The sequence below is a fragment of the Otolemur garnettii genome, unplaced genomic scaffold, assembly GCF_000181295.1.
Source record: "Otolemur garnettii isolate 467f Iridium unplaced genomic scaffold, OtoGar3 scaffold00088, whole genome shotgun sequence".
In the NCBI taxonomy this organism is placed as follows: Eukaryota; Metazoa; Chordata; class Mammalia; order Primates; family Galagidae; genus Otolemur; species Otolemur garnettii.
The window spans coordinates 5,600,848-5,663,326 of NW_003852483.1; the positions used below are offsets into that span (position 1 = coordinate 5,600,848).

General features: G+C 36.0%; 2 protein-coding genes across 8 annotated transcripts in view; both read right to left on the reverse strand.

Annotated features, from left to right (window-relative positions):
* Positions 1-17,372: 17,372 nt before the first annotated feature.
* Positions 17,373-31,764, reverse strand: ZNF510 (zinc finger protein 510). Of its 5 annotated transcripts, XM_023516271.1 has the most exons (6): positions 31,410-31,764; positions 30,511-30,569; positions 22,529-22,655; positions 22,145-22,240; positions 18,089-19,612; positions 17,373-17,547 (listed from the first exon to the last, which is right to left on the reverse strand). In XM_023516271.1, exons 1-6 carry the CDS (start codon positions 31,477-31,479, stop codon positions 17,531-17,533), a joined length of 1,893 nt encoding a protein of 630 aa, XP_023372039.1. In that variant the 5' UTR covers positions 31,480-31,764; the 3' UTR covers positions 17,373-17,530. The 5 variants fall into 5 exon arrangements, with proteins under 5 accessions (XP_023372039.1, XP_003795077.1, XP_023372040.1 ...); XM_003795029.3 differs by having other exon boundaries at positions 17,373-19,612; XM_023516272.1 differs by having other exon boundaries at positions 17,373-19,612; positions 30,511-30,555; positions 31,410-31,481.
* A 25,490-nt stretch (positions 31,765-57,254) lies between these two features.
* ZNF782 (zinc finger protein 782) overlaps positions 57,255-62,479 on the reverse strand; it is a 29,331-nt gene continuing 24,106 nt past the window's right edge. For all 3 annotated transcript variants that reach the window (XM_023516266.1, XM_003795032.3, XM_023516267.1), the window contains one exon: positions 57,255-60,371. In XM_023516266.1, the coding sequence (XP_023372034.1) occupies positions 58,510-60,371 (1,862 nt within the window). In that variant the 3' untranslated portion in view covers positions 57,255-58,509. The remainder of the gene's footprint in view (positions 60,372-62,479) is intronic.

Below are 62,479 nucleotides of genomic sequence, written 5' to 3' on the forward strand. Positions count from 1 at the left end.
TGGCCATTTTTTGGTTGCAGCCATCATTGTTGTTTGGTGGGCCCGGGCTGGGGATTCGAACCCGCCACCTTAGGTGTATGTGGCTGGTGCCTTAGCAGCTTGAGCCACAGGCACCGAGCCCTAAGTGAGTTTCTTATAGGCAGGATCTTATAGGCAGGATTTTTGGGTCTTTAAAAAGTGAATCATTCAGCCTCTCTATGTCTTTTAACTGGAGAATTTAGTCCATTTTCATTCAGTGTTGTTACTGATAGGTGAAGATTTATTACTGTAATTTTTTCATTTGTTTTCTGGTTGTTTTGTGAATCCTCTTTTCCTTTTTTCCTTTCTCATTGTCTTCATCTGTGGATAAGTGATTTTCTCTGGTAGTGTGTTTTAATTTCTTCTTACTTTTAGTGCATCAAGTAACAGTTTTTGTTTTGTGGTTACTATGTTTCTTACAAAATATTATTATAGTAAGTGCATAAATATATAAACTATTACATGTCAATAAAATATTTAATTTTAAAAAATAGTTACTGTGAAATCTCTGAGAGGTCACATATTTTTCTACCTCTAGGATTGATCACTAGTAACTTATTTAGTCTATTTGGTGAGGTTATATATATATTTTTAATTATTATTTTTTATTAAATCATAACTTTATACATTGATGCATTTAAGGGGTTCACTGTACTGCTTTGATATACAATGTGAAATGCTTACATGGAACTAAGTAACACGTTCATCACAATTATACTCATTTCTTAATAGTTTTGAAATGTACCACTGCATCATGCACATTAGTTGAGGTTCCCCCTAAATACCCTCTCTCTTCTTCATCCTCCTCCCCTCCCTTTTCTCTCCTTTTCCCTACTACTTTCTGGACTATAGTTATGTTTTGCCATTCATATGAATGTGTAGGTGAGTATATATTGATTTCATAGTAGCATTGAGTACATTGGATACTTTTCCCCCCATTCTTGAGATACTTTATTAAGAATATATTCCAGCTCCATCAGGTAAACATAAAAGATGTGAAGTCTCCATCTTTTTTATGGCTGCATAGTGTTCCATGGTGTACATATACCACAATTTGTTAATCTATTCATGGGTCGGTGGGTACTTGGGCTGTTACCATGTCTTGGCTATTATGAATTAAGCTGCAATAAACATTCTGGTGCATATGTCCTTGTTGTAAAATAATTTTTAATCATCTGGGTATATACCTAGTAGAGGAATTGCAGGATTGAACGGTAGGTCTCCTTTTAGTTCCTTGAGTGTTCCTTAAACTTCTTTCCAAAAAGGTCATGGTAGCTTACATTCCCACCAGCAGTGTAGAAGTGTTCCCTTCTCTCCTCATCCATGCCAACATCTGTAGTTTTGGGATTTTTGTGATGTGGGCTAATCTTATTGGAGTTAGATGATATCTCAAAGAGGTTTTGATTTGCATTTCTCTGATGATTAAAGATGATGAACATTTTTTCATGTGTTTGTAGACCATGTACCTATCTTCATCAGAGAAGTTTCTTTTCAAGTCTCTTGCCCATAAAGAAATGGTGTTATTTGTTCTTTTTGTATTGATTGGTTTGAGTTCTCTATATATTCTAGTTATCAGACCTTTGCTGGAAGCATAACCTGCAAAAATCTTCTCCCATTCTGAAGGTTGTCCATTTGCTTTACTTACTATGCTCTTCACTGTGCAAAAGCTTTGTTTTTTATTTTTCCAAATTATTTTTTATTAAATCATAACTTGGTACATTGATGCAATTATGGGGTTCAGGGTACTCCTTTGATATACAATGTGAAATTCTTATTTGAACTTGCAAAAGCTTTTTAGTTTGATCAGATCCCAGTAATGTATTTTTGGTGTTGCTTCAATTGCCCAGGGGGGTCTTCCTCATAAAGTATTCTCCCAGGCCAATTTCTTCAAGTGTTTTCCCTGCACTGTTTTCTAGTATTTTTATAGTTTCATTTCTTAAGTTTAAATCTTTAATCCAGTGAGAGTGTACCTTAGTTAATGGTGAAAGGTATGGGTCCAGTTTCAGGTCACTGCCTAGTTCATCCAGCACCATTTGTTAAAAAGGAAGTCTTCCCCCCACTGCATATTTTTGATAGGCTTGTCAAATATCAAATGATGATAAGTAGCTGGGTTCATCTCTTGGTTCCCTATTCTGTACCATAAATCTACTGCTCTGTTTTTGTGCCAGTACCATGCAATTTTGACCACTATAGATTTATAGTATAGCCTGAAGTCCAATAACATGATACCTCCTGACTTGTTCTTACTTCTGAGCAATGTATTTGCTGTTAGAGGTTTTTTCTGATACCATATAAAACTAAGTACTATTTTTTCCAGTTCTTTAAAGTATGATAATGGTATTTTAATAGGGATTGCATTAAATCTGTAGATTGCCGTGGGTAGTGTGGACATTTTAACAATGTTAATTCTTCCCAGCCATGAGCATGGTATATTTTTCCATTTGTTAACATCTTCAGCTATTTCTTTTCTCAGAGTTTCATAGTTCTCTTTACAGAGATCTTTCATGTCCTTTGTTACGTAAATCCCAGATATTTCATCTTCTTTGGCACTATTGTAAAAGGAATAGAGTCTTTGATTGTTTTTTCACCTTGACTATTGTTGGTATATATAAAAGCTACTGACCTATAAGTATTGATTTTGTATCTTGAGATGCTGCTATATTCCTCGATCACTTCTAAGAGTTTTGCAATTGAGTCCCTGGGATTTTTCCAGGTATAGGATCATATCATCAGTGAAGAGTGAGAGTTTGATCTCCTCTGGCCCTATTTGAAAACCCTTGACCTCCTTCTCTTGCCTGATTGTGATGGCTAAGACTTCCATTACTATGTTGAATAGCAGTGGACACAGTTGGGCATCCTTGCCTCGTTCCTGATCTGAATGGAAACGTTTTCAATTTTACACCATTCAATATGATATTGGCTGTGGGTTTGCTATAGATGGCCTCTATCAGTTTAAGAAATGTCCCTTCTATGCCTATTTTCTTAAATGTTCTAATCATGAAAGGATGTTGGATATTATCAAAGGCTTTTTCTGCATCATTGAGAGAATCATATAGTCTTTGCTTTTTATTTTATTGATGTGATGTGTTATATTTATAGATTTGCATATGTTGGACCAACCCTATAACCCTGGAATAAAACCAACTTGATCATGGTGTATAATTTTTTTGATGTATTGTTGAATTCTGTTTGCCAAGATCTTATCTTATTTTTGCATCAATATTCATTAAAGATATTGATCTATAATTTTCTTTCTTTGTTGGATCCTTTCCTGGTTTGGGTATCAGGATGATATTTGTATCATAGAATGTGTTGGAAAGTATTCCTTCTTTTTCTATGTTTTCAAAAACATTGTATAATATAGGTACTAGTTCCTCTTGAAAGATTTGATAGAATTCAGATGTGAAGCCATCTGGTCCTAGACTTTTCCTTTTTGGGAGACTTCATATTATTGATGCAATTTCAGTGATTGATATAGATCTATTCAAGTTTTCTAATTCTGGTTGAGTCTAGGAAGGTGGCATGTTTCCAGGTATCGGTCCATTTCCTTCAGATTTTCATATTTCTGGGAATAGAGATTTTTGTAGTAATCATTGAGGATATTTTAAATTTCTGAGGTGTCTGTTGTGATTTCTCCTTTATTGTTTTGGATAGGTGATAATAGAGATTTTACTTTTCTGTTTCTGGTTAGGTTGGCCAAAGGTTTATTAATTTTATTAATCTTTTAAAAAACCCAACTTTTTGTTTTGTTGATATTCTGAATGATTCTTTTGTTTTCAATTTCATTTAATTCTGCCCTAATTTTGGTTATTTCTTTTCTTCTGCTGGGTTTGGGGTTGCAATGTTCTTCCCTTTCCAGTTGCTTAAGATGATAAGTTGTTGGCTTCCTCCCTTTCTGTTTTATTGATGAAGGCTTGTAATGCTATAAATTTCCCACTTAGGACTGCCTTTGCAGTATCTGACAAGTTGTGATAGTTTGTGTCTTCATTATCATTATATTCCAAAAATCTGGTGATTTCCTTCTTAATCTCGTCTTTGATCCAGCTATCATTCAGCCTAAGATTAGTAGGTTCCATGATTTTGTTTGTGTATGAAGATTCCTGTTGTTGTTGAGTTAAACTTTTATTCCATGGGGGTCCGAGAAGATACAAGGAATAGTTTCTATACTTTTAAATTTGCTGAGGTTAGACTTGTGTCCTAGGATATGATCTATTTTGGAGGATAATCTGTGTGCTGATGAGAAGAATGTATATTCAGTTTTATTAGGATGAAATGTTCTGTAGAGGTCTGTAAAGTCCATTTGTTCTAGGGTTGGGTTTAAGTCTAATGTTTCTTTGTTTAGTTTTTTCTTGGAGGATCTATCCAAACCTGCCAAAGGGGTGTTAAAATCACCAACTATTATAGTGTAGGAAGATACCAAGTTGTTCACATCCATTAGCGTTTGCTTTATGAATTGAGGAGCATTCTGGTAGGGTGCATAAATGTTAATTATCAAAATCTCTTCATGTTGGGTGTTTCCCTTGACAAATATGTAGTGACCATCCTTATTTTTCTTTGCCTTTGTTGGTTTAAAGCCATTGTAGCTGCAAATAAAATTGCAACCCCTGATTTTTTTCTGGTTTCCATTTGCCTGTATTATACCAGTCCATCCCTTCACCCTGAGTCTATTTTTATCCTTTAAGGTAAGGTGAGATTCTTGTATACAACAGATATCCAGTCTGAGTTTATGTATCCAGTAAGCCAGCCTGTGCTTCTTTAGAGGACAATTTAAATCATTCACATTAATTGAGAAAATTGATAGGCCTGGCTGTGTTTTGGGTGTCATGATTTTCAGGTGTCCAGTGGACATTTTTAATCCTTTCACCATTGTGGAAGTTGGATTTTGTTCAAAAATTTCTGGGTGAGTTTACTTTGGAGGTAGAGCATTGCACTGGTCATTGTGGAGGATGGGTCTGAGAGTATCCTGGAGAGCTGGTTTAGTTATGGCAAATTTCTTCAACATGTCTATGTCATTAAAGTATTTGATTTCTCCATCACAAATGAAAGTCAGTTTAGCTGGATACAGGATCCTGGGCTGGAATTTGTTTTGTTTTAGGATACTGAAGTTTGATTACCATCTTCTTCGGTAATGAAAAGTTTCAGCTGAGAGATCTGTAGCCATTCTCATATTTTTCCCTTTGTAGGTGATGCTTTTCTTATGTCTGTCTATTTTCTCCTTCATCCTAACTTTGGCAAAATTAATCACAATGTGTCTATGAGATGCTTTATTTGGATTGAATCTTGCTGGGGTTCTGAAACTGCTATCTGAAGTTCTGTAGCTATTGCTATGCTTGGTAAATTCTCCTCCAAAATCTCTTGGAGTAGAGCCTCTGTACCTTTAGGACCATCCTCTTCTCCTTCAGGAATTCCTATAAGATAAATGTTTGATCTTTTGGAGTGATCCCATAAGTCTCTCAGGGAATGATCAGTTTTTGCTCTCCATTTGTCTGCGTCTTTGGGTGGGAATGTTCAAAAGCTTTGTCCTCAGTTCTAGAGATCCTTTCTTCCACCTGGTGAACTCTATTACTGAGGGATTTGACTGTTATTTCAGAGCTCCTCAACTAACCTTTTCATTTCCTTGAGCTCTGCTATCTCTTTTCTCATTATGTCCCTATCTTTGGTGGCTTGGTCTGTGAATTCATTAATTTCTTGAGACAACTTTAGAATTACTCTTTGGAATTCAATTTCTACCTTTGCTTCCATTCTATTTATCTTATTTGCCATCCATATTCTAAATTCAATTTCTGACATTGCAGCCATTTGTCTATGCATGGCATCTTCATTTGTATTTCCTTTGTTATTTCTTGGGGGGGGGGGTTGTTGTTCTACTCTTGTTATTCATGTTGCCAGAGTTCCTTTGGGTCCGCACCATGTTCATTTTCCACTGATTGGTCATTAGAACTAGTAGGGTGAGATTGAATTGGGGTTTCCAGGTAGTAGAGATAGCCTCTTACCAAAGCTCTAGGCTTTGTAATTGTGGCTTATCTCCTACAACCTTACAAAGGCCCCTTTCAGAGTTTTGGCCAGAGACTCTGAGGATCTACTTTGTGAGAAAGCACAAGCTAGCTCTGTTTTGATATCAGCCAACTTGTACCTCAGTGGTTCTCAACCTTCCTAATGCTGTGACCCTTTAACATAGTTCTTCATGTGTGGTGACCCTCCACCATAAAATTATTTTCATTGCTACTTCATAACTGTAATTTTGCTACTGTTATGAATTGTAATATAAATATCTGACATGTAGGATGTATTTAGGTGACCCCTGTGAAAGGGTCATTCTACCCCCAAAGGGGTCACGACCTATAGATTGGGAACTGCTGCTCTACCCTATCCTAAGAAGCCACAGTATTAGGTTTAAATGTTGACTGTAAAGAGATACAAACAGCTGCAGCCCCCCAGCCCCAACCCTTCAGTTCTTTTCCTCTACAGAATTTTGAAGGTCAACCTCAGGATGTCCCCAAGTGGCCATCCCCAGAATAGGTTCCAATTAAATTGTCTCAGGCAGTGCAAACCCTGCTCAACAGAGAGGGATTCAAGGGTCTCTAGCAGCACAATTGGAGCCAGGGATCCACATCTCTGCCTGCCAGACTCAGTCCACACTGTTGTCCACTTCTCTGTTCACAGGCCCAGTTGGAGCCAGGGGTCATGCCCCTGTCCACTAGTCTCAGTCCACACCCAGCTAGCCTCTGCTTGCCAGATCAGTTGGAGTCAGGTCCACGCCCTCACCTGCCAGTCACTGTCCACTGCCTGGCAAGCCTCTGCTTGCAGGCTCTGTTGGAGTCAGGGCACCATGCCCTGCCTGCAGGTCTCAGTCCTCTGCTCTGGTAAGCCTCTGCTCACTGGCCCCTCTGGAGACAGGGGACCACGCCCTAGCCCACAGGTCTTGGTTCACACCTAGCAAGCCACTGCTTGAGGGTTTTGGTGGAGTCAGGGGACCATGCCCTTGTCCTCAGGTCTCAGTCCATGCCTGGCAAGCCTCTGCTAACAGGCCCAGCAGGAGCTGGGGACCAGGCCTGTGTGCCAAACTGAGTCCACCCAGGGCAACCACTCTCCCACTATGGGTGCTGTCAGAGTCAGGGGTTCTGCACCCCATCCCACCAGACACAGCCTGAACCAAGGGTCAACACCACCACTGGCTGGTCATAACCAGCGGACTGGTCCTCCTCCCGCTGACTATTCCTTTCTTCCCACACCCTCTTTCTTCCGTGTTAGTCACAGATTCCATCCTGATGGTTGGCAGTCCACACTATACCCAGGTATCTCAGGACAAGACCAAACCCTCTTTACTCTGCAGGGGGCATAACTTCAGACCTCCATGTGCCATATGAGGGGAGAAGGGTATATTGGGAGTTTGGACTTGTGGGGGAAAATACCTGTTCAATTTTATGCCTGGTGGGGTGATGTCTAGGTTCATAAGTGGGACCTCCCTAGAAATAGAAACCTGGAGTTTAGCTGCTCCCTCCAGCAAGGTAAAATGAAAGGTCTTTTATTCCCTGCTTGCTCACAGATAGCCTGCAGTGGGTGTCCTGCTTGGGGGAGGGTTATCCTGTCCTCTAGTCGGTAGGCTTTGTACCTGTAATTTGTTTCCCTGAATGCTCTTCCTTGGAGTTACAGCTTGCCAAACTTCTTTCTTGGCTCAGCTCCCCACCTTTGGTTTCATAGAGTCTGATTCCATCCAGTTTTTCTCCCTCTGCTCAGGAGCCTCTGCGGAGGGTTGCCACCAGTCAGCCATCTTCCAACACAGTCATGAGGTTATATTTTCTGAATTTTCTGGATTCTTGTTCATGTCCATCCATATCTAGGTATTGAAATGTTAGGTATTTATTCCATTCTTTCCAGTCTGGCTTTGTATATACCTGTCCTTCAGAGGACCTTCCAAAAACTTAGAGGGAACTCTGTTACCTAAGCTTGTGGTCACTGCAGCTATTTCTGTACCATAAGGCAGGTACTTTACAACTCTTGCAGACTCCTTCAGACCTAGCCCTCATGGACTTGGGGAAGATAAGGAAGAAACATCTGGCTTCCCAAATTTCCTCTCTTTTCCCTTTCTCTTAAGTGAAAGGAGTTTCCCTTTGTGCTGGCCTTTTTGGGGATGGGGAAGGGGCGATATAGGCTATTGTATGGCCAGTCTACATATTCCAAGAACACCAATTCTCTCCCCAGGTTGCACTGACTGTGGTTAGGGGTGGAGTGGTGTAGGCAATGTGAGACTGTCCTTCCTACCCTCTTCAGTGTCTTCTTTCTTGTTATTATGCTAAAACATAATAGGTGCTGTGATTTTTCACCTGATGTTTTCATTCTTATGAAGGTACTTTTTTGTGTGAACAGGTGTTCAATTTGATGTACCTATAGGGAGCACAATTATGGAAAGTTACATTTGGACATTTTTTCCTGCCTCCTTCATTAGCTTTTTGTCATTTTCAGCATACAAATACTGCACATATTTTCTTTGAGTTGTGCTAAAAGGTTTTACTTATTTTTTAGCAATTGTAAATGATATTGAGTTTTTTATTTTCTCTACTTCAGGAAAATATACGTAATTGTATATATATTGTAATTTTTTGAGTGTTGCTCTCATAACTCATGACCTTGGATTCACTTATTAATTCTAGAAGGATTTTCTTTTCCCTTTTTCTTTCTTTCTTTTTCTTTTCCTTTTTTTTTTTTTTTTTTTTTTTTGAGACAGAGTCTCAAGCTGTGGCCCTAGGTAGAGTGCCATAGCATCGTAGCTCACAGCAACCTCCAAATTGGGCTGAAGCAATCCTCTTGCCTCTTTTTCTATTTTTAGTAGAGATGGGGTCTTGCTTTTGTTCAGGATGGTCTCGAACTTGTGAGCTCAAGCAATTTGCCCACCTAAGCCTCCCAGAGTGCTAGGATTACAAGTGTGAGCCACCATGGCCAGCTTTTTCTTTCTTTCTTTCTTTTTTTTTATAGCCTCCTGGGGATTTTGTACATAGACAATTATATCCTACTTAAATAGGCATAGATTTAATTTTCCATTTCTATGCTATATGTACTTATTTTATTTTGTTTGCCTTATTACACTGGCTAGCCTTTTGGTAACATATTGAATTATAGATTGCTGAAAGTTGACCTTTTCCTCTTGGTCCCCATTTTAAGACATTCAGTGTTTCTTCACTAAATACAGTGTTAGCTTTTTGTTTTCAATAGATACGTTTTATCAAGTTTAGATAATTTTCTTCTTTTCCCAGAGTTTTTATCAGTATATTATTTTGAACTTTTTAAAGTGTTTTTCTGTTTTAATTCATACGATCATATAAATTATTCCTTTTTATCTTGTTAATACTCTCTGTTTTTAGCTCAGATTACATTGATTTATTTTCAAATTTTGAACCAGAATAGTATTCCTGGAATAAAGTTGATGGTGACATTCATTTTATACGTTGGTGGATTTGATTTGCTAATAGTTTTCTGAGGAATTTTCCATATGCATTCATGAGACATAGGTTTTTAGTTTTCTTTCTTGTTATCTTGGTTACATTTTTGGTATGAGTGTAATACTGGCCTCATAAAATGTCTGTTCTCTTCTATTTTCTGGAAGACTTTGTTTAGAATTGGTATTAATTTTATAAATCTGAAAGAATTCTCCATTGAAATAAACTGGGCCTGAACATTTTCTTCCTATAGTTCTTTTTACTGTGAGTTCTATTCATGTAATGGTTATAGAAAAACTCAGATTATCTATTTTATTTTGGGTGAGTCTTGGTAATTTGTAGCTTTGTGGTATTGATCTCAGTATTGGTCAATTTACCTAAATTGTCAACTTCATGTACACAGAGTTCATGGTGTTTCTTATGCATTAAATGTTTATGCAGTGTGTAGTGAGATCAAATCTTTCATTTTTTATCTTGAGAATTCGTGTCTTTTTTCCCCAACATAGTGGAATTTTATCAATATTTAGAGAGGATCTCTAGGTTTTATAGATCCCCCCCACTTTTCTGTTTTTAATATCATTGATTCTTGCTCTTCTGTTAACTTTTTCTTGCCATTTCAATGCTTATGGTTTATTTTGTTCTACTCTCTGTTTCCTCAGGTAGAGCTTAGGATATTGACTTGAGACATTTCTTTTCTAATGTAAGTATTTGGCACCATAAATTTATTTCCCACTCAGTCCTGCTTTTCCTTCATAGACAAATTTTGACAAGTTGTTTTTTCCTTTTCATTCAGTTTAAATTATTTTATCATTTTCTTTGTAACTTCATCTTTATTATGGGAATATTGAGAAGTATGTTAATTTCCAAGTGTTTGAAGATTTTTATGTTTTTTGTTACTCATTTCTAGTTTTATTCCATGGTTATAGTCAGAGGACATAGTGTACATAACATCAGTTTAAAATTTACAATTTTTTTCATGACAGTATATGATCCAAATTGTTAAATGTTCCATGTGTACTGGAAATGAATGTGTATACTGCTGCAGTTGGGTGGAGAGTACTATAAATATACATTACATTTGGTTGGTTGATGGTACTGTTCAATTCTTTTGTATTCTTGCTGATTTCCTACCTAATGGTTCTATGAATTGCTGAGAGAGGAATGTAGAATTAACCAGCTATAATAGATTTATTTCTCCTTTTAATTCAGTAAATTTGAGGTTTATATATGTGGATGTTCTGTTGTTTTGTGCATGTAGGATTGTCATCTTCTTGGTGGAGGAAGCATTTTATAGTTATGCTATATCAGTCTCTACCATGGAAATATTCTTCGCTTTGAAGATTATCTTGTTTGGCTTCTATCCTTTAGCACATTTCAGGGTTCATCTCTTTTGTACTATATATCAGTATTTCATTCCTTTTTCTGGATAAATAATATTCTGTTTTACAAATAACCACATTTTGTTTATACATTTATCTGTTGATGGACATCTGGGTTGTTTCCACCTCTGGCTATTGTGAATAGTGCTCTTATGACATTTATACACAAGGTTTTGTTTGAAACCCCATTTTCAGTTCTTTTGGATATATATCTAGGAGAATTGCTGATTCATATGGTAATTTTATGATTAACTTATTCAAGAACAACTGTTATCTACAATAACACCATTTTATATTCCTCCCCTTCAAACTCTCTACAGCCTTATCAACTGTTATTTTGTTTTGTAAATTACAGTAATGCTCATGGGTGTAAAGTGATGTCATTGTGGATTTAATTTGCATTTCTCTAATGGCCAATGTCATTAAGCATCTTTTAATGTCCTTGCAGGCCATTCATACATATTGTTTGGAAAATGTCTATTTAAATTTTTTGCTCATCTTTGGACTTTTTGTTGTTGATGAGGTATAAGATTTATATATGCTAGATAACAATCCCTATAAAATGTATATGATTTGCAATTTTTTCTCCTGCTATGTGGTTGTTATTCTTTCTGCTTTCTTTATAGTGTCCTTTGCTGACAAAATGTTTTAATTTTGATGAAGTCCAGTTTACCAATTTTGTTGTTGTATTATTGGTGCCATATCTAAAAACTGATTGCCAAAGTTAAGATAAAAAATTTACCCATGTTTTTTCCTTGGAGGTTATAGTTCTAGTTCTTATATTTAGGTCTTTGATCCATTTTGAATTAATTTTTGTATATGTTTTGAGGTAAAGAGTTTGATGTTATTCTGTTGAATGTGGATGTACAACTGTGCCAGAGAAGAGGGACTCTCTTTTTGCAATTGAATGCTGTTGGCACGGTTGTGGAAACTCAATGAACATAGATGTATGGAGTTATTTATGGGTTCTCAATTCTATTTCATGTGTCTGTATGTCTTTCTGTATGCCACTACCATACCGTTTTAATTACTATAGCTTTTAAATAAGTTTTTGAAATTGGGAAATGAGAATTCTCCAACTTCCTTTGTATTATAAGCTTCTTATTTCTGTCAGCTCAATGACAATGTTCCCAATTTTATTTCTGATTATAATAATTTGAGTGTTTTAATTTTTTCCTGGTAGACTACCTAAAGGTAATTCTGTTTATATTTTCAAAGAACCAACTTTGTTTTGTTGTTTCTGTTGTTTTTCTAGTGTCTATTTACCTCCACTCTAATCTTTATTGTTTTCTTCATCTGTTAGCTTTGGTTTTCATTTGCACTTACTTCATCTAGTCCTTTAAGGTATAGTTGTTAATTTGAGCTATTTTAATTTTTTTAGCTTATTTTTATTTTTTCCAGACAATGTCTTTTCTTTCCCATGCTGAAGTGTAATGGTATGATCAAAGGTCACTGTACCCTCAAATTTCTAGGCTCAAGTGATCCATCTGTTTCAGCTTCCTGAATAACTAGGATATAGATATGATCTTCCATGCCCATCTAATTTTGTTCATGGTTTTAAAGGTAAATTCTTACTGTGTTGCTCAGACTTATCTTGAACTCTTAGGCTTACATGATTCTGCCACCTTAGCTTCCTGAGTCACTTGGATTACAGATGTGAGCCACCATGCCCAGCTTCAGATCTTTTTAAATAATTAAGGGTTTTCAGCTATAAATTTCTAAGCACTGCTTTAGTTACATTCATACATTTTGGTATTTCATGTTCATTTTCTTTCTTTTTTTTAAAAATTAAATCATAGCTGTGTACATTAATGCAATTATGGAGTACAATGTACTGGTTTTATATACAAGTTGTGTTCATTTTCATTCATCTCAAAGTACCATATTATGTCCCTTGTGATTTTTTCTTTGATCTTTTTATTTTTAAAAAATGTTTCATTATCATATATTTTTGAGTTCTCCAGTTTTTCTTCTTATTGACTTGTTTTCATTCTGTTTTAACCTTAGAAGATATTTCATATGACTTTAACTTTTAAAACTTGTTTAGATTCATTTATGGTCTAACACTATAGTCTATCCTAGAGAATGTTTCATGCGCACTTAAGAAAAATGTGTATGCTGGTGATGTTGAGTGAAGTGTTCTGTACAGATGTTAGGTCTTTTGGTCCATATTGTAGTTCACGTTCTCTATTTCCATTTTGATCTTCTGTCTTATCCACCGTTTTATCCATTGCTTAAGTCAATAATAGCTTTCACAAAACAGTTTAACAATACACAGACATTAGGAAAGTGGTAAAAGATAAAATGAAGTAAGAAAGGAGATAAAAGCCTTTGGGGCAAAGATTGTTGCTGTTAATGGAGGAATTAGGATGATGGCTAACATTTTCTTTGTTTTTTGATACAGGGTCTTGCTCTGTCACCCAAGCTACAGTGCAGCAATGTGATCATAGCTCACTCCAACCTCAAACTACAGGGCTCAAGTGATTCTCCTCCCTCAGACTCCTGAGTAGCTGGGACTATAGGTGTGTGCCACCATGCCAGGATAATTTTTAGATATTTTTATAGGTAGGGTCTCATTATGTTGTCTAGGCTGATATAGATGTTCCCCTTCACTCACTACCACCAGCATATACATTATTCTCAAGTGTGCATGAAACACTGAAGCAATACTCTTGTCTTGGCCTCCCAAAGTGCTGAGATTACATGCATAAACTACTACGTCCAGATTGAAGAAGAAATAAAAATTTCCTGAGGAACAAATTACCTCATGTGAAATAGACTGGGTTGGGCTCTGCAGATTTCTGCCACAGGTTACATCGATGAGGAAAAAGAATGAGCACTAGGTGGCTCCAGTGAGAAGTGACAAATTTGTACAAGAGATTGGAGCACTTAATTGGGTGCACCTGAACATTAAGCAAGAGCAGACTAAACTTTATTGAGAAGGTATGCTGTAACATATGTGCAAAATTCACATCTCACTTCTTTTGTCTTGTTAAAGAATATGTTTCTTTTTTAAAAACCTTCTGGCCTTCTACCCTGCCATTTAAGAGATTATTATATTGTTAAGAATGTAGGCACTGGACACTAACTTTTGATGAATAAGCATCCAAACAAGAATTGGAACTACTCATCATTAGTACTGATATTCCCCATCCTTCCTGAACTTCTGATCATTCAGTTCCTGAACATCTGATCATTCAGGTTTATCATGCAGATTTCTTTTGCCAGAAAGATAGGCCAGCTAGTTTCTTAGTTTATTAATTACATATTGAAGGTTTTCAGGTTATGGTTAAGCTACTTACACTAGTCTAACAGTGTTCCTTATAAGTAGATCACTAAAATACCCAGTTGACCAGAAGGCTAATGTAACTTGGAGCTTGTGCAATCTAACAAGAAAACAAACTTGTTTCTCTCACATTATAATATGTATAAAGCTGCCTGGGAGAAAGACAGAATATATGTATTATTTCTGCTGGGTTTACAGGAAGACCTTTGATATAAGAGAAACAGTATTAGGAAAGACAAACATGGAGGCAGGAGGTCACATGAGGGTATTTATGGTTCTTATTTTGGGGAAATAAGGAAAGACATTAGGAAAGATATTTCTCCAAAGGGCTCAACTCTTGAATGTGACAAAATAAAAAACCTTTCTCTGTTGAATTTTCAGAATGATGATCTGGAAAGAAAAAAGTGAGAGGAACTACTATTAAAAATGGTTTAAAGGGATGATCCATAGAATTTCTTTGCCTGCTTATTTGGTTGATCTTAAAATTTGACTTTACCATTACTTTGTTTTGCAAAATTGGGTTATTACTAATAAAATATTGTCTAGAAACAAAGCAAAAAAAAAAGTTTGTACTCTCCAACACTAGTAAAAAACTACTTAGATGAATAGGCATAACTTTGAACTGGGAATCAGTTTATTGAAAGTAAATTGTTTTGATTGACAAATATCTGAAGAAGAGTATTATACACTTTGGAATTTTAAGAACAAGTTTCATTTAAGAAATTTATAAAATATCTCAAACAGAAAGTATGTCAAAGGTAAGCTTACAGTAATACTCTATTTACAATAAATGATGAATTGTCTCAAAAAATAATCTAGATTATGAAAAGGAAAAATGTTTAAATTTCACTTTTGTAACTTTCATAATTATACATTAACAAACATAACTGAGTGCCTAATATGTAGAGGTACTATTTCATGTGTTTGAGATACATTATAAATAAAATGGTTAAGAACCCCTGCCCTCTTTCCTATCTTTATTAGCTTGAACACTTTTAGTAGGCAAGGAGACAGAAAATTAACTCCTTTAGAATTGCTAGATGAGGCATCTATCCGCTGGAATAAAAGACTACAACTTGGTAAGGACATCAGCCAGCTGGGAAGAGAAAGGGTGCATTCATGATTAGAATACAGACTATGGTCTTCTACCAGTGATGTACAATATGGAAAGACAGCTTGTGGTCTTGTCTCAGTCAAGCAACAGCAGGTAAAATCTGAGTGCCAAGTCATGGAACTTTGTCACCTGGCCTCCTGATAAATTATTCAGGCTGCCTAGGTGAATTAATCCCATCCAGGAAGTACCTGATCCTTAACAGCAATCCCAATCATAATCTTAAAAGATTCTCTGTAAAAGAAGGCAGGAAGGGAGATGATTCTAAGTATCTTTTTAAAGAAAGTGTCTGTGTAAAACTTAAACAAATGAAAGACTTGCTTTATAATACCAAATATTATACAACCAGAGTAATTACACAGCGGTATTTTAATTCTCAGGGACTATGGCACTAGCTGGAGTTGAGCAATGTCAGTCTCCCCATCATCACTTTCTCTCCACGTGTTATCTTATCTACTCCAATTGCAGATGCATTTTCTAGGCAAGGCTGCTGGAAGTTCTAGAGTCACAATGTAACTTGTTTATCATGTCCCATTTCTCAAGTCCTACGGGGTATTCTCATTTTCCAAATCCTTCTGTGAAACATTTAATACCAGGCCAGAAAGATGAGTATAGTTTCTCAGAAGAGGTATGTGCCAACCCTGTTCAGAAAAGGATGTGTTACTAAAATAACAGAATGTAGAGAAGGGGTGATAAGCAGCCATATACAGTATCTTTAAAAATGACAATTTAGCATATGAAGATACTTAAAACCAGTAGAAAAGTGGTGAATTAACCAAATGACATGAATCATTAGCTATTCATCCAGAAGAAAAAAAATTATAGACTGTGTAAATTAATGTATCAAATGACATCATTGGAAGCATCAGATACATAAAGGCCTTTACTTTGTATTCAACATGAAGTGATAAATATTTTGCCATACCAGTACAATAACAGATTCAGAAAACAATGGTGGTGATCTGAGCAGAGAAGACTCAATTGACAGCTTGATTTAGTCTTAGCAGAAATTAATTTATCATAGGCATTTACACAAGCAAGTCTGATGGTGTGCTCAGCAGATGGGATTTTTAGCCCCACAGTATAGAGCACTATAGAGGGTCTTTTTACATCTATTATTTTCCTACTGGAATGTCAAATAGCTAGGCCATGGCAAGAGCCCTCAGATCAACAAAAAGGTAACAAGGTCCATCAAATGGAGTATTGGCCAGAGCTAAGAATATCCTTGTTTTATCCAAGGGGAGGAATGACCATTTTCATTTTGGGGTCTGCATAACAGCACTCAGTTTGAACAATCACAGCATCCTAGTGGTTTCAGCTAGCCAAACTATCAGTGAACCAGGCCTAATTAGAGTAACCTTGATGAACAGAGGGTTCCACTAAGCCAATAGCTTTGCTTCAGGTGGCAAAGTGGATAAAAGGGATAGCTGTTACTATTTCATGCCATTGATGGCCGCAGAGATAGTGAAGATGAGTAAAATAGCCAGTTGGTCAGGTCAGCTAATGGAACTTAGAGACTGTGCTATCTAACAAGAAAACAAATTTGTTTCTCTCCCATTATGGTATAAAGTTTCCCTGGTATATTATTTCTGCTGGGCCTCCAGGGATCCATTTAACATACGACAAATGGCTTTAGGAAGGACAAACATCTGGAGGCAGTTTCTGGAGGCTACATAGCTGCAATCTCAAACATTCCATTTTGATTTCACCAGCAAGGCTTGTTGGCTCCCTCTCATTTTGTTGATTGTTGCATTCAAGATGACACACCCTCAAAGTTCAATTTTAGGCCAGAAGCCTCTACTTATGCTAGATATGTCTACTGTATAAAAGAGCCCAAGAGTAAACTAATAGCTGCTTTTCAAAAGGAGTGAACCTGGTGACCTTGCCAGGGCAACAAATCAATCCTCCTAGTCCCCACTCCCAAAGGCTGCCTGTTTGCCACAGGTTTCAATAACACAGAGATCTGAAGCCAAAAGTGATCATTAGAACTGTGGGACATCAAAGCTACCTTATTTAACTCAACTCTTCCTGATTAGGAGAACTTCCTCTATGACTTATAAGGAATATAGTAAATAACATTAATTACTCCTACACTTGCAGATATAAAAGTAACCATACCATATTCCACTGGGTCAAAGGGCTGTATCCATAGGTTATATATATTTTCCTACCCTACTTACTTAGAACCCCATGCAACCTAGTGAAATCTAGGTCCCCTCCTACCCTTACCTTAAAGCATGGTGTCTTTTATTTTGGAGAACTGGATGAGGTATATACATCATGGGCATCCACATTCCTGTAGTCAGTCACAAAGATTCACTTACATGAAAAGGAAATTGGGATTTTGCTAGTTATGTGTCCATAGGAAAAATGTAATTGCCCTTATTAAACAAATTACCAGATTATTGATATGTGAGTTTTTTAATAAGGCATGGCTTCATTAAGGATTTTACATAATCCCTTGCAAGAAAGAGAAGCCTGTGTGAATTCTTTGATGTACTTTGAGAGTTGATTTTTGTACAAAATTCTTCCTATATTAATATTCATATGGTTTCTCACTATGTGAATTCTGATATGCTGTGAGTGTTGATTTCTGGGACTATCTTCTTACATTAACTACAATCAAATGCTTGTTCTTATGAGTATCTCGATATCACTTGAGGTATTCTTTTTGTCAGAGGATGTTCCTGTCATTACATCAATAAGGCTTTTCCCCCTCCTGGAATTTTCTGACATACATCTAGGGCTGACTTCTTATATAATTTCTCATTTTCACTGCATTCATAAGATTTCTACCCACTGTGAGTTCTCTGATGTATTCTAAGGTTGGATTTCTGGCCAAAAGTTTTCCCACACTTACTGCATTGAAAGGGTTTCTCCCCTGTATGAATTCTCTGATGATCACTGAGGATTGCCTTTCGGACAAATTTTTTCCCACATTCATTACATTTATATGGTTTCTCCCCAGTGTGAATTCTCTGATGAACTCTGAGGGTTGATGTCCGGGCAAAAGTTTTCCCACATTCATTACATTTAAATGGTTTCTCTCCTGTGTGCGTTTTCTGATGTTGAATGAGATGGTCTTTTCGCCAAAAAGATTTTTCACATTCATTACATTGATACATTTTCTCCCCACTATGAGTTCTCTGATGTATTCTGAGGTTTGACTTTTGGCCAAAGGTTTTTCCACATTCATTACATCGAAAGGCCTTCTCCCCTGTGTGAATTCTGTGGTGATCTCTAAGAGTTGACTTCTGAACAAAAGTTTTCCCACATTCACTACATTGATAGGGTTTCTCCCCTGTGTGAATTCTCTGATGCCCTCTGAGGGTTGACTTCTGGACAAATGTTTTCCCACATTCATTACATTTATAGGGTTTCTCTGCTGTGTGGATTCTCTGGTGTGTACTGAGGTGTGACTTCTGGGAGAAAGTTTTTCCACATTCATTACATTCAAATGGTTTCTCTCCTGTATGAGTTCTCTGATGTTGAACGAGATGTCCTTTCTGACAGAAGGATTTCCCACATTCATTACATTTATAGGCTTTTACCTCTGAGTGAGTTCTCTGGCGTACTTTGTGGGCTGATGTTTGGTAGGATTTCTTATCATGATATTCTAAGGACTTATCCCCAGTTTGTTTTGTGTCATTACATACCAATGGATTTACTCCTTTGACAGTTTTCTGAGGTTGGCTGAGATGTGATTTACTGTTAAAATTATTTCCATTTGCATCACATTCATAATGTTTCATAGTAATTTTAAATCTGTTGTATTCTTCCACAGCTGACTTCTCAACAGAGTTATATAGGTGAAGATAAGGGTATTTTGCACCTATGCCAGTTATCCTGTGTTCAAAGAGAGTTATTTTATCACAGTTTTTCCTAAGTTCATCATCTTTACAGGATTTTTCACCTGTGTGAGAATTCTTATGTGTAACATAGTCAGTCTCACCATTAAAAGTTTTTCCAATTTCACTACACTCAAAAGACTGCTCCAAAGTTTGAAATTTCTGAAGCTCAGAAAGATTATCATAACCAAGGACTTTCATGTTTTTACTATATTTATACAATTTCTCTTCAGTCTGAGTTTTCTCAAACTTAATCTTGAAAGGTGAATTCTCACATAAATTATGGCAACCTAGTTTCTTTGGAGAATGTTTCCTATTATTAATGATAAATTCGGAAATACTCTGCAAACTTACTCCCCATGAGTCACATCTGCAGTATACTTTTGTTGAAGGAACAGGAGCTATATGCAGATTAAATGGTTTTCTCAAAAGTACTACTTCCTCTGTAGTAAATATTTTATTTTTGGCAAATATTACTTGTTGTAAGTGTTTGATTTTCTTGTTCTTCTTGGTCAGGTCATCATCTCTATAATTTTCTAAAATGGAGAAAAATTGAACACATCTTACTAATATTACATCTCTCATTGCTGTGGCTTATAGACACACCACCTATGTTGCACTTGATTCTTTGATTTCTCAAGATTTCATATGTATGTGAGAAAATATATCCCTCCAACATCCCTCTTTTAAAAAATAATACTGACATAGTGCAAAGGGAGAGGAAACTGGTAATGAAAACACATTTCCATCTGCCATGTGATCAATAAGATTTTCTTATCTGTGTAGACAAAGGAAAGAAAAATACTGTAGTTTTATAGAGGTGGTTATTTCACAGAGCAGTAAAGTCACAGTTTTAAAATAGGATGGAATCACAAAGAAAGTAAACTTATCTACACTAACAAGAAAATTAGGAGGTAACAGTATTCATGGAATAGGGGCACAAAGAAAGGGTTTAGGTTGAGGAAATAAATTCCCATGTAGGTCCTAAGATTATCTAGATTATAATGGTTAGAATACTCAATTATCTGCCTTATTCCAATTTTATATCCTTCATCAATTGTTTTTATTTCAGATTAGTAAGATACAAATGATTAGGTTACATTGTCTGTGTTTCATAGGTAAAGTTCAACTTGTAGTGGAGCCCTTTACCTGGGGGTGTGTTGTAAACCCTTACACTGTAAAACTTAGGTGAGAGCTTATCAATCACCTTCCCTCCTTCCCTTTCCCTCTGCCCCTCATTTGAATTTATTTGTGTTTTTCTCTTGTACGGGCATGTAGTTGTTTATCTATTGGTTTCATATTAGTATTGAATACACTGGATAGTTGTTTTCTCATTCTTGTGATACTTTAATAAGAAGAATGTGCTTCAATTCCTGTACCCCTGATCAATTCGTCAACATCAAATTAAATTTACAACTGCACCAACCTCCTTATTAAATGAAAAAGTTTATAGTTCAGATGCTAACCTATCTTACAGCCGTGATTCACAGAAATACAAATGAGTATAAAACTGAAAATCCATTCTTGCAAATGAATTAGATTCACTCTTCTATTCTGGTTATGATACCTTTAATTTATTCTATCAGAATAAAATGATAAGTAAACCTGACCATCCCATTCTAAGTTTATACATTTCAATCTGACATGAGGAGTACAACTTTAAATGAGGTACATGTAAGGCCTTACTATAAAGACGACATTTAAGGAACATTTGAATCCTTTGGGAATTTTATATGCCTATCTTTGACAGCTTTATACTGCAAATATCTGCCACTTGTAGCTTACTTCTTAGCATTTTAACATTGAAACACTATATATCCACATAAAAATTTCACATGCAACTTAACTGTACTGACTAAACACTCATGGAATCAGAAGCTATGTTATGAACCAGAATACAAATGGCTCTGCAAAAATCCTTATTTATCCCTACCTTATTACAAGTTCTTTATGCTTGGTGTTCAACACTCTCCTCATATAGTAGAACCTTTGTAAGTTGACTACCCAAGGAACCGTAAGAAATTGGTCAAGATAAGGAACTAGGCCTGTTGTATTAATATGTACATGGAGTGCATGTCTAGTCTATGAAAATCTGATCAACTTAAGGAGGTGGTCAATGGAGAGAGGTAGTGAACTATGGAGGTTCTACCATATTTATGTAATCATTTCCCTGATTTTCTTGATATTTTTGCCAATATATAAATTCCTAAAAAATGGAGTTGAGTTTTGCCTATTTCTCACCTTTACATAAATGTAACCATGTGTGCATATCCTTTGTTTTCTTTTGCTTAAAATTAGGTTTGTAAGCACTGTAAAACATTTTATGCAGCTATATATTTCTCCCTAAAGAATACAATGATTTCTCCATTGATGAGGCAAATTTTTGGCAAATATAAAAAATATCACCATTAATATTCTTTTATACATTCTAACAGAATATAGTTAGAAAAGGAATTGCTTGGTTACAATGTACAGAAAACATTACCTGGATTAAAAAACCCTCCTGACATGACAATGGTTTTACCAGTTAGTGGGTAAGTGTCTTTAATATTCCATAATCTCACCAGGACTTAGTATTGTCAGATTTGTTAATCTCATTTTATACCAGATCTCTCATTCCACTTCATACCTTACTTGCTATTTTATTATGGATGCTATGAAAGCTAATGAGATTGAACACATTTTCAAAGATTTAATGGCCATTTTTAAAGTTCTTGCTCAAAGTCTTTTGCCAGTTTTCAATTGAGTTGCCTACCTTTACTCACCTTGATTTCCAAAGTTCTTTACGTTTTCAGGAAACTCATACTGTCTAGGTTACCTGCAGTGTCTACATATTGTGATACTCCATGGCTTATCTTTTTCCACTCCTTTAATGGTATCTCTTATGACCAAAGTGCTTACTTTTAATGGACTCAAATTCATTGATCATTTTCTTTTAAACAGTGTTTTTTGTCTTTGGGCTTACTAACAGAAGTCTTGTAACATCATAAAGATGTTCACCCCACAAGTGACTTTCTAAAGTCTGACTAACTTTGTAGAATTCTGTATGCTACTGTTAATAAACTCACTTGGACGCCTCTGGCTTGAGAATTCCTCTTCTGAGGACCAAGGCTCTTCTCCTTGCTCCAATCTGAAGATCACTTTCGGTTTGAAAATGCAATAGCCTGTAAATAGAAAACAATTGGGGCCAGAGGCCAGATATATGAGCTTTATGGTCTCTAAAACAGAAAGAAGATATAGCTTTAGAAATAGCATCCTGAAGGTGCTCATTTGTATCTATCACTTGCAGTGGACAACACTTTCTTCTTAGTTCTTAAAAGAATTTTCTTACTTTAGACTTGAATAAAAAGCCTGAATAACATTAAATGTTAAGTAAAGTGTTCATGTCTGTGCTTGACAAGAAAATGCCTTCTATACGGAGTTACAAAGCTAAGTTATGCTCATATGCTCACCCACTGAGACTAGGTTGCTGTAGTTCTCCAGCATCACATCTCTGTAGAGATTCCTCTGAGCAGGCCCCATTTGTTGCCATTCATCCTGGGTGAATTCCACATTCACATCCTTGAATGACACTGATGCCTATAACAGTACATTTCTGTTCAATCTGAATAGTTCAGAACTGGGTGACACAGATATTTATCCATTATCATTTTTACTATGAAGAACTTAAAACAGACAAGTGAATAAAAAAGATGCCTATTTTGCGTCTATTTTATACTTTGAAGGTACTCAGTAAAAATGCTATAACACAATTAATCTGCATATATTGATGAGTTATACAAATGTACTATCAATAGATACATGAGTAAAATCTTTTAAATTCTTATTTTTGTAGACAAAAACTGTAAATAAACTTCCTGTAATTTTTATTCCACTCCCTGACAGGCCATTTACAGAAACAGTTTATGAACCACTAACAGAGGAGATTTCAGTGATATAATTAATCTCTGCATAACAATATTCTGGTACACTTTTTACATTAAAAAACCCAGACAGGATGTCTTATTAAATTAGAAAAAATTACAATCATGAAGCATGTTAGCTCTGGATATTAGCTCAAAGATAATTGAAAACAGCAATGCTAACATCCCTACTGGAGCATAGCTGGGAAAACTGAAATTTAATGTCTTTTTTGAAAGTATCAGGAGAGTGACGGGCCCATGCAGGGAGAATTAGAACCTGTTCATTTGCTTACTATAACAGATGATACCAAATTTCATATAAGAGAATAAGGAAGATGAAACTAAAAAATCTTAACAACTTGTTAACAGCCAGGTATGTGCCAATATGAGTGTGCTAGCACCACTCCTAGGGGGATTTTGACCTTGCTACAGTATCAAACAAAAAATCAAGACAGTAATTAGAAAATACATTGAGACTACTAAAAATGAAAACAAAAAATACAAAAATACATGAGATGAAGCTGTGATTAGGGTAAAATTTATAGCTACACTACCTACATTAAAAAAGATTTAAAAATCAATAACCTGACTGCATACCTTAAGAAACTAAGTAAAGGTAAGGACACTGCTACTGACCTTACAGAAATAAAAAGGACAGTAAAGGAATACAATGAACAACTGTACACCAACAAATTAAAGTAGATAAAAGGAAAAATTCCTAGAAACACACAAATTACCAAAACAGGCTCAAGAAGAAAAACATTTATCTGTATAGACCCATGTGTAAAGAGACTGAATCAGCAATCAAAATCCTACCTATATAGAAAAGGCAAGACCAGTTGGCATCGCTGGTGAATTCTACCAAACATTTAAATAACTAACACCAATACTTTTCTAAATCTTCCAAAAATAGAAGAGGAAGGAATATTTCCTAACTCACTCTATGAATTACCTTGAATCACAGCCAGATAAAGAATGCATTATAAAACAATGGTTCAATATCCCTTATAAGTACAGATGCACAAGTTCTTTTTTTTTTTTTTTGTGACAGAGCCTCAAGCTATCCCCCTGGGTAGAGTGCCATGGTATCACGCTCACAGCAACCTCCAACTCCTGGGCTCAAGCGAGTCTCCTGCCTCAGCCTCCCAAGTAGCTGGGACTACAGGCGCTTGCCACAACGCCTGGCCATTTTTTGGTTGCAGCCATCATTGTTGTTTGGCGGGCCCGGGCTGGGGATTCGAACCCGCCACCTTAGGTGTATGTGGCTGGTCCCTTAGCCGCTTGAGCCACAGGCGCCGAGCCAGATGCACAAGTTCTCAACAAAATACTAGCAAACCAAGTCCCTCAGAAATAAAAAGGACTAAACACACGACCAAGTACAATTTATTCCAGGAATGCAAGTTGGCTTACCATAAGAAAATCAATCAATGTTAAGCATCACATTAACAGAAGGAAAAAATCAGGCTGCTTTGATCATTTCTACTCATTGTATAGGAAGGTCTAGCCAGAGGAAACAGGTTAAGAAAAAGAAAAGAAAAGCATATAAATTGGCAAGGAAAAAGTAACACTATCAATGTTGATAGACCACATGATTTAATGTATAGAAAATATTAAAGTGGGAGGCCAAGGTAAGAGGATTGTTTAAATTCACAAGTTCAGGACCAGGCTAAGCATGAACAAAACTCCATCTCTTCTAAAAACAGAAAAATTAGTCAGGTGTTGTGTGGGCACCTACAGTCCCAGCTAATTAAGAGGCTGAGGCAGGAGGATGGCTTGAATCCAAGTTTGAGGTACCGTGAACTAGGCTGATGCCATGGCACTCTAGCTTGGCATCAAGGAGTGAGACTTGGTTTAAAAAAATACTAGAGAATACACAAAAAACTAGAAAGAGCTAATAAGTGAATTCAGCAAGATGAACATACAAAAATCATTAGTATCTCTATACACTAGCAATGAACAAGGGAAAAATTTAGAAAACAATTCCATTTATAATAGAGTAAAAAAATTTAAAATATTTAGGAATAAATTTAACCAAAGTGCTTGACTTATACATGATTGTTAGAAAACACTGCTAAGAGGATTTAAAAAGGACATAAAAAAGTGGAAAGACATTGAATGTTCATGGATTGGATGATTTAATATTGTTAAGATGGCCAATGAAAATGATCCACAGAGTCAATAACATTTGTATAAAAATCCCAATGATCCTTTTGCAGAACTTTTCATTGTACAATTTATATAAAATTCTACTGGAACCTGAACATTCTAATGAAAAAAGAATAAATTTAGAGGGATCATACTTCCTGATTTCAAAACTTACTATAATGCAACAGTAATCAAGACAGCGTGGTACAGGCATAAAATAGAAACATGTGGATCTATGGAATAACTGAGAGCCCAGAAACAAATTCATACATCAACCATTTGTTAGGAAATTAATAGTTTTCCAACAAATGATGCTGAGATAATTAAATAGCTGTATTAAAAGAATAAAGTCAGACTTTTACCTCCTAACATATTAAAAAATTACCTTAAAGTGCATCAAATCTTTATGACCTCAGATTTGGCAATCTTTTCCTGGATATGACACCAAAAACACAAGACATCAAAGAGAAAAATAAAATTTTGTGCATCAAAAGATACTATTAAGATAGTGAAAAGAATAACAGAGTAGAAATATTCACAAATCATACATTTAATAAAGGTCTAGTCACCAGGATACATTAAGTATTCTGAACAACAAAAAGACAACCTAATTAAAAAATGGGTAAAGGACTTGGATAGATATTTCTCCAAAGATGATAAATAGCCAATAAACATAGGAAAAGATGCTGAGTATCATTAATCGTTAGGGAAATGCAAATCAAACCCAAATGACACACCAATTCATAATTTAAAAAAAAAGGAAATAACACGTGGTGATGATGTAGCAAAAGTAGAATGCTAAAATACTGCTGATGGGAATGTAAAATGGTCCATTCACTGAGGAAAACAGTTTGACAGTTACTAAAAAAGATAAATGCAGAGATACTCTATGACTCAGAAATTCATTTGGAGATTTATTCCTAAAAGAAAACATGTGTCCACACAAAAACTTGCAGAGAAATGTTGCTAGCAGCACTATTCCCAATAGCAAAAATGTAGAAACAATCTAAATGTTTATTGATGAATGAATAAACAAAATGTGATATATCCATACAAGGCAATATTATTCAGCCAAATAAAGAAATGATGTACTGATAAATACTACAACATAGATGAACCTTGAAAATAGTACACTATGTGAAAGAAACAAAGACCACATATCATATAATTTCATCTATCAGAAATTCTGAGAATAGGCAAATATAGAGAGATAGAATGTAGATTACTGGTTGTTTAGGGCTGGAACTGGGTATGTCAGGATAGGGGAGGTGATACATAATGACATGAAATTTCTTTCTGAAATGATGAAAATGTTCTAAAATTGACAGTAGCAATGACTGTACAACCCTGTGAATATACTAAAAAGCACTGACTATACACTTTAAGTGTGTGAAATGTGTGGTATGTGAATTATATCTCAGTAAAGCTGTTAGCATTCATATGTAAAAGCCACCCACAAAAAACTCTAAGAGTCTTCTGGAGATTCTTTTAGACTAGTGTTTTTCAACCATTTTTATCTCACAGCACACTTGAACCTATAGTTAAACTCTTGCAGTATACTTAAATTATGTTGATCCAAAAAAATAAAAGATTAAAAAAAGAAAGAATATACTTACCAGGCTTTGAATTTCTTTTGAAAATAACTGAATTAATGATTTAGGATCTTCTCTTGGCATACCAGTTGAAAATGATTATTCTATCTAGACTCTAGAAAAGACTACCTGAAAGGTATTTTTCAAACATTTAAGGAAGAATTACTAGCAATCTTAATCTCTTTTACGAACAGAAAATGAGTAATTGTTTCTCAACTCATTTTATAAAAGAATAACATTGCTGCCAAAATCTGACAAGACATGATATGACAGGAAAAGTGAAGGCCAATATTTCTCCACTAATGTAAACACAAAATACTAATCAAAAAATTAATAAATTGAATCCAGAGATATACTAATAGGATAACAGATAACTTTACATAAGCAGTTAAGAATTATGCCAGAAATGCAAGTTTAGTTAAACATTAATAAATCCACCAATATAATTCACCCCTCCCACAGAATAAAGGAATAAAATTATATGATTGATTATCTGACTAGATATAAGAAAAGCATGTGACTAAATTTCATACACATATGTTATAAAAAAAAAATCTTAGGAAACTAAAAGTAGAAAGGGTACTTCCTTATTCTAATAAAAGGGCATGTACAAAAAAACCTATAGTTAAAATAAGATTCAATGGTGAAGTAGAGTACTTTATCCCTCAAGTGAGGTATAAGACAAGAATTTCTATTATTACCACTTGTATTCTGTTTTACCAGAATTCATAGTAATGAAGCTAAAAAGAAATTAAAGATATAAAGATTATAAAGGAAGTAAATTGTATTTATTGCAAAATATATTACTGGGCACATTTAAAATCCCAAAGAATGTAGAAACAAGGTATTAGAATAAATGAATTTGGAAAAACACCTAAATATAAGATCAATACTAAAAAATCCATTGCGTTTTAAGAAGTAAAAATATACTGCAAAATGACATTAAAAAATTACCATTTGCACTAATATCAACATAGATCAAATACCTAGTAATAAATCTAATGAAAGATGTCAAAAACTTCACCTCTATTCTGAAAAACTTCCCAGCTGAATTTTTTGTGGAAACTGATAAAAATTGCATGAAAATGCAAAGGATTTGAAACAGTAAATTCTGGAAGAAGTAGAATTTGGGGGCCTATTTGGGAGCCTAATACTATTGTACATGCTATTTCCCAATTTACTTTAAAGCAATGGTCATTATGACAATGAAGTACTAGCAAAAAAATAAAATAATCGAAACGAATACAGTCTAGATTTTGCTTCACTTATATATAGTCACTTGATTGACAAGACAGAGGATGAGTTTTTCAACAAATGGTACTAGAGCAACTGGGCATGCATATGGAAATGTGCACCTTGATACTCACCTTGCATCAAGCACAAAATGTGCACCTTGATACTCACCTTGCATCATGCACATGAAGCTAAAATAAGTACACAGTCACATTGTAAGACAATATCTTAATGATCTTGAAGTAAGGAAGTATCTTTCAAACATGACACATAAAAACTACCATTAGTAAAGAGACTGATTCTGATCTTTATGAAAGAACTTTGTTATCAAAATATATTATTAAAGAAAAATGAAGGGGCAAGCTACAGAATCCAAAAACGTTAGCAGTACATAACATCTAACATATTTACATATTGCTCACTGATAAAAGGGAAATAATGGGATACCGGGAAAATTAAGCCCTGATCTGTAGCATAAGCCTCACTTCCTGCTTGAGAGGCCTAGAGAATCAAGAAGATGGCATGTGAGTTATGTACCTGCAGATCAGAAAACTGGCCTTCAAGAGAGAATTTATATGTGAGGTATGACAATAATAGTTATGGTAAAGATTCTCTAGATTCCAAAGATCTCTTGATGTGGGAGGCAGAGGTTGTGCTCAAGATCTGCAGTTTTGCAAAAATGAAGATGGAGACATTCTATCTGACTTTCTCCACGTCCTCCCTAATCAGTGCTAATGTCAGACAAACAGCTTTTGTCTACTTCCTCCCATTTTATGATAATAAATATACACTTAAAGTTTACTTGGGAGGGTTCCTCCCAGAGTTCCTTAGTCCCCTAACATGGACATTGTGTCAAACCTCTTCTTTCCTTGTATCAAAAACCCCCTCATCTGGTCACCCCAAACTCCTTCAAAAAAGTATTGTGTACAGAGAAGCTGGATTTCCCCTCCTCTTGAACAAAGAGCACAACTATATGATTCTATTTATATAATGTTCCAAAACAAATTTATTGTTTTTGTTTTCTAACATGTGAGGTCAGAGTAGTTTGCCTCTAAAGAGGGATGCAGTGGTTATTAACTGGGATTGGCAGGAAGGCAATTTCAAGGCTGATGAAAATGTTCTCTAACTTACTTAATCTTGGTGCTAAATTAGTTACACGGATATACACATAAAAAAAATCCATACAGTCACACACTTAAAAGAGTACACTTTACTGGTACTGAAATTGTGCCTCAGTTAAAGAATTAAATAAATAAAAGTGCATACAAGAGAAAAATTTAACAAAATCTGTATAGTTGATAATTTAGGAAGATAGGAACACACTTATTGCATTATTTCTATCTTTCTGGATTTTAAAAATATCTCAATTCCTTATATCCTTATATTATATATAGAAAATCAACCAGGCTGCTGTGAAAAATTTTCAAGATCATTAATTATTTTTGAAAGAAGTTTAAAACACAGTAAGTATATTCTTTTTTGCTCTTTTATTTGATCAACATAATTTAAGTGTGCCACAGAAGTTTAACTAAAGGTTTAAGTGTGAGATAAAAAGGGTGAAAAACACTGCCTTATATGAAGAGAAAATTTAAACATAAACACGCATAAAGGGAAGATGATGTGATGATGGACAGTGACAAGCCAAGGAAGGAGACCTGGAATATATATTTCCCTAATTGCTCTGACAAGGAATCAAACCTGCTGATATCTTCATCTTGGACTTACAGCCTCTACAATGCTAAGAAAATAAATTTCTGCTTAAGCCATCAGTATGTGATACCTTTATTAGGGCAGCCCTAACAAACCAGTACCCCCATTTTAATGGTCACAACATCGATCTCCATCCCCATCTCTTTTATTCCCTAAGAGGAAGTCCAAATGGTAATGGGCAAAGATTCTTACTGGACTTCGCATGCCTTCTTTAGTTTGTTCTCAAAATGCAGTAACCTTCCTTACTTTGCAGCAATAAAACCCCAACCACTCTTTAGGACTGACGCAACCCTTTTTAACTCTTCACTTTTGATCAACTGAGCCTACACGATCCCTCTGTCCTTTCTTTGAAACATTGACAGTAACCTGAAAAACTGTAGTAATAAAAGCACCACTCTGGCACTACGCCCTCCACTTCCAATGAGGAAACAGTAGAAGCAACATACTGCATTTATTTCACTACAGTTACTGCAGAGATTTGCACTGTCACCTACCTGAAAACCAAAAGATATTTTTCTCAATTTCAGTGACTTTAGATTCCACGAGGAATCAGTTTGGCTTAAGCTTCTCATCAATGCAAATCTTTAAACAAATATTATGTGTCTGACTCTCTACAATGGCTAGTAAAAAGAATGAAAACTGAATCCACACTATAGAAAATCAGTACCCTCAGAGGACTATACATCTTTCCATATACCAACTCCACTGTGCTACTTATTCACATGCTTTTTTCTCTATCTTTCCTGAATGATTCTGATCCATTTCTATTAATATTTCTACTTTTCTATATTAGTATCTGGATTCTTAAATAACTATAAAATCCATGATAAAAAATGTTAATGAATAACTCACCTGAGATAGGTTCATTTTCTGCTGCTCTTGGAAGAGTGTGGACAACTGTAAAGGATAAGCTGGGGGTAAGGAACGAGTCATGAGCGTTCTGGTTAGCCTCAGTATTAAATGGCATCAAAATCTCATCCTATAAGCTGGGGAAAAGTGCTCCCTCTGGAAGAATACATGTTGCTTTGACCCTTCAGAAGGAATAGGAAGCACCACGAAGAGATAGCAACTCCTGAATATGTACATCTCTAATGTGGATATAACCTTACTGTTTTTTTAATTAGGTGATTGTAAGTTATTTTCCTATTGATTTATTAAAAAAATGTACGTCCTCTTTGGCTAATTAACAAAAAAATCAAAACAGAATATTACACCAACAGAAAATTAATACCACATTGGGAAAAAAAGATAGCTGCTTAAAGACAGACTACTTTAAAATCTCTGTGTTCTAACTTGCTGCAGTTTCTCAAAAAGACTTTTAATAAAACACTTCTGGTGATTAACCTGTGACAAGAGTGATCAGCATTGTGCTTTGCTCCAAGCTCTGTCCTGGGTCACCATGAACAAAACATTCATCTCAGATACAATACTGTTTTAATTTAAAAGAGACAAAAATAGAAATCTTTCCTACTTATCACTCTGTGATCATGTGATGTTTAGGACAGAGGAAACCTTAGTACATGTCTAGAACGTCCATGTGATGAATATAGTGTGAGCAACTATAGTGAGCAACTCAGAATCCAGAAAGAGTGAGGGAAGGTGAAAGGGGACTCTATGAGGAGGATTAAAGACATAATTTCCTCAGTGCTGGCTGGTTATATCTTCTCAGACACCATGAAGAAAAGCCCTCCAGCAACATGGGTTTTCCTGTGCAGTCTGACAGTCATTCATCCCTTTCAACCCCAGCTCACCATCTCTTGCATGTTGGTCCACAGAGTTCACTGTCACACAGTCTGGGATGGTTTGTGGATGTGGCGACATCACCAAGTCTGGCTCTCTCTGGGTCAGGGGATTAAGAACTGTTTCTGTCTGTTTCCACTTGTTGGTTGGAAAAATAAAAGAACTGCTTCTGGTGCAGGTAATCAGGACCTGTCCCTTTTTGAGTTCTCCTCTTCTGTTCTGAAGCTCTGGTGAGGGCGCTCTCAAAGACCTATTCTTCCAAGTGGGACTCCTGTCCCTGGGCTCTCTCCTTCCTGCCACACGAAGTGCAGAAGCTGGGACTTAGGCCTGGGTAAGAAATTCATTTTAGTTGAAACTTCATGTAAAGCAGTGTTCTCCACCTCAGCACTATTGAGATTTGGGGCTGGATAATTCTTTGTCACAGGAAGCTGTCCTATACATTGAAGGATGTTTAGGAGTATTTCTGAATGTTCACTAGACACCTCCCCTCTTAGCTGTGACAGCTTAAAATATCTCTAAACATTCCAAAGTTTCCTTAGGAGCAAAATCACCCCGGTTGAGAACCACTAAAATAAGGCCTGAACCTGATTCTCTGGGAATTCATTAGACTCGTGCTATCCATTACTGTAGCCACTAATCACATTTTCTACCAAACACTTAAAATGTGGCTAAATGCCACACATTGAAATGACTTTCTTGGGTATATTGAGAAAAACACAATATGTTTTTAAAATTAACTTCACATTTATTTTTAGATTTGCATGTAGCTACTAGAACATTTAAAATTGCACTTGAGGCTCATATGATCTTTCTACTGGACAGCACTGCCCTAGAATATCAGACTGTGCCTTCTGGAGATAAAGACAGCCTGGACAGTGCAGACAGTGGCAGAAGCCTTAGTCTGACCCAAAGGCTCTAGAGATACGCCAGATATCCCAGAATAAACATATTTGCCACATAGTAAGAGTCTGTCCACACTTGACTTCACAATCACAGTCCAAGGGACTGAGGTCAAGTCATTCAGTTAGTGTTGTGAAGGCTGCAATGCTGAGTTAGGCAGAATATTAGAAACAGCCTCATCTGGGAAGTAAACATCTGTTTGTATTGGCAACCTAGTTCCCTTACCCTTTGTGACTTGGTTCTTCATCATTTTACCCCTCATTCTTCTTTTTTGAGAATGCAGTGGCAACCTGTAACTCATGGGCTCAAGCGAACCTTCTGTCTCAGCTGCCCAGGTCGCTGGGACTGCAGGCGTCCAACACTGCTGCCTGGCTAAATTTGTCTATTTTCAGTAGAGACTGGTCTAGCTCTTGCTCAGGTCTCGAACTCCTGATCCTCCCATCTAGTCCTCCCTCATTCTTCTTTTTAAATGATATACCTGTACTTCAAATAGGGTGGCTGTGAGAATTTAAAGAACAAAGTGTCCTCCACATAGGACAGAGCTAACATTCTTACATGTTGTTAACTAGCACTTGGCTAAATACTTTACAGGGGATGACTTATTCTTCTAATGTTCACGAGCTGTTTTTACTAACCTCATTTTCAGATGCCCAATGACAGATCCAAAATTTACCGCTTCCATCCTAACCTCGGGCTCTCACCACACATCACTGGCCGCGCGCGGTTTGTGGCATGATAACCAACGTGCATTCCGGTCTAGCTGCTGGGATGGGACAGCCTAAGGTCGGCTTGCCTGCAGTCTGGCTCCCCCACCTGGGCCCGTACCCGTCATCTTTTGACAAGGACTTAGCCCCAATTTCGCCCCTGTAACCCAGCCTTTCTGAGCGCGAGAGGTGGGACTAGCCCGGACACCTGCAATTAGGGCCGAGGGGAATTCCCCGGAATGTCCAGTTCCCGCCGCCTACACACAAGCGCGTACCACTATGCTGGTCAGCAAGCGGTGCAGAAGCCCAGTTCCCACAGCCCTTACCTGAGGTACAAACCCTCTGCAAAGCTGGTCCAAGAAGAAGCTGGAAAAATGAGGCTGATTGCACATGCGCAAAGGTCACACTATTCATACCCAGAAAGCTGCGCGAGAAACCCTACCATTCATGACTACATTTCCCACAAAACACAGCGCACGCGTGCCCCTTTTTGGCAGGGAGGCGGGTACTAGGGAGTGCGCTGGTGCTGGATTTGGAAGATTTAGGGAATGATATGTTATTGACAGTCTGTTAGGACTCCAGCTGTATAACGTAACAGCCAATGCAATGAGGGAGAGGGGAGAGAGAAAATGAATTTGTTAGGTTTAGGTAGTGATAACATGTTATTAACTATCTATCCGGAAACCCAGAGCCAGGGTTTGTCAGAGCACTCGGGTATGGCATACCAGCAAATGCAATGTGTGGGCCTTGAGCAGATCCTGGTTGCAGAAAACAAGAGCTACAATATATGGACTGGACATTAGAAATGTTAGGAAAAGTAATTGTAAGTAACATTGAAATCATGTAGGTAATTTTATTTTGTTTTTAAGAGATGCATATTAGAGTATTTAGGATATTATTATGTTTGAAATTTCCTTTTTAAAATAAGAATTAGAAATGACAAATACGGAAAAATGTAAAGCATTTTGAAACCTATAGAAATTAAGTATGTTTAACATTTTCTACATTTTGTAGATAATTTTGTAATATGAACTTTGTATTTTGTCTTTTTGACATTTATATATATGGAACTATACCAACTTTTATCTGAATAAAGACTTATAGTAATGATCAGAAAAGAACTGATAATGCATGAAATAAAATGTCTATATTTAGAACACATAATATTATTAAAATACTTAAAAATTTATCCCAGTGTAGTAAAAGTGCAACTCCAGGATAAAGAGAAAGTGAGGAGGTAGCTGTGTTTTAGAGAAGGCTTTTAAAGCAGCGGAAAGAGATTATTTAGTAACCTAGTTAGAACAAGGAGATAGGTGCTGGAACAAAGTCAGGATATATCTACAGCCATAAAATTACAATCAGTTTCACAAAGATTCAAGCTATAAGCAATTCTAAGAACAATTTCTAAGTTTTAAAATTTAAAATTCTACATTTAAGTTGTTAAGGAAAACAAATGATTTTAAGAGAATAAACCCCTAAATTCCTTTCCAAGGAAACAATTGCCCTTCACTCCTATCCAAAGCCTGGAGACCTCAACCCTGCACCTGCAGAGTCAGACCATCCCATTAACCAGCAAATGTTTACACAGAGAAATTTTGAGGCTGTAAAACATTCTTTTACTAGGATAATTGATCTACCTATTGAAAGGTAATTGGTGGTTTCCAGTTTTTGACAATTATGAACAAAGTTGCTTGTAATGTAACACTCACTATAGGTTTTTGTGGAAAATAAATTTTCAATTGACTGAATCTTTTTTTCTTTGAATTGTCTTCTGTGTCTATTCTTTTGCATATGCACTATTTGTATTACTCTTTATAGAAAGCCTTGACATCTCATAGTGTAAATCCTACAATTTTGTTATTCTTCATAATTGTTTTTCCCTATTCTATTTCCTTTGCCTTTCCTTAAACCATTGCTGAGATTTGAGACAATTGACATTTTAACAATATTGAGTCATTCATTCAATTCATGAAAATAGTATGTTTTGTGTAAAATTTTGATACTATATATATATATATAATCTTGCATATATTTTGGTAGATTTGTACATAAGTCTTTCTTTTTTGTTATAGTAAATAGATCTTTAGAAATTGTCAAATTCCAGTTGTTCATTGCTAGCATATAAGAATATGACTGACTTTTGTATACTGACCTTTTATCCTGCAAACTTACTAAACTTGTCAGTTAAAATAGCTTTCTTTTTTCTTTTTGAGAGACCAGGTCTCAATGCTGTTGCCAGGGCTGGAGTACAGTTGTGAGATCATAGCTCACTGTAGCCTTGAATTCCTAGACTCCAGAGATACTCCTGCCTCAGCCTCCTGAGTTGCTAAGATATCTTGCATTTTCTTAATATACATAATTTGTCTGCAAATAGTGACCATTTTGTTTCTTCCAGATTATATGACTTTATTTTTTTTCTGTTGCCTTACATTAATTGATAGGATGTATAGGGTAATGTTGCATAGGATTACTAAGGGATCACTGCTAGCCTGTTTTGTGCAGCTATCACAATAAGTAAGGCTGGTAAAGAACAATTATTTAGTTTTGGAGCCTGACGAGTCTAAAATTAAGGTTTGTTTTTGTTCCAAGCTGGCACCTTGAATGTATCCCCCGGGGTTGGGAGGGAACACTGTTCCACATGGCAGAAGAATGAAAGGGGGAAAAGAGGCAAGAGAGGGCCAACATTGCCTTTTCATAACTGTACCAATTTAATCCATGAAAGTAGAGCCTGCATGGCCTAATAACCTCTTAAAGGCCCCATCTCTTGATACTATTTCAATGGCAATTAAATTTTAACATGAGCTTTGGAGGAGACAAACGTTGAAACCACAGCAATCACCTTATTGAGTTCTTAGAAAGTGTGATAACCAAGCCCCCTACCCTTGAAAAAGAAACTTCCTTTGAATCCATTAGTCCCAGCCCCATCAAAGATGAGGAGAACTCTGAGAAGAGGCCTGAAGATAAGGGAGTGTGTAGGGAGGGGGAAGAACGTCGAGGAGAAACTTGAAGATAAGAAAGTGTGTAGAAAGGAGAGGCCTGACATACCCCTGCCCCCCTTGTACTATGCAATTCCCCCTGCCCAAGGCTAACATCAATGATTCAGCTTCTGTACCTCTGCCTGCTTGCTGTAATGCAGAAATAGGGTATAAAGACCCATTTGATCTGTCATTCGGGATCACTTGCTTCCTATGGCAATGACCCCCTGCAGGTGTAATAAATTTCTATTTGCATAAAAAGTGGGGTCCAGGTATCTTTCTCAGCTGTGTGAGTCTCAAGAAAAGTATGCAGTCTCTCATCATTGAGTGTGATGTTAGCTGTATGTCCTATGTAAAAAGTTCTCTTCTATTTTTAGTTTACTAAGAGGTTTCTATAATAAATTCATACTGAATTGAATTAAATACTTATCCTTCAACTATTGACCTGTCATATAGCTGTTTTTATTTAGTCTGTTAATATTGGGAATCACATTTATTAGAAATGTTTTTGTTGCAATAAAATACATGAAACATAAAACAACCATTTAATCATTTTTGAGTATACTATTTCAAGTGGATTTCTTATAAACATCAGAGGGTCTTGCTTTTTATTTTGAATCCAATGTGACAATATCTGTCTTTTAACTCATGTGTTTAGAGAATTCACATTTACATTGATTGTTAATATGCCTGGAGCAAAACATACAATCTAGCTAGTTTCTATTCCAATTTTTCACTTTTTATATCTTCACTGTTTTTAACTAAGTACTTTTAATTATTCCATTTTGTCTTATTATTTGTATCTTTAAAAAACATTCAGTGGTTGCCCTAGGGCGGTGATTTTCAACCAGTGTGCCCTATTGTATATTTTACAATATACATTTAAAAGGATGAATCTACCTCTGACTAATATGATATTTCTTCATGTGAAGAGTAAGATGCTTATAAAGAGATTTCCCCAATTTCTTCCTCCTGTCACTTAAGGTTATATTTTCACATATTTTATTTGTACACTTGCTATAGATGCTATTGTTTTTAATCAGTTATCTTTAAGAGCAACTAAATATTAAGACTAAAGTATTTTGTTTTACCATCAACAATTTCTTGTCCATTCTTCTACATATCCTTGCACAGATCTGAGTTTGTGGCCTATATCATATTCCTTCAGATTTTTTTTTGAAGCCTAGTTCTGCTGGCAGTAAAGTCTCTCAGTTGTTGCCTGTCAGGATGCATCTTTATTCTTATTTATTTTTAAAGGATACTGGGTATACAATTCTGGTATCTGGCTGGTTGCCTCATACAACCACCTCCTGTTGGTTGTATGAGGCAACCACAAATATCTGTATCAACAACATTGAGGAATGAGAAAGAAGTGGAGAAGTAGAAACTGTGCCAAGAAGTGACTAACACTTGCTTCTGGGCATGAAAAAGTCCAACTAGATTTAGAATAGATGCCAAAGAAACATGAAATCATAAAAATTCACTAGAACAACCATCACATAGGTTGATAGGGAAAAGATGGAAAAAATTCTTCCATGAAAACAGTAACCCCAAAGAGCAAAGACAGCTATCCTTATTTCACATGAGATAGACTTCAAGTCAAAAACTTCTGCAAGAGACAAATATAATGATAAAAAGATCAGTTCATCACACCCAACATTGGAGCACTGAAATATACAAAGCCAATATTAATAGATATGAATGGAGAAATAGACAGCAATATAATAATTGTACTTTCAAGCAATGGAGAGAGGGCCAGACAGAAGATGAGTAAGGAAATATTGGACTTGAACTACACATTAGACCAATGGATCTGACAGACTCATTTATAACATTTCATCTAACAGCAGCAGCAGAACATATATTCTGCTAAGTACACTGGAACATTCTCCAGGACAGAACTTATGTTAGGACACAAACTGAGCCTCAACACATAAAAAGACTGAAATAAGTCAAGTATCTTATCCAACCACGATGATATGAAATTAGAATTTGTAACAGGAGGAAAACTGAAAAACAACAAAATCTACCAGAGGGGTGTGGTAAAAACAGTTCTAGGAGGGAGGTTTATAGTAATAAACACCTACATTAACAAGGAAAAATGATTTCACATAAAGAGCCTAACATGGGAAGGCTAGTTCCACCTTAGGGAACTAGAAAAAGAAGATTGAAAATCAAACTTAGAAGAAGGAAGGAAATAATAAAGATCAGAGCAGAAATAAATCATATAGGAAACAGAAAAACTGTAGGAAAAAATCAACAAAACTAAGTTGGTTTAAAAAATCAATAAATCTTAGGAAATGCCTGTGGCTTAAGGAGTAGGGTGATGACCCCATATGCCGGGGTGGTGGGTTCAAGCCCAGCTCCAGCCAAAAAAGAAAAAAGAAACTGCAAAAAAAAAAAAAAAAAAAAATCAATAAATCCTTAGATTAAGAAAAAAACAGAAAAGATGCAAATAAAATGAGAAATGAAAGCTGAGACATTTATAACAAATGCATCAGAAATAAAAGGGATCATAAAGGACACAATAAGCAGTTGCATGCCAGCAAATCTGATAAACTAGAGGAAATAGTGAAGTTACTAGAAAAATACAACTTATCAAAATCAAATCAAGAAGAAATAGAAAACCGGAGTAGACAAATAACAAATACAGAGACTGAAGTATTCATTGAAAACTTCTCAACAAAGAAAAGCCCAGGACCAGATGTAATCATAAATAAATTATATCAAACATTCAAAGAAAAAATAACAGCAATACTTTGTAAACTCTTTCCAAAAATGTAACGAGAGGCAACACTACCAAATACATTTTATGAAAGCAGAGTACCTTGATATCAAAATGAGACAGATATAACAAGAAAAACTATAGGCCAATATCTATGATGAATAGAGATGTTAAAATCCTCAACTAAATACTGATTCAACAACACATACACATTAAAATGATTACACATTATGACCTTGCAAGGCTATTTTAACATATGCAAAGCAATCCACGTAATACGTCATATTAACAAAAATATATGAGCATCTCAATTGATGCAGAAAAAGAACTTGATAAAGTTCTACATTATTTTTAATTGTATACTCTCAACAATTTAGATATGGAAGGAAATTTCCTCAACATAATATACTACTTATGAAAAGCACACGGCTAACGTCAACATCAATGGGGAAAAAACCAAACCTTTCTCCTAAGATCTAAGAAAGATTTCCTGTAAGACAAGGCAAAAATGCCCAATCTTACTATTGGATTCTAATAGCAAGGTTTCTAGCAAGAGCAATCAAATAAGAAAAATAAATAAAGGCATACAAATCAGAAGGGAAGAACTAAAATTACTTCTTTTTGCAGATAACAGGATTCTATATGTAGAAAGTCAGAAAGACGCCACCAAAAAATAAAAAATCCTGTTGCTGGATATGAAATAAACATACAAAATGAACGGCATTTCTGCACTAATATTGGCTTATTCAAAAAACAAATCAAGAGACGCAGCGCCACTTGCCGCTTTGATACAGCCTTCTTCCTGAGCTGCCTGTGCGAGCCGCTGCCGCCGCCGCCGGTCCACCAGGACCTGGCTGAGGTGATGGGCTGTCAGGTAGGGCATACTCGCGCAGGGAGGTGGGAGCCACCGCCAGGAATTGAGTATGACCTGTCTCAAGGAAGACCCCTGCCCGCGGCCACATCCCTCCAGGGGCCTCCAATTAGCCAGTAAATGACTCAGCGGTCCGGAGCAAACAAGTAGGGGACCAAAGCCAGGCCCTTGGTGAAGTGCTCTCTGCTTCCCTGGCTTTGCTTCTCAGCCTCAGGGCCTTGACTCTGTGTCTTAACATGGTTAACGCAGGAGCTCGTAACTGGCTCTGCAGAGTGCTTTGCATGTACAGACGCATTTTGTCTCCACAGCCTTTTTTTTTTTCTTTTTGGAGACAGAGTCTCACTGAGTTGTCCCAGGCTAGAGTGCCATGGAGTATCCTAGCTCGCAGCAACCTCAAACTCCTGGGTTTAACTGATCCTTCCCTCTCAGAGCCTCCCAGGTAATTGGAACTTTAGGCGCCCTACATGATGCTGGGCTCATTTGCCACAGAGAAGTTGTTATCTCTATCAGAGGCAACTGAACATTTCATGTCAAGAGAAATTTGGCTGGCATCCCCACAGTTCTATGAATTAAGAAGACTTGAAAACTTTGCCTCGCTGTCCGACTTGCACAAATTTTGTTTGGAATGAGCATTAGTAGGGCTGGAAAGATGGCTACCCATCACACTATTGGCTGCTGATCAGATGCTCCAGCTTTTACCAGGCGATGAGCTGTATTTAGAAGATTCAAACCTTTTAGAAATTTTGTGTCTACTGAAAAAAAGACTGAAGAAATTATGAAAGAAGGCAGGACATTTCACTGCATAGTGATGTACCATGCCATCTTCATAACATCCATATGACTGTCTAAAAAAGTACAAACATGTGTATCCTAAGAACTACGTGGTAAGAGCCACTTGTAGGGTGCTGCATGTTGTGAGCTCCCCTACGTGAAGTAGTCCTAATGAAGAATGAGGGTTGACTGAACTTCTTGAAATTTAAGAACTTTGTGCCTGTAAAAGCTGTAATGCAGTGGTTTTTTTTTTTTTTTTAAATTTCAGGCATATTATGGAGCTCTCTTGCTTATTTTATTAAACCTTGCAATATGCCACAAGTATGAAGTTTATAAAGTATAAATGATCTTGTTGCCAAAAAAAACATTTCACAAGGGTCCGCACTTCTATATTGTCAAAAGTTTAAATAAGATGTTCTATTGCCATTGTTGTTCTAACCATCCAGTGTATTAGCATGTTCTCTAAGGTGCTCTGGAGGTTGACCCATGAATTTCATAGACTTTCTGCTGTAATTGATTTAAGGGTATCTGATTGAAGTGAACAGCAGAGTGAGACAACCTTCCAGTGATGTCTTGTTTTCTTGCTATGTCTCTAGCTTGATGCTTCAGACAATTCTTTTTAAAATCAAATGGCATTAGTCATTATGTTTCCCAAATGAAATCTCTTTTAGTTAATATTTAAAGAAATAATGAACCCATAACAAAAGCCATCATTATTTTTACTCGAGTGTTAATGAATGAAAAAAGGTTAAAGAGAGGTAATGTTTAATTAGTGATGTTTATTTTCAGTATGCTTAATAGGAGTAATTTATTTTTTTTCTTTTTTAAAGTAGGGTGTCATGGCACCATAGCTCACAGCAATTTCAAACTCTTGGACTCAAGAGGTCCTCTTGTCTCAGCCTCCCAAGTAGCTGGGGCTGCAGGTGCCCACCACAATGTCCAGCTAGTTTTTTTCTATTTTTAGTGAAGACAGGGGTCTCATGATTGTTCAGCTGGTCTCGAACTCCTGAGCTCGGGCAATCCACCTGCCTTGGCCTCCCAGAGTGCTAGAATTACAGATGTGAGCCACCTCATCCAGCCCAATATGAGTAATTTTTTTAACCTCTTTTGAGATGAATAATGTTTTTTGACTAAAGGTGGGAAATGAGATTTAGGATACTAACTCTATTTCAAGACCTTTGACTCTGTTATGATTGTACAATGGATGTCATTTTCATGAAATGCCTTAGTTTTCCTACCTATAGAATAAAGGCAGTGATAAATAAAAAAATCAAGAAAGCAACACAATTTGTGATCATGTAAAGAATAAAATATGTAGGAATAAATTTAACCAAGAACACAAAAGATATGTACACTTAAAACTACCAAATATTAAAAAAGAAAATGAAGAAGACTCAAATAAATGGAAAGACATCCAGTGTTCATGGTTGGAAGAATATTGATAGAATGTCCATACAACTCAAAGCAATATACAGGTTCACTGCAATCCCTAACAATATTCCAATGTCATTTTTCAGAGAAATAAAGACAATTCTAAAATTCATAAGGAAATACAAAGGACTCCAAAGAGTCAAAACAATTGAGAAAGAAAGTTTGAGGCATAACGCTTCCTGATTTCAAATTCTAATACAAAACAATAGCAATCAAAACTGCATAAAAACAAGAAGAGTGAATAATGAAACAAAATATAAAGTACAGAAATAAACCCAAACACAGATGGTTCACTAATTTTCAACAAGGGCACCAAGAATACTCCATAAAAAAAGGATAATCTCTACAATAAATGGTGATGGAAAAATTGGATATCCATAGAATAGATTCCATAGATTCCATAGATTCTATGGATATCCATAGAATTCTTTATCCAAAAGAATTAAATTGAATCCTTATCTTATACCATACACCCAAAATAGATAAAAGACCTAAATGTAAAACTCAAAACTATAGAAGTCCTGGAAGAAAATAAAGGGGAAAAGATTACTGATACTGGCCTTGGAATGATTCTTTGGATAAAACACCAAAATCTCAGGCTATGAAATCAAAAATAAATAAATGGTTCTACATCATACTAAAAAGCTTCTACAAAACAAAGAAAACAACAACAGAAAAGGTAGCTGACACACTGGGGAAAAATATTTGCAAATCATGTATCTTATTTGACAAGGAATTAATATTTAAAACATATGAAGAGCTCACAAACTGGAAAGCAACAACAACAACAACAACAAAAACTCAACCCCATCTAAAAACGGGCAAAGGACCAGGATACACATTTCTCCAATGAAGACATACAATTGGCCAACAGGTATTAGAATTACCATAAATACCACTAATCATCAGGGAAATGCAAATCAAAACCATAATGAGGCTAGGCACAGTGGCTCACACTTGTAATTCTAGCACTTTGCGAAGCTGAGGCAGAAGGACTGCTTGAGGCTAGGAGTTTCAGACCAGCATTTTTATTATTATTATTTTTTAATATTAGATCATATTTGTGCACATTAATTCTATCATGGCATGGGATACAGTGTGTTGTTTCCATATACAATTTGAAATACTTTCATCCAATTGGCCAACATAACCATCATGTCATACTCATAATTGTTGTGTTAAGACATTTATATTCGACATTTAGAAAGATTCACATGTGCCCTTATAGGAAAAATCATAGGCGTGATCCCTGCAATCCTCCTCCCTTCACCCATCCTCCCCCCTCCCCAGAATTTTTTTTATCTCCAGAAAAAAAATTTTTAAAAGTAGCTAGGTGTGGTGGTGCACCTCTATAGTTTCAGCTATTCAGGAGGCTGAGGCAGAATGATTACTTCAGTCGAGAGTTTGAGGCTGCAGTGAGCTATGGTGATGCAACTGCCCTTAGCCCAGCGCAATAGAGCAAGACCCTCAAAAACAAACACACACACAAACCCCAAAATATGATGAACTATCACCTCACACCTGGTAGGATGGCCATTACTAAAAAGGCAAGAGATAACAAGTATTGGTGAGGGTATGAAGAAAAGAGAACATTTGTACACAATACTTGAGAATGCAAACTAGTGCAGCCATTATAAAAAATAGTATGGAGTTTTCTTAAAAAATTAAAAATAGAATTACCATATGACCCAGTAATCTCTGCTGGGTATACCTGAAGCACATGAAATTAACATTTTATAGAGACATCTGTACTGCCATGCTCATGGTAGCATTAGTCACTATAAACATGATAGGGAAACAGTTCAAGTGTGTGATATGTATACACACACACAAGAATATTATTTAGCTTTAAATAAAGGAGTTCTGCCATTTGCCAAATATGAATGAACCTGAGGGACATTGTGCTAAGTGAAATAAACCAGATACAGAAAGAAAAATACAATATAATGTATCTCTCTTATACGCAGAATTTTTTAAAAAGTTGAATACATAGGCTCAGCACCTGTGGCTCAAGCGGCTAAGGCGCCAGCCACATAAACCTAAGGTGGCGGGTTCGTATCCCCAGCCCGGGCTCGCCAAACAACAATGATGGCTGCAACCAAAAAATAGCCGGGCGTTGTGGCGGGCGCCTGTAGTCCCAGCTACTTGGGAGGCTGAGGCAGGAGACTCGCTTGAGCCCAGGAGTTGGAGGTTGCTGTGAGCGTGATGCCATGGCACTCTACCCAAGGGGATAGCTTGAGGCTCCGCCTCAAAAAAAAAAAAAAAAAGTTGAATACATAGAGACAGCATAAAATGGTAGGTGCCAAGGAGGGGAGGAAATGAGAAGATGTAGATGAAAAGTTATAAAGTTTGTAGATCTGTATGATGAATAAGTCTAGAGATTTAATGCACAACATAAGAATTCCAGTTAATAATATTATAATGTGTTCAAGATTTAAGCTGGGAGTGTATTTTAGGCGCTCTCCCACAAAAAGTGGGTATGTGATGTGAGGTATGCTAATTCGCTTTATTATGGAAACCATTTCATTATGTATATCAAAACATCATGTTGTATACTTAGATATATATAATAAAAAAGGCAATTTTTTAAAAAAGAGTCTTATATCTGGCAAAATTATCCTTTAGAAATGAGGGAGAAATGAAGGAATTCCCAGCTAAATAAAAGGTGAAGGAATTTATTATAACTAGACCTTTCCACAGACAGTCTTTCAGGTTTAAATGAAAGGAAATCACAGTCATATGAAAAAATAAGGACCTCTAAAAAGGAAAATATACAAATAATCATAAAAGTTAGCATTTTTATCACTTTGGTTTGTAATTCTTTGTTGTCTACATGACTTATGAGATTAACGCATAAAAAATTACAGTCTGTTTTTGGATACATAATACATAAAGTTGTATTAATTTTATAACATCACTAACTGAAAAGGTCTAGGAGCAGAGTTTTGGTATGTTCTTAAAGTCAAATTGGTATAAATTGGTATTATAACTAGCTAGTTAAATGTAATACCCAGAGTAACCACAAAGAAAGCAGTTACAGAATATAAACAAAGAAAATGAGAAAGAGCTTTAAATGTCTCACTATAAAAATCAACTAAACACAAAAGATGACAAATGTAGGAAATGAAGAACAAAAAAGCTATAAGGCATACACAGATGACAAATAGCAAAGTAATAGTAATTACTTCTTATTAGTAATTACTTTAAATATAAGTGGATTAAACTCTCCAATCAAAAGAGCAATGGACAGAATGAATAAAAAACATGATCTTACTCTATCTATCTAGAAGAAACTCAATGTTGCCTATAAAAGACTTGCTTTAGATCCAAAGTCACAAACTCACTGAAAATGAAAGGATGGAAAAAATATTTCATACAAATAGTAATGCTATTTGTCTTCCAGACAAAAGTAGTAGTTATATTATCAAACAAAATAGAGTTTAAATCTAAAGAGTCTACAAGTGACAAAGGAAATTACATATTAATAAACATTTCACTAGAGTATGATGATATAATAATTGTAAATATTTAAACATGTAATAATAGACCATCAAAATATATGAAGCAAAAGTTGACAGAATTGAAGGGAGAAATATACTTCTATAATAATAGTTGGAAACATTAGTACCTCACAGTAATGTATAGTACAGATAGAAGATAAATAAGAAAATACAGAAATTGAAAAAGAAACAAACTAATTAGAACTATTAGGTATATGCAGAACACTATACTTACAATACAAATGAATCTCAAATGCACATGGGATATTCTCCAGGATAGGCTGTATGTTAATTCACAAATGAAGCCTCAATGGATAGAAGAAAAAAAATAGGCATTATACAAAATCTCTCCTACAATCACAATGGGATGGAGTTTGAAGTCAATAACAGAAAAAAATTGATGTATTCACAAATTTGTGGAAAGTATATAATACACTCTCAAACAACCAGTAGGTCAAAGTTGAAATTATAAGGGAAATTATCTGAGACAAATGAAATAGTTTACCAAAAAAGTGAAAAGCCCCCAATCATCATGCTGCCTGCAAGATGGAACCTCCACGGGAGGAGGATCTAGTTGCTACATCATTCCCTACCCCTTACTATCTCCCTCCAAAAAAATCAAGGTGCACCAGAAATCCCAGGAGCTTCCAATTTTCAAGAACCTTTCCCAGATGCTGGTTCAGGATGTTGCTCAAATCTTGTGCCTCAATATGCTTTTCTGGAAATGACCAACAGGGCTTTAGTGGATATCTAGTGGGCCTGTTGGAAGACATCAATCTTTGTGCTACTCATGCCAGGTAGTTGCTATCTGGAAGATAAGCACTTGGCCTGCAGGCCCAGGATGAGACATTGTTTATCCTCTTGTTGGGGTACAAACACTAGATTTTGGTTTTTCCAAGGCAAATGATGCAAATAGAAAAAGAAAGAACTAAACTCTTCATCCCCCATGTTAAATACATAAAGTGTGAGAGAATAAGGTTTATCAACTTCAATTGATGGCAACCTAGTAATTTCTATTGCATACTTATACATAATCTTTAATCCTTGTTTTCCAATATATTGTGACTATCTGTCTTCTATCCTGTGCTAGTAATTTTCATAAGACAATAAATCATCCTATCAAATAAAAGACTGCCTTGGTCTCATCACTTGGTTCAATTTCATGTCACTTCACCTAACAAGTACAGTCATACTAGTAACACTCATGAGATTACATTTCCCTTAGGAATATGAAATGAATTGAACTCAGTCTCTTCTCAGAATTCTTGTCTACATTCTCCTATGACCCAGAAGTAGAGTTCTCAAACTCTGGCCCAAGTTAGACCCCCATAAACTCTTCAAACTGGCAGGGTCCCCTTCAATACTTAAAATGATTTTTTTTTTTCAGTTCCTGGCACAGCTGTGGTGAAGAATATTGTCTTAGTCCATTTTGTGCTGCTATAACAGAATATCTGAAACTGCATAGCTTATAAAGAATACAAATTTATTTGGCTCATGGTTCTAGAAGTTGGAGTTCAAGATTGGGGCCACATATGGTGAGGGCCTTCTTACTATATCACAACATGGCAGAAGGCATCAAATGGTTAGAGAGTATGGAAAGAGAGCAAGGGAGAGCTGAACTTGTTTTTATAACAACCTTGTTTTCTCAATACTGAACCCACTGCTATGTTAGTGACAATAATCCATTCTTGAGGATAGAGCCTTCATGACCTAATCACTTAAATATCCCACCTCTGAGTACTGTTGCATGAGGGTTTAAGTTCCAACACATGAACTTTGGGGGAAACATTGAAACCACAGCAAATAAAAAACCTCATTCACTTTGTCCATGATTAGGGCTGAATTAACTGCGGATCTTCTTTTCTGAGAAACTGGGATGTGGCAGTAACTGGGATGTGATTGTACTGCTCAGAGAACTCAGAATGTAGTTTCTGTGTTAAAATGCACGACAGAGCACAAATGAAATCACCTCCAGGGTAACAGGGAAAAGGAACTTGGGGGCAACAGTGGCCATTATGGGCTGAGAACAGTTAAAGAGAATGTGTGTTTATTTAGTACTAACAGGAAGTGTAATTGCTCTACAGTCTATTTATACATTTATACATCTGGTGTGTAACTTTTACCTACAACTATAGAAAACCCCGAAGTTGGCAGTACAGCAGCTTAGTTGAAGATTCTAAAAGGTTCATCAGAGGAAAGCTCGTGGAGGATGCAGTAATTTGGGGCACTTTTTCTTTATGGAAAAGCAATTTCTTGGTAACTTGACACTTAAAAAGCATTTTGTCTAAGTCATGTGAGGTAGTTGTTAGAAGTATTGAAGGCCTGATGTGTCAAACTTTTCAGAAATGGTCTCATTAGAGAGTTCAAAAAATTGATACCACCGTAGTAAAAGAACTTCCACATACCTATCACATCAAAGCTGAATCTCTTGTAGGCTAAATTACCCTTTTGTTTTATTATGTGTTGTTATCGTTCTTGGGGCTCTTTTAAAGAACACAGACATTGATTTTTAATAATAGTAGAAAAATAGATGATCATAGTTATTACCTACTGCTTACTCTGAATACTGGACATTGTTTTAAGTGACTGATATTGATTGACTCAGAAAATGCTTCCAAAAAGGATTGTAGGTAATTAACACATAATATACTTCGTATAAATGAGGAAATCGAGGCACATAAGGGCGAACTGACTGTCCAACGTCACAGTCATGAGGGAGGAGAAAAGAGAATATCGAGGTAGTGAAGTTAATAAGGCATTTGATAAGTTCAGAATCTACTGAGTCTCAAAACATACTGGGGATTCAATATTTACTTTTATGATGTTTAAAATGAAATGTATTGAGGTATAATTTATATAGTATTTAGTGTACACATTTTTAATACATTTTGAATGATTTCTGAAATTTTACACAACTTTGTAAATACCACCACAATTTAGATATAGAACATTTCATCATACTTAAAACATTCCCTTATTTCTTTACCCACTGGGTCCTCCCCATCATCCCTTGGCAATGAATGAACTACTTTTTTATCCTTCTTGATTAGTTGTCTTTCTTAGAATTTCATGTAAATAAATGTAATACAGCTTTATCTTTTTGTGCCTGGCTTTTTTTGCTCAGCATCATCTTGTGAAGATTTAGTGATGTGGTTACATGCATTGCTAGTTTCTTCTTTTTACTGGTGAGTGGCATTCCATTGTAAGGTATTATCACTTTTTATACATTTTTTTCTAGTGATAGATACTTTAATTTGCTCTGAATCTTTTAAATAAACTATGAGTGAAGATTCTATAATACTTTTATGTTTGTCTGTGGTAAACACTAAGGACTGAAATTGGTGGTAAGAGGTAAATTATTATGCCCTTTATAAGGAATTATCATATGGGTTTGTAATGCTATAAAATCATAGTTTTTATTTGCATTTTCTTCCTGACCAAAGCTTTGGACATCTTTTCTAGTACTTATTGCCCAACTATGTGCATTCTTTTGTGGACTGCCTTTTTAAATATTTTCCTCTTCTTGACCATTACTACTATGTTATCTGTACTATTATTACATTATAAACATTCTTTTATTTTTACATTATAGGTACTTTTTTATTGTTAGGGATTCATTGAGGGTACAAAGAATTAGGTTACACTGATGGTATTTGTCAAAGTCCCTGTTATAATTGTGTCCTGCCCCCAAGAAGTGTGCCATACACTGTGACCCCCATCCTCCTCCCCTCTCCCCATTTGCTCATTCCCCTTCCACCCTACCTTGTATTAGATCATCTACTGCCTTTATATTAGAATCAAGTACATTGGGCTCTTGCTTCTCCATTCTTGTGATGCTTTACTAAGATGAATCTGTTCTAACACAATCCATATTAGTACAAAAATTTAAAGTCTCCATCTTTTTTTAATGGCTAAATACCATTCCATGGTATACATATACCACAGCTTGTTAATCCATTCCTGAGTTGGTGGGCATTTAGACTGTTTCCACATTTTGGTGATTATAAATTGATCTGTGATAAATAGTCCAGTTCTAGTACAAAAGCCCTTATCATAAAATGATTTTTTCTTCTTCTGTATAGATGCTTAGTAATGGCATTGCAGGATCAAATGGGAGGTCTAATTTGAGTTCTTTGAGGAGTCTCCATACTTCCTTCCAAAAAGGTTGTATTAGTTTGCAGTTCCACCAGCAGTGTAAAAGCGTTCCCTTCTCTCCACAGCCATGCCAGCATCTGCAGCTTTGAAACTATGTGATGTGGGCTATTCTCACTGGGATTAGGTAATAACTCAGGGTGGTTTTGACTTGCATTTTTCTGATGATTAGGAACAATGAGCATTTTTTCATGTTTAGCCATTCATTTATCTTCCTTAGAAAGGTTCTATTCATGTCTCATGCCCAGGGATATGTGGGATTATTGGCTCTTTTATTGTTGATTGAGTTCTCTATAGATTCTAGTTATTAAGACTTTGTCAGATTCATAACATGCAAATATCTTTTCTCATTCTGAAAGTTGTTATTTGCTTTGGTTGTTGTCTCGTTAGCTGTACAGAAGCTTTTCAGTTTTAAGTACCATTTATTTATTTTTGTTGTTTTTACAATTGCCACTGAGGTCTTCTTCATAAAATCTTTCCCCAGGCTAATATTTTCAAGTATTTCCCTTCACTTTGAGGATTTTTATTGTTTCATGCTTTAGATTTAAATCTTATCCATCTTGAATAAATTTTTATAAGAGGTGAAAGGTGTGGGTCCTGTTTCAGTCTTTTACATGTGGTTATCCAGTTGTCCCAGCACCATTTTTATTGAATAAAGTAACTTTTCTCCCCCACATGTTCTTGTTTGGTTTATCAAAGGTCAGGTGGCTGCAAGACGTTAGTTTTATCTCATAGTTTTCCATTCACTTCTAAATGTCTGTGTCTTTATTTTTATGCCAATACCATGCTGTTTTGGACACTATGGCCTTGTAGTATGGTCTAAAGTCTGGTAGGGTTATATTATACCCCTGGCTTTGTTTTTATTACTAAGAATTGCCTTAGCTATATGGGATTTCTTATGATTCCATAAAAAACAAGGAATTGTTTTATCCAAGTCTCCAAAGTATGATGATAGTATTTTAATGGGAATTGCATTGAATCTGTAGTTTGCTTTTGGTAGTATAGACATTTTCACAATGTTGATTCTTCCCAGCCATGAACATGGTATGTTCTTTGATTTGTTAATATCTTCTGCTATTTATTTTCTTAGGGTTTTGTGATTTTCTTTGTAGAGGTCCTTCACCTTTTTTGTTAGGAATATTCCGAGGCATTTTTTTTTAAGCTACTGGGAAGGGAATTATGTCCTTGATTAGCTTCTAATCTTGGCTGTTTTTGTCATATACACAGGCTGCTAATTTGTGGACATTGATTTTATATCCTGAGATGTTGCTATGTTTTTTGATCACTTCCAGGAGGCTGTGGTAGTGTTTTGCCATTCTCTAAGTATTCTAAGTTCTCATGTCATTGGCAAAGATCAAGAGTTTGATGACCTCTGCCCCAATTTGGAGGCTTTTTATTCCCTTCTCTTGCCTGATTATATTGGCTAGAACTTCCAGCACTTCATTGAATAGTTGTGGTGATAGACAACAACCTTGTCTGGTTCCAGTTCTAAGTGGAAAAGCTTTCCACTCCATTGTTTTACTCTATTCAATATGATATTATCTCTGGGTTTGTTGTAAATGGCTTCAATCAATGTAAGAAATGCGTAGCCAATGCCTAAATTCTTAAGTGTTCCAATTAGAAAAGGATGCTGAATTTTATCGAATGCTTTTTCTGCATCTATTGAAAAGATCATATGGTCTTTGTTTTTGTTTCTGTTGATATGGTGAATTATGTTTATGGACTTGCATATGTTAAACCAGCCTTATATCCTTGTGATGAAACTTACTTGATCGTGATGTACAATTTTTTTGAAGTGTAGCTGTAATGTAATGGCTAGGATTTTACTGAGAATTTTTGCATCTATATTCATTAGTAAAATTGGTCTGAAGTTCTCCTTTTTAGTTGGGTCTTTTCCTGGTTTTGGTATCAGGGTGATGTTTCCTTTGTAAAACATGTTGGGGAAGATTCTTTCTCAATTTTTTGGAATAATTTCTACAGTACTGGTATAAACTCTTCTTTGAAGTTTTGAGAGAACTCTGGTATGAAACCATCTAGACCAAGGCATTTTTGTGTTGGGAGATTTTTTGTTGTTTCTTCAATCTCAGTGCTTGAAATTGGTCTGTTCAAGAGATATATTTCTTTTTCATCTATTAAGAGGGTATGATTCTAGGTCTTGATCCATTTCCTCCAACCACGTTGTCACATTCCTATGCATAGTTTCTTGTAGTACTCAGAGATAATCGCTTTTATCTCTGTGCTATTGTTATCTCCCTTTTATCATTTCTGATTGGGGTTATTAGAGATTTTACTTTTCTGTTTCTCATTAATCTGGCCAAAGGCTTATTGATTTTATTTTTTCAAAGAACCAACTTTTTGTTTCATTGATTTTCTGAATGATTCTTTTTTTTTTTTTTTGCAGTTTTTAAACCTACCACCTCTGGCATATGCGACCAGTGCCCTACTCCTTTGAGCCACAGAGGCCACCCTGAATGATTCTTTTGTTTTCAATTTCATTAATCTCTGTTTTAATTTTGGTTATTTCTTTTCTTTTGCTCAGTTTGGGATTAGGTTGTTCTTTTATTTTTCTAATTCCATAAGAAAGTTCATGAGTTTGCTGATGTACTCTCTTTCTGGTTTTCAAATGTAGGAATCTAATGTGATAAATTTCCCTCTTAGGACTGCTTTTGCTGTATCCCTTAGGTTTGGTAACTTGTGTCTTCATTGATGTTATGTTTGAGGAATTTAACAATTTCATCCCTTATCTGTACCTGAACTCAACTATCATTCAGCATAAGGTTGTCTCATTTCCATGCCTTTGTGTGGAGATGAACTTTTTTGTTAGAGTTGAATTCCACCTTGTGGTCTAAGAAGATATAATTTCCTTTCTTTTAATTTTTCTGAGGTTCGATTTGTATCCTAGGATGTGGTCTATTTTGGAGTATGTTCCATGGGCTGATGAGAAAAATATATATTCTTTAGCTTTGGAATGGTTTGTTCTGTATATGTCTATTAATCCCATTTGTTTAAGGGTCACATTTAAGTCCTTTATATCTTTGTTTAGTTTTTATTTAGAGGCTCTGTCTAGTTCTGTTAGAGGGGTGTTAAAGTCCCTGACTGTTATGGTGTTATGGGATATCATGTTGCTCAGACCAATAAAGGTCTGTTTCATAAATATGGGAGCATTTAAGTTGGGTGCATAAACACTTAAAATTGAAATGTCTTTTTGTTGTATTGTTCCCTTAACCAGTATGAAGTGTCCATCTTTATCTTTCTTAACTTCACTTGCTTTAAATATGCTTATATCTGAAAATAAGATTGCAACCCCTCCTTTCCTCTGATTTCCATTGCTTAAAATATTATTTTATATCCCTTAACCCTAAGTCTTGATTTGTCTTGCATGGCTAGGTGAGTTTCCTGGATATAACATAGATGGCTTGTGCTTTTTTCTCCAATCAGCCAGTTTAGGCTTCTTCAGTGGGGAATTCAGTCCATTGATGTGTATTGAAAGAATTGATAAGTGTGGTGGAGTTCTATTCATCCTGTTTATTTTTTTTAGAGATTGGGGTCTCACTATGTTGCCCAGGCTGGAGTGCAGTGGCTATTCACAGGTGTGATGCCACTACTGATCAGCATGGGAGCTTTGACCTGCTGTTTCTAACCTGGGCAGTTCACCCCTTCTTAGGCAACCTAGTGGTCCCTTGTTCCTGGGAGGTACCATGTTGATGCCAAACTTAGTGCGGACACCCAATTGTCATGGCATACTACAGCCCAGAACTCCTGGACTCAAGTGATCCTTCTGTCTCAGTCTCCTGAGTAGCTGAGACTATAGGCATGTGCCACCGTGCCTGGCTATTCATCCTATTTTTGAAAGTCCATTGTGTAGTTTTATCCATGTGCCATTGTGGAAACTAAGTTTTGAACTTTAACTCCTGGGTGTTTACTTTGCTGTTGGTGTTGTGGTGGTTAGTGTTGAGAATAGGTCCAAGTATTTCCTATAGAGCTGGTCTTGTTGTTGCGAATTTCCTCAGTGTTTTCCTATTTGCAAAAAATTTGATTTCTCCATCACTTCGAAACTTAGTTTAGCAGGATACAGAATTATGGCCTACAAATTGTTTGTTTAAGAATGTTGAAGGTGAATGACCATTCTCTTCTGGCTTAGAAAGTTTCAGTTGAAAAGTCTGTTACCCTAATAGCTCTGCCTCTGCAGATCAGCTGGCACTTACTCTTGGCTGCATGCAAAATTTCCTCCTTTGTCTTGACTTTGGACTGGTTCATTACAATGGATCTTGGAGCAGCTGTTTTAGTTAAGATACCCCAGGGTTTGATATCCTTCTAAAAAGATTGTGTTGGAATCTTTAGTAAAACTTGGGAAGTTTTCATTCATGATACTCTCTAATAGAGCTTCCATTCCTATGGGACAATCTTCTTTCCCTTCAGGAATCCCTATTATTCATATGTTTGCATGCTTCATGGAGTCTCATAGTTTTCTAAACGCTTATTCTGCTTTCTCTCTCTCTTTTTTTTTATTTTACCAATGTTTTTTTTTTATTATTAAATGATAGCTGTATACATTAATGCAAACATGGGGTACAGGGTAGTGTTTTCATATACAATTTGAAATATTTTCATCAAACTGGTTAACATAGACTTTGTGTCATTTACTTATTGTGTTAAAACATTTATACTCTAGTTCTAGAAAAGTTCACTCGTACCCTTGTTAGACAGACCATATAGAAGATCTTTCCAGTCACCCTCCCACCACCCATCCACCCCTTTCTCTCTCTTCTTTTCTGCCTCTTTAACTACATGGGTTAACTCAAAAACTTTATCCTCTAGCCCTGAGGTTCTTTCTTCTCCATGGTGTAAACTATTTTCGATCCTTTCTACTGCATCTTTATAGTCCTTCACTGTTTCCTTCATTTACTTAAGGTCTACCATATTGTTTCTATATTCTATTTATCTCTCACCTATCTCTTGGTTCTGTCTTTCCATTTTCTCACTCATTCTCTTTATTGTCTTTATAATCTATATTTTAAATTCTCTTTTCGTCAAATCTATTAATTCATTATAAGTGGAGTTTTCTGTAGTACCTGCAACATGGTCCCTTGGGGTAGTTGCTTTGTTTTGGTTTTTCATGTTGCCCAACTATTTCTGTTGGTTCCTCCTCATGTATGCTTTCTACTTGTTCACTTCTTTGTCCTCCTTTTTACTTTCACTTCCTCCTTTGCTTTAAATTATGTGTCTGAGAGCTTAGATGTTGAAGTGGTCTCTTGATATAAGTCCAAAAGGAAGAGAGGCATAAAGAGTAAGGTGGGAGAAACAAGAGGAAAAGAAACAGAAAAGAAGGAAAGAAGAAAAGCAAAGAAAAAGAAAAAAAGGAAGGGGGACAAAAAGAAAAGAATTGAAGAACAAGAGTGAAGGAGGACAGGAAGAGAGAATGAGAATGATAGGAGAAACTGAATTGATCAACATAGTGCTAAGGCGATGCCTATAACTCAAAGATTTTGAGGGGTTGGGCTAGCTAAGTTCCTCAAAATCAAGAGCTCATTAACAGCCTGAGCAAAACCAGACTCTACTACTGCCAAATATAGGAAGACAATGAACAGAGCAAAAATAAAATACAAATGAAAAATAAATAAAAATGAAAAAGAAAAAAAATCTGCAGTGTGGACTTGCCAATAGTCTCTTCCCAGGTTCCAAGGTAGAAGGGCTCCCTAGACTATGATCTGTAGGCCTCCTTGAGCCAGACTACTGCTGTGACCTCCCAGCCAGACCAATGCTGTGCCACCCCAGCACTTAGAGAAAAAAGAAACAAAGAAAAAACAATAAAATAAGAATAGATAAACATAATTAAAAATACAGTTGTATTAAATAAAAGAGAGAGAGGGAATAGGAAAAAAGAAAGAAAACCAAAAAAAGGAGGGGATATCTTATCTGTTGTATGAGCAATTTATGTGGGAAAGATTAGAAAAGTAGATAAGTCTCTATCAAAATATAGGAGAGGAGTGAAATAGAATAAATGAAGCTGTAATACTGTAACCAAAAATACAAGAGCCCTTGCTATTTTTTTTTTTTTTTTTTTGAGACAGAGTCTCACTTTGTCACCCTTGGTAGAGTGCAATGGTGTCATAGCTCACAGCAACTTCCAGCTCTTGGGCTTTGGTGACTCTTTTACTCCAGCTTCCCAAGTGACTGGGACTACAGGTGCTTTCTATAATGCCTGGCTATTTTTTGTTGCAGTTTGGCTGGGGCTAGGTTTGAACCCACCACCCTTGGTATATGGGGCTGGTACCCTATTCATTGAGCCACAGGTGCCACCAGGAGCCCTTGCTCTTGAGGAAGGTAAAAACAGAAGTTAAGAATAGAACCAACCAACCAAATTAGCAAAAACAAAACACAAAAGAACAAAAAAAAGCTCAAATAGCCAAAAAGAGCAGTAACCTCAGCAACAACAACAAAAGATAGATAGATAGATAGCAGAAGGGACCAACTTTAATAGGAATATATACATGTTGCAATATAATGCCAGGATACCAGGTGGTGCTGTGGTTTTAGGAGATGGAGAATACAGCTGGCAACTTTATAGTTTCCTGGCATGGTCCTGATTCCTAACTTAATTGCCCTCAGTGATCAGCTGATTGTTTCCTCAGCATTTAGTCCCTGCCATGTTGGGATCTTAAAGCTCTTCAGAATCTTTCAGAGGCAGGTCTCACAGTGTCCCCTGACACCAGTTCCTGAAGAGTGAGGGAGCCATTCAGTCTGCCCCAAGAGTGGAAGCCCTATCCAGGCTGATGAAGCAGAGACAGCCATGCTTTAAACACATGCTGATACCCACCCTCATGATCTTCCACAGTGGTAGCCCCCTGGCTGCCAGGACATTCCCAGTATGGCTGCCTTACCAGCCACCAAACCAATAGTAAATTCAGTCAACTTGTTATTCAAATCTGAATGCTGTATACTGTTTGAGTCCACACTCTTCCAAGTTTTCCACTCAATGCACAGCTTTACCTGAAAACCAAAAACTGTGGAAAGGCTTCCTCCTGTCCCTGGACCTCCATGGAGGGGCTGGCCTTTCCCACCACCTCCCAGTCACTTACCTACTGAGTCAGACCTCCACATCTCTGAATCACATGCTGTCTCTTGCACGTCACCTTGCTGTGTTCCTGAAGCTACAACTCCAGGTAAGGACCCTGCACCTGGCATGGCTGGTTTCTCTTTTTTCCCCAGTCATACTACATTATAAATATTCTTTACATAATGGAGATGCATATATTGTACATATATACACACATATGGAACTAAGGCTACTATACTGATATATAAGTATATAGAAAATAGTTTGTCCTCTTTGAAAAGAGGCAGTTTAGTAAAAAAAAAAGCCTCTCCTATATGCATATGTCAGAGGCAGTAAGAGAAAGGGAAGGTAGTATGGCACTCTGAACTTCCAGATATTTTCTGTAAAAGGTTTATTTCTTATTAATACACATGGGGAAAATTGTAACTGATGTCAGAACAGTTATTAAATCAGGGGACTATAATTCTATTACAATGATGTTGAGTTCCAGTACACATATTAAACAAATATCTGGTAAGTGGCATGCACATATACATACATACTCACATAGATAAACAAGGGACAACTCAGAAAATATTCATGTGCTTTTGTTACTGCTGTTTATGCAATTTATTTCTTGTTCTTAGACTTTTTATTCTAGTGAATGTCAATATTAATCAATATTATACTTTATTAAAGGCTTTGATGTTACATATGAAACAATAGTTTTGATATAACAATCTCTAGATAAAAACTATTACTTACCTTTCTCAAATTGATAGACTTCCCCCTTATAACAAACTCTGATAATACTGTGGAATACTTTGTTGAAAACTTTCACATATTCAAAACTCAATTCTCAGATACTTCACAGAATTTTTTTTGTGGAGGATTTCCTATGTGTATTGCAATGTTATATTTCTTTCTCTGATATTAATCTGAATGGTGAGGAAGAGATGTGGATAAAAGCTATGGTCATACCGAATGCTGTCAGAAGTTTCTCCTTTGTGACATTCCTGATAAGCAGATGTCCTGAAAGATCGCATACGTAGGTTTTCTTAAGTGATGTTGGTGAGTTTATGTCACTATTAAGTATAATTCAAATCTTTAGAAGCTTAGCAGAGAACAAGTTTCTTTCCTCACTGCAAAAACTCCAACTGTGTACATGGAGAAGAAAACTTCATTCTACAGAGCCATTCTTCGACTTTGGTTCCTACTATCTTGTACTTTTCCATCACTAGTGCCTGAACCCTGACATTCCCCTCCATTCATTCTCATGAAAGATAGAAGAAAATATTGATAATTTGAGTGATGTATTTACTGAGACTTGTCTGTCATTGGCCTTCCCTCCCCACAAATACCACTAACTAGAGGTTAACAATATGACCCTATTTGGACAACAAGTTAGTTGAGAAATCTATACTAAGCATGAAATGAGGAAGAAGTGGATATGTTTATTGATGAACATTTTAATAATCATTATATGACGTGGTAATTACTTTCATGTAAGTCAAACTTAAGGTTGACTTATGGTATGAGGATTTCCACATCCATTACCCTCATTTTTCTCTACTTTGATATGTCATGAAGTCTTCATTCTCTTATATATTTTCTGCTACAGGGACATAGTAGGCTTTTGGCTAAACTTTCTCATTGTGTGAGATCTCTGATGATGAATGAGTTCTGATTGCTGGCACAAAATTTTCACATTTTTATTTATTTTTCAGAGATTTTTCTATAGCATGTAGCATGAGTTTTCTAAGGATTGAGTTCACAGAGCATTTCCCATATTTATAATCTTTATGGGTTTCTTTGCTGGGAGATTTCTCTGATATCCAGTGAGGATTTCACTGTAGCTGAAAGTCTGCCCTCATAAAATATTCAAGTATGTCTCCCTATGTTCTTTTATATTTTCCAAAGGTTTATATTATACAGAAGAAATTCCAATATTCACTACATTCATATTCTCTCCTGTGTTTTTTTTTTACATATTATGATGATTGATTTTCCAGTAAGAGTTTTCGCACATTCATCACATGCATATGTTTAATCTCCTGGGTGGGCTTTCTGATGTTCTCTAAGGCTTGATTTCTGACTGAAAGTCTTCCCACATTTATCACATTTATAGGGTTTTTCCCGTGTGTGTGTTCTCTGATGTACTCTGAGGTTTGATTTCTGACTGAATGCTTCCCCACACTGATTACAATTATAGGGCTTCTCCCCTGTGTGAGTTCGCTGATGTTTTCTTAAGACTGACTTCTCACTGAAAGCTTTTCCACATTCATTACATTCATAGGGTTTCTCCCCTGTGTGAGTTCTTTGATGCCCTCTGAGATTTGATTTCTGCCTGAATGTTTTTCCACACTCATCACACTTAAAGGGTTTCTCCCCAGTATGAGTTCTGTGATGTACTCTGAGATTTGATTTCTGACTGAAAGATTCCCCACAATGATTACACTTATAGGGTTTTTCCCCTGTGTGAATTCTATGGTGTCCTCTGAGTTGTGACTTCTGACCAAAAGCTTTTCCACACTGATTGCATTTGTAGGGCTTCTCCCCTGTATGTGTTCTATGATGTTTTCTTAGGCCTGACTTCAGTTTGAAAGCTTTCCCACATTCACCACATTTATAAGGTCTTTCTCCAGTGTGAGTTCTGTGATGATTCCTTAGCCCTGACATATGGCTGAAGGATTTGCCACATTCATTACATTCAAAAGGTTTTTCCCCTGTGTGAGTTCTTTGATGCACTATGAGGATTGACTTATAATTGAAAGATTTTCCACATTCTTTACATTCAAAGGGTTTCTCCCCTGTGTGGGTTCTCTGATGTATCCTCAGTCCTGACTTTGCACTGAAAGCTTTCTCACATCCATCACATTTATATGGTTTTTCTCCTGTGTGAGTTCTCTGATGTTTTCTTAGACGTGATTTCTCGCTGAAAGCTTTCCCACATTCATGACATTCATAGGGCTTCTCCCCTGTGTAAATTTTCTGAGGCTGACTCAAGCATGAATTCATAGAGCAGGATTTTCCACATTCATGATACTTAGAGGGTTTTGCTTTTATGTGAATTCTGTGATGTACACTGAAAGTTGACTGATAGCTGACTGTCTCTGCATATGTGTTACCGTCAGAGGATTTGTCTGTTGTGGGAGTACTTTGATGCACTAGGAGGACTGAATTTTGGTTGAAATGTTTTCCATATTCAAAAGGTTTCACCCCTATATGAACTCGCTGATATTCTCTAACATGTGCATTTGAGCTAAAAGATTTCCCTTCTGTGTCAGTTTCTTCAGTGATGTTTGGGAAATAATCTCTTAAGTTTTCATTAAACTTGTAATGACACTTCTCCTTTGGACGAATGCTCTGAGACACAATAAAAGTAGATTTATCACATCGGTTTTCCTCAAATTTATTGGTTTTATAAGATTTTACTTTTTGGTGGGCACTCTTAGAGGTAAGAAGGGTAGCCTTGTCAAGGAAAGCTTTTTTACTTTCACTATGTTCAAAAGCTTGCCCCAAAGTCTGAATTGTCTGATGCTGAGTAACTTCCTCCTTATGACTGAGGGCTTTTGCTTTTTTACTATAAATACCATATTTCTCTTGAATATTACTTCTGCCATCTTTAATACTGAGGAGCCATTTCTCACAAACATTATCCTCATGAGCCTTCTTTTTTGAATACTGACAATGTGGGGCCAAGAGACTGAGACCCAGGTAAGTAGGCCCTGCAGTGTCACATTTACATGGCATCATTTGTGCAGGAAAAAAGGTTATGTTCATATTACATGGTTTTTCTGAAATTTCTGGGTTTGTAGTCAATGATTTGTTGGTGAATAAAACTTGCCACAAATGTTTATTGTACTTTTCTGGGCTCTTCTCTGAGATTTCATCAGGTTGGGAGTCTTCTAAAAATAATAAAATTAGAAATACTTCAGGATATTTAACATGCTTCTTATGAAATGGGACTTACATATATTTGTCGTATTATACATTTGATTCCTCAGTTTCTGAATCAGTTTTCAACAGTAAAGTAATTCCAAGTACATGTTCCCTATGTTTCTCTTTTTATGTTTAATAAAATTTTATAGTTAAAAAAGAAGAAACTATAAATTAATATATACATGTTCAGATTCTTAAAACATAATTTTCAAAACTGAATAGAGAAGGGGATATAAGGGAAAGAAAGTTTTGAGAATGGTATATATTTAGAAAGTTGGATTATGGGAACAGGAAAATCAGAGAATGGAATAAATTAAAAAAGATTACTAAAACTAAGTATGTATCATCAAAAAAATCAAGGGAGAAAGGTTTTCAGTGGATTATCTGTTATAAGTTTTGCATTAGATAGTAACTAGTCCAGAGTCTTACTTAGTCAAATATAGATTAAAATGGTAGGCTTACAAGATTCCAGCTGGAGCACCATTCCCATTCTATACATACAAAATAAATTTATAATGGTACCAATTTCCTCAGGTTGAAAGGAATAGTCATATAGGTTACATTTAATTTTCTTTATAGTAACATCACATGAAAGCAAATGTGTAAGTGGAATTGTAAAATTGATTGGAGTCAGTGTTCCCCTGCTAGATTGGATTCACTGTTCTTCCTTGCTTCTAGTGACTCAGTTTATTACAGGAAAGTTATTTAATAGTGAGTGTCTCTAGGTCATCAGATCTAAACTTTTCTCCTTTAGATTTGCTCACTCATTTGCCCAAAACCAGTCTTGGCTTTGCCTATTCCTTAATTCTGCTTTTCAACTACTTTTTAATGTTGCTAGTTTTTTCTGACTGTGAAAACCTTAAGGATCATATGTTTCAACCTGGATATAGAAACTTTAAAAGTATCCTTTATACAGGGTGGACAAGAACTTCATGTACAATTTAAAGTTACAACTATTTTACATTGTGCATGAACTTTATGTGCACCCTGTATTTATTTATCATAAATTTCTTGTGTATATTTGACTGCTATTGCCTTGCTGCTATTCACATTCCATGCGAAAATGTCAGGTTTATGCTAAGAAAGTTCAAAAGCATTAAATACACTGTCCTAGGTATAAACAGGTAAAAGACCAAAGATAGGATTCAGGAAAATAAAGTTTTACATTCATTAGTATTCTAGCTCCCACTCCACCGGCCCACCATATTTTCTGCCCTAGTCTTGCTGGGATATAATTTCTCATTAAATAGTTCATTTCCAGCATAATCTTATATTCATACTCTTTCCCTAAATCACCCTGCATTGCAGCCTTACATCTCTGTAGACTGGAGGACTTTCAGAAAACAAAGCTATTTCCCAAACCACACACCAAAAAAGAGCTTCTGATAGCTTTTCACAAATTTAAGCAACATTTAAAATCTGAAAGTAGTTGCTATCTGTATTATTCACTTTAACAAGGGATATTTGCAGAATACTGATATGTTGGACACTCAAGATTTTATAAACAAATTCACCTTTACTCAGATTAGGAGGCAACATAAAACTGATAACAAGTGCATAGAAATGGGTATATTCTCTTTCTTTATTGTATGTTAAATAATGGTTCACATTTTAATAAACAGCACCCTATATAAAGTACATTTTATATAGTTTTGCTTTCCTTTCCAAAACTCAATCTCAATTCTGATATATTTCGTACCTGTCTGTAATATAAATTAAGTCACTGGTGCTTACATAGCAGTATGCCTCAAAATTACGTAAGAGCTCTTTCATACATATGGTCTCTAACCCGATGCCAACCTATACCTGATGATTCAAAAGCCCCAGAAATTTGACTTGGGCATTCATTTATACATTTAGGGATGATGTTTTTTGAATGAATCAATATGAAATACCTCTCCCAGTTGGCTTTGGAGTTAATCGACAGTGTTATTAAAAGTACTTATATGGGCTCGGTGCCTGTGGCTCAAGCGGCTAAGGCGCCAGCCACATACACCAAAGGTGGTGGGTTTGAATCCCCAGCCCAGGCCCCCCAAACAACAATGACGGCTGCAACCAAAAAATGGCCGGGCGT

Coding starts and splice junctions, on each gene's coding strand:
- ZNF510 (XM_003795029.3), bottom strand. CDS start 31,479: ATGTCGCCACATCCACAAACCATCCCAGACTGTGTGACAGTGAACTCT. Junction 22,656..30,510: donor AGAAAATGAACCTATCTCAG/GTGAGTTATTCA, acceptor GTACTGTTATAG/GCATCAGTGTCATTCAAGGA. Junction 22,241..22,528: donor CAGCAACCTAGTCTCAGTGG/GTGAGCATATGA, acceptor TTCTATTTACAG/GCTATTGCATTTTCAAACCG.